Source organism: Caretta caretta, chromosome 2 (assembly GCF_965140235.1).
Source record: "Caretta caretta isolate rCarCar2 chromosome 2, rCarCar1.hap1, whole genome shotgun sequence".
Taxonomy (NCBI): domain Eukaryota; kingdom Metazoa; phylum Chordata; order Testudines; family Cheloniidae; genus Caretta; species Caretta caretta.
In genome coordinates this window covers 128,083,909-128,155,997 of record NC_134207.1, presented here as the reverse complement: position 1 = coordinate 128,155,997, position 72,089 = coordinate 128,083,909, and the positions used below count along the sequence as shown (strand labels likewise).

General features: G+C 40.4%; 1 long non-coding RNA gene across 1 annotated transcript; it reads left to right on the top strand.

The window, feature by feature from the left end:
* The first annotated feature begins 47,995 nt into the window (after window positions 1-47,995).
* LOC142070819 (uncharacterized) lies at window positions 47,996-71,011 on the top strand. The gene is made up of 2 exons (XR_012666742.1): window positions 47,996-48,045; window positions 70,474-71,011. It is a non-coding gene; the product is annotated as an uncharacterized LOC142070819 (long non-coding RNA).
* Window positions 71,012-72,089: the final 1,078 nt, after the last annotated feature.

Genomic DNA, 72,089 nt, shown 5'->3' with positions numbered 1-72,089 from the left:
GCAATGGAAGCAAATTTTTGTAGATAGCAAACTGGACTGCTTGGAACAACATTAACTTGCTGCCAATTTTTGGTAACAATCTATATTGTTTTCCAGGGTAGGTACATTTGTCCTAACTCCTCCCAAATTTCATCATTACTTCACCCTTTTTTGAAGTCTATGGATTCTCTGCAGATCTCTGCATGCGTCCATTTTTGTACTGTAACTTTGTTTTGCAACATCCCAAGTAGAAGTTTTTGGCTTGTGTAGAATTATGTGGAATGTTTTGTAGCAAGCTTTCACCATTTGAACCATCAGTTCATATGGCCCCTGGAAACCAGCCACCCAAAGACACACACACACACACACACACACAGCATTGGGGAGGGAACAAATGATTGACAGAAGTCACTTTAATCCACTGCTGATAAACCAAGATTCTCTCTCCTCAGGCTGTGTCAGCAAAAGTATAATAGGAACCAATTCTATTCTCAGGTGCTCTGTTGTGAATCCAGAGTAACTCCATAGTTACCGGAATCATTGAAAGCAGACTATGGCCCATTTAAAGGAAATGGGATAGATATAACTTCAGCTTGTCAGGTACTGTATGTGAAAAGGTCAGCCAGAATGTGACAGTGTTCACTGGGGACTAATAAGTATAAATAGCTAACCCAAATAGAGGAAATTATAAGGAAGCAATTAAAGAATGCCATAAAGATTTTTACATTTCAGAGGAAGCCAGCTGATGGTGTGACAAAAGTGTAGATTAAGGGAGCTCAATATTAAAGTGATAGATTGAACAACAACCAAGTAATCCCTAATGGAGCCAGGGCATTTGATTGGTTTAATAATGTTTAATTGCATATTAATTACTCATGAATGGTAAATGCCAGATTGACAGGAACTGGGTTTTGTATGAAATTCAGATGAACTAAGAAAATGGTCCAGTTCCTCAGTTGGTGTAAATCAATATAGATCCATTAAAGTCAGTGGTGCTATATTGATTACATCAGCTGAGGATCTGGCACATCAGTTTCATTGATGCAAACTTAATTTTATGTTCTGCAGCAGATTGAAAAAGCCATGGAAAACATCAAAATTTACAACTAAATTCTTTCTGTTCTAATGTAAATCAGTATGATAAGAGTATTATAATGAAGGGCATCCAATAGTATAGGTGTTAATCATGGGTTAGACCTGCTCATTCCACCATAATGGAGTCATCTTCAGCTACATTTTTTCTGTCCCTTCTTCTGAGTTCAGACTCTCTTCTACTGCAGCAGTACACTATGACTCCAGGAGGTTGTGAACAGAGCAAAACTACATAAAAGAGATGGAAAATATAAGTGTCACTCCTAGAGATGATAGCGTGAATAGAATAAAAACTATAATATTTACAAACTTAATTATGGTTACATTTTTCAGAGTCACCTACATGATTTAGGAGCCTAAGTTCCATTTTCAAAAGTGACTTAGGGACAAATTTTCAAAGGTATTAGGCACTTTTGAAAACCCTATTAGGTACCTAATCTGTATTTTTAGGTGTCTGTATCAGAGTGTTAGTCTGGATCTGTAAAAACGGCAAAGAGTCCTGTGGCACCTTATAGATTAACAGACATATTGGAGCATAAGCTTTCGTGGGTGAATACCCACTTCATCGGATGCATGTAGTGGAAATTTCCAGAGGCAGGTATACATATGTAATCAAGAATCAGGCTAGGGATAACGAGGTTAGTTCAATCAGGGGCTGTGAGGCCCGTTTCTAGCAGTTGAGGTGTGAACACCAAGGGAGGAGAAACTGCTTTTATAGTTGGTTAGCCAGTCACAGTCTTTGTTTAATCCTGAGCTGACGGTGTTAAATTTGCAAATGAACTGAAGCTTAGCAGTTTCTCTTTGAAGTCTGTTCCTGAAGTTTGTTTTTTTTTTGCTGCAGGATGACTACCTTTAAATCTGCTGTTGTGTGTCCAGAGAGGTTGAAGAGTTCTCCTACAGGTTTTTGTATATTGCTATTTCTAATATCTGATTTGTGTCCATTTATCCTTTTACGTAGGGACTGTCCAATTTGGCCGATGTACATAGCTGAGGGGCATTGCTGGCACATGATGGCATATATTACATTGGTGGATGTACAGGTGAATGAACTGGTGATGGTGTGGCTGATCTGGTTAGGTCCTTTGATGGTGTCGCTGGTGTAGATATGTGGGCAGAGTTGGCATCGAGGTTTGTTGCATGGATTTGTTCCTGAGTTACAGTTACTATGGTGCAGTGTGTAGTTGCCGGTGAGAATATGCTTCAGGTTGGCGGGTTGTCTGTGGGCGAGGACTGGCCTGCCTCCCAAGGCCTGTGAAAGTGAGGGATCGTTGTCCAGGATGGGTTGTAGATCACCTATCTTATTTGACTTTCAATGAGAGTTAGGCTCCTAAATTGCAAAGTAACTTTAGAAAATGGAACTTTGGCTTCTTAGTCAGTAAGGGTAATTTTCAAAATTACCTATATTCAGAACATTTTGATCTCTAGGGAAAATCTATCCAAATCAGTTTAAATATCCTCTATTATGAAAAATGAAAATTAGTTTCCTTATCTGTAATTTTTATTTCCCGCACCGTGGACATGTACTGGTCTGGATGTTACTCATGGGAAGTAGCAAGCTGTACAAGCCAATTCCTTGAGAAAGAAAAAACATCAAATACAAGGCAATATAAAACCTTCAAAGAGAAACAAAATTAGAAAAATTCCAATTTTTTTGTTAAAAGAAAAGGAGTACTTGTGGCACCTTAGAGACTAACCAATTTATTTGAGCATGAGCAAGGTGCCACAAGTACTCCTTTTCTTTTTGCGAATACAGACTAACACGGCTGTTCCTCTGAAACCTGTCAATTTTTTTGTTTTAATTTTATTTGGTTTATTATGCTTTGTCCAGACTAGGAGCATTTTAATTAATTGCTGTTCAAAAGCATGTTAGTACCTAGTTTAGGCAGCTTTTAACACCCTTAAAAACCTGTCAGCTGGTCATAGTCAATGCTAGGCTCCCAAAAGGTTGTGAAAGCTGAGGAGAGAATCTAATTCTTACAGTGCTTGATGAAGCAGTTGCAAATGTCAAGTGACTATCTTACAAATCTCATTGTATAAAGCTCTTTGTTTCTCAGTCTCGAGCCACTTACTGAGGGTACTTTCTTATATGCTTGGTATGTGTTTGATTTTCTCTATTATGAAACCGAGTATGGAAAGCCTTCAAATATTCTTGGAGGTAACTGTGAAGGAAGAATAAGGTCTCTGAGCCCACGCCTACACTGGAGAGGCCTATACTAGCAAACCCTCTTAGCATAGATCTATCTTATAATGGCAAAAAAGTAGTGTTTTCTGGTGTTACTTATACCAGTTCTTGGAACGTCATAAACTACACCAGCAAATAGACGTTTTATTGGTATAACTGCATCTACACTGAGGCTTATATTGGAATAACTATCTCAGTAAAAAGTCACACCCCTAACTGACATAGCTCTGCTGGTGAGTTTTAAGTGTTGACACGGTCTCACTTTTTCCATTCTTTGTTCCAGCATAGATAGTTTTTAAAGCCCATTTCACATCCAAAGCATGAAGCTATCTTTTAGTCATATTAGAATTAAGAGTAAAAACAAGGAAGAGAAATTGATGGGTTTTAGGGAAACTCTGTTCTTTTCTGTCAAGGAAAAACTGAAGAGAGCAAATGAGGAATTCAGTAGACCTAATTCATCTGATGTCCTCAGCAGTTTGTTTTGCATAGATTCCAAGGCCAGAGGCACCATAGTGATCATCTAGTATGACGTCCCATATAACACAGGCCATAGATCTTCCCCAAAATAATTCCTAGAGCATAGCTTTAAAAAAAATTTTAAAAAAATCCAACCTTGATTTAAAAATTTTCAGTGTGATGGAGAATACATCACAACCCTTAGTAATTCTTTTCCAATGTTAATTATGATGATGGTTAAAAATTTACATTTTATTTCCCATTTGAATTTGTTTAGTTTCAACTTCCAGCCATTGGATCATGTTATAACTTTCTATGATAGATTCAATATCCTGTTATTAAATATATGTTCCCAATGTAGGCACTTAAGACTGTAATCATGTCATCCCGTGACCTTGTCTTTGTTAAGCTAAATACATTGAGCTCCTTGATGCTATCACTACAACGCATGTTTTCTAATTCTTTAAACATTCTTGTGGCTCTTCTCTGAAACCTCTCCAATTTATCAACATCTTACTTGAATTGTGATCACAGAACTGGACATAATATAACAGCAGTTGCATTGATAAAAATGTTAAATAGCATAGGGCCAAGAAATGATCCCTGTGGGACCCCACTAGCAACATACCTGCTCAGTGATGATTCCCTGTTTACAAATACATTTTGAGACCTATCCGCCAACTTTTAATCAATTTAATGTGTGCCATGTTAATTTTATATCATTCTAATTTTTAATCCATATGCATGTCAAACTATTTATATGATGTCAACACTGTTACCTTTATCAACCATCAAAAACTCTCGTCAAAAAAAGATATTAGATTAGTTTGACACAATTATTTTTCACAAATACATGTTGATTTGCATTAATTATATCACCCTACTTTGATTTTTTATTAATTTAGCCCTGGTCTATACTAGTTGGGGGGGATTGATCTAAGTTACACAACTTCAGCTACGTGACTAACTTAGCTGAAGTTGACGTACTTAGATCAACTTACTGTGGTGTCTTCACCATGGTGAGTCGACTGCTGCCGCTCCCCATTTGACTCCGCTTCCACCTCTCACCGCGGTGGAGTACAGGTGTTGACGGCAGAGCAATCAGGGATAGATTTATCACATCTACACTAGGTGCAATAAATCGATCCCCAATAGATCAATCACTACCCGCCAATCCAGCGGGTAGTGTAGACATATCCTAAGTCCCATATCAACTGCTTCTTGATCTTGCCTGGGATTGATGTGAGATGACTGGTCTACAAATACCCATGTCATCGCATTTACTCTTTTAAAATATTCACACAACATTAGCTTTGTCCCAGTTTTCCTGATCTTCCCCAGTGTTTCAAGACCTACTCAAAAGCAACTTTAACAATCCAGAGAACTCATTAAACAACTCTTTCATAACTCTTGGATGCAAGTTATTCAGACTTGGTGATTTTTAAATGTCTAACTTTAGCACCTGCTGTTTAACATCCCTCTGAGATAGTAATGGAATGGAAAGTGTTATATGATATGACTATATCATCTCCCCTCCACCCCCAAATACAGAACAGAAATATTTATTGAATACTTCCATCTTTTTTTAAAATTATATTGATAATTCTAAATTTCCATTTGGTAATAGACCAATACCATTGTCAGGATTCTTTTTGTTCCTAATACACTTAAAAAACCCTCCTTCCCATTTTTTTATTTAACTCTGCTGTCCATAGATTTTTCTTTGTGTTCCTTTGTTTCCCTTGTCAACTTTATACAATTCCTTCCTTCTGATTTATATTATTGTAACAGGAAATTCTCATGCTTTGTTGTGGAGAACAGTGGGCCTAAACCTGCTCTCAGATGAAAACAGAGTAAATGGGAGTCTGGTTAAAGTATGGTCCTTCAGCTGTCCAGCAGAGAGAGTCTGAACTTGTGGTGAATGAACACATCTAACCTATGAATAACATCCAGAATAGTCGCTGCCACTGTATGAAAAGGAATGGTACTTACAGTATAGACTAGACAACATAAAACTAATTGGGTAGCTGCATTTGCCTTGTTTCTACTCCTTCAAGGACTAACAACATCATACAAGGTGACGAGCACCCTTACATCTCATTGAATTGAGTGTAAGCTGAGACCACTCATTACTCAGATGACATGCTCATCAACTTACATGAAGTGCTCAATATCATCTGTGGGTGAATACTTGTTGCACAAAGTGATCACTATATCTGACCTCTCAGTTCTGATACTCAAAGGAAACCTGCACAACACCTTCAAAAGACGAGCCTGGGAGCTTAAATCTGTAACTTTGTTAGACATTAAAAATCATGGACTGAATAAAGACACTACATTTATGGGTTATTATAACAATCTATAACCCGTTCACTTCTCCCCAACCCCCCGCCACTTTCCCCTTATGACTAGAGAGGTGTTAACTTGACACTTCACTTTGAATGGTCCCTTGAAATATGTTTTAACTACTTATGCTAAACAATCTGTTCCACCTTGTGTTTTGCCATGACACAAAGTACATTTTCTAGACCTGAAGAAGATTTCTGTGTAAGTGTGAAAGCTTATTTCTATCACCATCAATAGTTGGTCCAATAAAAGACCACCCAACCACACATGCATCTTGTGTGTAATATTCCAGGACAGGGGTGGCCAGAGAAGGAGCCAGAATTTACCAATGTATATTGCCAAAGAACCACATTAATATGTCAGCAGCCTCCCATCAGCTCCCCCCCCCCCCCCCCCGCCTGCTCCCAGAACCTCCTACCCACTGGCAACACCGCCGATCAGCGCCTCCCCCTCCCTCCCCACACCTCCCAATCAGCTGTTTCGTGGCATGCAGGAAGCTGGGGCGGGGAGCAGGAGCGAGGGCACGGCAGGCTCAGGGGTGGGAAGGGGTGGAGTGAGGGTAGGGCCCGTGGCAGAACCAGAGGTTGAGCAGTGAGCATCCCCCTGCACACTGGAAAGTTGGCGCCTGTAGCCCCAGCCCTGGAGTCGGTGCCTATACAAGGAACCGCATATTAACTTCTGAAGAGTCGCGTGTGGCTCCGGAGCCACAGGTTGGCCACCCCTGTTCCAGGAGATGTAGGTCTTGACTCTCTCCTGCCTTGAACCTTGTGGAGTCAAATAGTGAAATGCCACTATTCTGATGTGATAACATTTTACTTTGCACAGTTGTAAATGACTCCACCATGTGCAAGGCAGGTTTGAAGGCAGCAACAGTTCTGGCAGCAATAATTCACTTCAGTGTTCTTTCCTTCTGTGTATAATGGCTGCCCACTGTAAGGGAGTGTTCTCTGTGAGGAGGTATATTTTTTAAAAGAAAATCCTTCTGAGAGAACCAGAATGACCTGTGACTAAGGTTTGGGTTATTGGGCCCAGCTTCTGCTCCCAAGTAAGTGGCAAAATTCTCATTAACTTTAGTGGCATCCAAATCAAGCCTCACTAGAGGAGCTGAAGGAGTTTTTTTAGTGAGTTTTAGGGACAGCTATAATAGTTTTCCTTTTCTAAGCCCTGTGTACATAATACTTTTGCAGCATGTGTTCCTTTTCAGTTGTGAGAGGCCCATGAAGTTGTTTGAGTATTTAAAAAAAAACTTTTTGTTTACTTTGTATTATATTCAGAAGGAGAAAATGTCATCAACAGCTGCTGTTAACACTTTGGGTTTTTTGAACTCCAGGAGAATAAAGTTATAAACCCCACAAAAACTAAAAGAAAGGTAGAAAGGAAATTAAAAGAAATATTGCTGTCTTGTCTCCTGAAGTTGCTTAGATGCGTAACATTGAGTAGGCCACTGAAAAGTAATAACAAATAGATAACATCCAGACAGAACATCCTGTCAGTCTGTCATAAGGTGAGCTAACTCTTTAAGACTTAGTGTACCTTTCCAGATAAAGTGAATGACTACAGAGGACACATTATGGGGAAGAGCAGGTGACTGAACCGAGGCTCCTGGGGTACATAAAAGTAGCCTGAGTTCAAGGAAAGACTCTCTTGCTCCCAGGCAGAGGGCCTGAGGAGTGCAGCCTGCAGGAAGCTGGAGCCAGCAGGGGGTACATATACACTGCACAAAAGACATGTGGCAGCAAGTCTCAGAGACCTGGTCAACTGACTTCGGCTTGAATTATGTGGCTAAAAATAGCAACATAGACGTTCCCACTTGGGCTGGAACTCACCTGCCTCACTGAGCCTGAAGTTCTACTGATATTTTTAGCCCTGTAACATGAGCCTGAGTCAGTTGACCAGTTGCTGTAGGTCTTTTATTTGGATAACATGGATAACACTAAGAAGACTGGTTTCAGAGTAACAGCCGTGTTGGTCTGTATTCGCAAAAAGAAAAGGAGTACTTGTGGCACCTTAGAGACTAACCAATTTATTTGAGTTAAAAGAGAACCTCCTGGGAAAAGGGCAGGTGCTGCTAACTTTCCAGAACTCTCAGGCAGAAGGAGATATTTGAAGGTTGCAGGAGTTTGCTGGGTAAGAAGCCCTGACAAGACTGAGAATCTGAAGGGAGGGCTATAAGTAAGGGGCACAAGCACCAACTTTTCAAACTGCTGGGGAAAGCTCAACACCCAGCTCTGCCCCAGGCCAAGCTTCCACTCCACCCTTTCCCCTCCCCAGGCCCTACACCTTCTATGTCTCTTCCTGCCCAGTTCTGCTCTTCCCCTCAGCTTGCCACATCCCCATTCCTCCCCCTCCTTCCCTGCATGCCGCAAAACAGGGTGGGGCGGGAGCAAGGAGGAGGCGCTGATCGGCACGGCCCGCTGGTGGGTGGGAGGTACACTGGGGCTGTGGGGAAGCTGATTGGGGGTTGCCTGTGAGTGCTCAGCACCAACCATTTTCCCCTGTGCGCGCTCCAGCCCCAGAAAATCCATGGAGTCGGCACCTATGGTAAGCGGAAATTGAAGTAGTAGATAGGCGGAAGAACAGATGGAGTTGGTCATTCTACACAGCCCAAGAGTCTTTTGCTCCTGAACCAGTTGAGAGCAGAATCTTTGCTTCAAGAGATCATGGTAAAAATTGGATTCCATTGTCTAGTGCTAGTCCTACCAACATCAAACTTTCTGACTATACCACTTACTTCCTGTCTCTAGGTAGTGATTATGAGTTCTCCAGAGGACTCATTATGATCACTTGAAAGGTAGCTTAATGGGAATATTTACTATGTGCAAATTCAATTTAGTCCATCTCAAGAGGAGGTTGGAAGAAGTGATGCACAGATTGGGAGGCAAAAAATTAGGGGGAAACGTATGGGAATCCCTAAGACCTCATATTGGATTTCCTTAATATGGATACATATTTTTAAATGTTTATATCTTTTTTATTACAGTCAGTCCAATGTCTCTATTATGGAAATAAGGCTGCGGGAGATAATCTGTATAGCAAAAAAATTCTGGATACTACTGTCACCACCCCCAGTTCAATGTATGCCTATCTGAGCATGTGTAGAACAAATTCCAGTTGAGATATTTTAGCATATTTTGTTATACTACTTTAATATGATTATATCAAAAAGTATAGAGAGCAGGTTAGTGTCCTTAAAAGAGAACTCATGGAAAGGCTTGAGAAAGAGAGATGGAGGAGAAATTAACAGGAGATGGACAGATTTGTGTGCGGTGATCAAGAAACATCCAAAAGAAATGGGAAGTTATATGAACACCTGGTGGCTACAATGCTGTAGAGGAATCTATGGGCCAGATACATAGCTGATGAAAACTGGTGTAGGATCTGGCCTTTTGGGTCATAAATGCTAGTTCAGATTATTATTTTCTTCCCAAAGAGATAATAATGGGATATCCAGAAGAGATTGAAAAATTCTTCAGAACAGATAATTTAACAAGAGTAGAAGATATTGCTGTAGTGTTTTCCTTTTCCTTTTAAAGTTTTTTTTAATGTTATACAGTTAAATGACAAAAATAAAAAGATTGTTTAATTTAGATCTAGCAGTAAAATTATGAATATTTTATTTTATCCTCCAGTTAACTGTTCCATACCTTAAGGAGCTTCTTGCACAAATGACCCAGACAGTGATCTGCTTGCTTGCACCTCTGAGACATCTGATTAAAAAAAAGTATTAAATTGGATTACCTCATGAATATAAAGTGACAAGAAATGGTTCTTCATAAAGCACAGCCAAAGGGAACGTAATGGTTTGCCTCACCCACATCAGATATACAGCACAAGAAAGCAAAAAGAAAGTTGTCTTATTTCTCCTGAGCTTTTAAAAGGTGAAGCATAGGTGAAAAGGTATTTTCTATTTCCATATAGTACTAGTAAGACTCTCTGATAGTTACAGGGATGGGGTGAGAAGAAGTGCTCACAGATTAAGGTCTAAAGCACCAAAGACTGGATACTTCCAAATGTGTATGTATTTTGTCAATCTGTAGAGTAATGCGATAGTTAAGAAACCATAGAAACCATTCATCTTTCTGAGAGACTGTCCAAATCTGAAAAGAAGGATGTTGAAAACCTTTAAAGAGGACTTACTGGCCTTGGAGCCACTTGGAACTGTTTTGTGTACACGATTAACATCCGGCTAGAACATCAGGACTATACCAAAATTTCCTCAGTTGTTAATTTGATACCAACACTGATTTCATTGACTTGATTATATGCTTATTATGGTTACATTGTCTGGGCTCCCTTCACTCCCATTGTCACAGGAGGTGTAAATACACACATCCATGGCAGTAAGGGTAGCTGACCCAAGAAGTAATGCACCCCCCAGTGGAAGGCATGTGGCATTTGCACTGCTGCTCTCCTCTATGGGTTCTGACAGAGGCATGCATCTTTAACTTGTGACTTGGGTTCCTATTCTGCTAATAGTGATTCAATACATTCTCTGACAGCCTTAACCAAACATCTCTCTGGTCTAAGCTCAAGTCCACCAAAGCATGGAAGTACATGGGCCCAATTCCTCAAAATATTTAGGTACCTAACTCCCATTGATTTCAGGAGAAGTTAGGTACCCAAACACCTTTGAGGATTTGGGCTACGGTTACCTTTAAGCATGTGCCTAAATCCTATTGAGTTCATTAGATCTTAAGTATGTGATTCAAGTTAAATACCTAGTTAAGTGCTTCCCTGAATTGGACATCCAGTCCTTCCCAGTCTTTGCAGTCTCTCTTCATATAGAAATCTCTCCAGTACTGTAACAACTTTTGCTGCCAGTCTTTGAACCCTTTCTATTTTTGCTTTTTATTTATGTATTTATTGAGGTAAAGGAATCAGAACCAAACACAGTATTCTAAGTAAGGACAGACCATTGATTTATATAATGTTGTTATTATATCAATGTATATCAATTATTTCCTATCCCATACCTTATATATCCTGACTTTTTTTCCCCTCTTTTCATCACTGCTGGACACTGAGCAGTGGTTCTCCTTGATAATTATAGTTAATTGAGAACCCAACAGTGTGTATAATTAGTTTAAATAATTACTTCCAGTACTTAGCTGCTCTCCATGAGGAGGCTGGAATAAAAGGGACAGCTGATGTACTAGGTATGAGGAACCCCAAGATGCAAAATAAATTTTGCAACCTCCTGTGGGACTGTTCCTAAGCATCAAGTTAGGAATCCACCCTGTTTATCTTTTACTGTAACTGATTAATAAGCTATTCAACCTGAAGTATCTTCCCCTTTTCCTTCCTGCCAGATGAAGTAAATAATCCTCTTAGCTGTGCATTTGCTGATTTACTTAGGACACACCAAGTAAGAGTTTGGGGGCTGAAGTGCTTATATGATGGAAACCACTTGGTCAGTATCAGGGACCTGCAGAGCTAAATAGCTTGAGCTAAAGAACCAGACTGTCAAGTAACACTTGTGATACATCCATATCCTTGCATGGATTGGGCCAGAGCGGGTCATGTAGCAACACTAAGTAGTGCTTGCTTCTGAGATTGTCATGTAGCTGGCATGCTACCCACACTATCTGAAAGGTTTTTCTGTACCATGACACTCCCAGCATTCTCACTGGATGGGGCCAATTGCACCAGTATTGCCACAAAAAGTAGCTTTCTTATCAATTTTCTATAACCATGATGATGAGCCCTTAAGGGAGGAAGCTTGTATGCACCTGGCCTAAACAAACCTTCCTTCATTTTATAAGCAGCTACTTGTAATATTTCTGATCCTAGCGTCCAAACTTTAAGAATAGTCTGAAAAATCTGGGATCTTTAATGTGCATGCGGGTTTGGATTTATAACCTAACTTACTGGATTCATTTTCCCTGTTTCATACATGTTCTGATTCTCTCTGGCATCATATAGAATCCTCAGGCACATCCTTTGAACTTAATACATTAATAGTGAGACTGTCGCATTTATTTTCCCTTGGACAGATATTTAAACAGCTCTGAGCAATACTATTTCTAAGTTTCTCTCTCTGGAGCTTTTTGAAAATCCTCTGTATTTACCCATCCTTTTGAGGAGGTTAGAGAAATGATAAGTCATAATGATGTATGGGGCTTGTCTCAGCCAGAACATGCCTTCCATGTGTCTGCTACTGAAAAATGTGCTTCATCCAAGTTTACTTTTATATTTGTTAGCGTGAAAGAACACCTTCTCGTGAGCCACATTAAATGACCAGAGAAGTACCTCTTTGCTGTATTTTTATGTCCCTGATTCCAAGCTATCGTACTTGCTTTTCTCCCATGGAAGTAAAACCAACACAGAACACAAACAGGTTGATACTTACCAATAAATCTTTAGAGGTTTAATGAAGAAGAGAGAGAAATTCCTTCCCTATTGATACCAGGGAGCATAATTCTGAATCTTCAGACAGCAAAATGTGTGAGACAGACCTTGAGAATGTCACAAAGACTAAAAATGAGAGAGACAACAAAAATAGCTGGGGAAGCTTGACATTCTAAGGGATTTTGAGACATAACAGCTAGGTGTTACTATTATTGGGCCAGGTTCTCAGCTGGTGTAAAATAGGTATAGCTGTAATGAGTCCAGGAAAGCTACGCTGAATTAAACCAATTGGGGATTTGTTCCATTGGTATTATTCCTTTAACATTTATATATTTTCCCCTATGAACTCTATACTCAGTTTTAGGTTGAGAAATTCTATTCTTAGAGATCTTTTCTGTCATGAATTATCCATAAACAGATGTTGATTTTTACAAATTTGTTCATTATTCAAAACCACTAGACAAATAGTTTATGCACACATTTCATCATATTTTATTGTTTTGCTGTAAATTTTGTTTTGATGATTCACTCTTTTTTCTGTTCTTGCCGTGTGATTGGTCATCTAAATCACTTGGCAATGTTTAATGACTCCAAAGTCCACAAAGAACCTTCAGGATAACCACTTATTTGCTGAAGTGTTTGCAAAATTTTCCCTTGGCATAAATATGTTTATGAACTAAAGATCACATTCCTGTCTCCTTCCCTCCTGCTCACAAGGTAATACCTTACTTCTCAAAGCAATGAGTAAGGTACTCCTAAAAATGTGAAAGTGGTGCAGAATACGGCCCTTAATTTCAGTAATGAAATTTCAGTAATTAAAGGGCTCATGTACAGCACTGGAGTGAAACTGTATTTTTTTTAATTGAATCAGTGTTCACATAATCTTTTATTTGCAGTATTTACCCAACTCTGTTCTAGTTTCAATAATTTCTGAAATTAGTAACGGTGAAATTATGTCAGTGTTGTGCTCAGTCGAGTTAAATGAGAATAACAAATGAGTGGCGTATCTGGCAGTTCAGTATAAAGGGTAAGTACCCTGTGCACCCTCATTATAGCATTAAATCCATCTCTTTATTCCGATAAATGTCTTTATTCATATGTAAGAAACTCTGTCGCTGCTTGGTTTACTACCCATCCCAATTTTTCTATAGTTATTCTGCTTTTGAACAGGTTGTTCCACTTCCTGCTAGCCAAACTTGTGAACTTTTAATGGGTTCCAACAAGAGAGAAGCCTAAAACAAAAGCCCAGTATTGAACGTGCCCAGACTTTGGTGACATTTTTTATCTAGAGCTGAACTTTGTTACTGATGTCCATCTCTTGGCCCAGCAGAATTGTCAAGGCCCTTAAATATCACATTCTGACACAACATTATCAAACTTATGTCACATTTTAACATGCTACCACGTGTGCTGCATTGTGTCAACACAATGTGACAGTGTCATGCTTAATGATTTTGACATATATGGCAACTCTAGATCAGTCTGATATATGGGCACTTGTTGGATTTACAAGAGAAGCCAAGGATATTTCCCAAAGGCAACAATAATGTTAGATAAAGTAGCAACGTAATGTCTCTCTTGCCACCCTCAGCAGAATCCCTAGAGTGTTGTGAATTTTGTACTGGATCAGTGAGGTATTTATTGTTACAGATGAATCTGTTTTCAGTTCATCAGCTGTTCCTTCATAGCTAGAGTTGGCAGACTATTTATAGCAAACAATGTAACTGATGTATTTAGCCCTTTTACTCTTTCAAATTATTTGTGAAGAGATTCAGATTTTTATTATTTTGGAATCGTTCATTGAACACTAGATGTGAACATATGGCAGGCTATAAGTTGTTTGAAGTATTCACTTTGAATAGCTTCTTCAGCTATTTGCTCCATATTATTCCTGGTATGTGACTAAACACTTAAGTCACATGACATTGCTTCTGCTTCCTGACTGAATGACTGAAATTTTATAAAAAGGAGGTGAACATTTGGGGCACAAATAATGAATTAATGCACAAATACCCTTGTTAACGTGTGAATCCAGGTATTCCCACAAGGAGCAGCTGTATCCCAATTGTTGTGTGAACAAAAACAACGGTAATTTGTACTCATCTTCATGGAAAAGCATAAGAATGGGGTCTGAAAAATAATTTTAACTAAAAAAGAGACAGAGAATTAATCTCATCCTTTGCAAATATATTTTCTCACTACCTTACCTGCTCTGTTAATAACTTTGGACTTTATTATAGTGAGGGCTGTGTGCTGAAATAAACAAATTAGCTTTTTATAATTTGGTGCTAAACTCAATTGTGTTACTGGTTTTAAAACTTTTTTTAAAAGCTTGGGATGGATCTCAGTTGTGGAACATATCTTGGCCCCAGACTCTCTGCTCACACACTTCATCCCACCTAATTCTTCATATCCTACCTACATCTGTGTTACTAGCCTTCCTCCAGACTTCTCCATAGTCCTGCAGTGTCTTCTATATTGAAATCCACCATAGCTTCATCCTCAACTGTTCCATGATCCCTGCTGAGATGCACACTTACATTTTAAGATGAGTTGTGGGGCTTTGTTCCTTCCTTTTTGGCCCCAAATGTCTCCACTTTCCATCCTGTGCATAGTAGTGAGCAACACAGTCAAGGTTGTGTGAGTCCTGGACTGATAGTGAAGGTGGTTACAGTCTGGGTAAAAGGCAATTAGATTGTAGTTAACCTGAACAGGCATTGGAGAGCTCCTGACCCTTGCAGGGCGTGTGGGAGAGATCAGTTAGTATGAGTATAGAAGTTATGGGAGTGGGGGAAGCAGAGTGAGGGTTTTTCTCAATGTGAGTGGCCAGTCTGTTGTTGAGGCAGCTGTTTGAGAAGATGAAAGGGAAGTATTGGACAGCCTCAAAAAGTTAGGGATTTTGGAAAATGCTTAGATGTTTTATCTTGGTCAAATCTCCAAACCTTTTGATGCTTGCCCATTATTAAAAAAAGTAGGGAGGTTTGACAGGAGGGCTTTGGATTCCTCTACCATGGGATGCTGTTCTGGGAAGAAGGTCTGCTGGGAAGAGATTGGGTCCACCTGACTGAGAAGGGGAAAAGCATCTTTGCTCACTGATTTGCCAGTCTAGTGAGGAGGGCTTTAAATTAAGTTCAAAGGGGGCAGGTGACAAAAGCCACAGGCGAGCATAAAAAAGCAACCTTAACAGAGGGTTAGATATTGGGTATGCTGGGACATGGAAAATTACAATAGGGTCATAGGAGCAACAAGAGGGAAATCAGTGGGGTAATCTGTTCAACAGTTTAGCTTTCTGTACGAAATGCAGGGAGTCTGGGGAATAAACAGAAAGAACTGGAAGTATTAGGCCATAAACTAAATGATGGCTTAATTGGCATCAGAGCTTGGCAGATGCATCTCATTTTGTGCCTTAGCCTTTCTGATTTTGTCCCTATATGCCTGTGCTCTTCTTTTGTACTCCTTAGCATTCATTCATGGTTCCACTTTTTTCTAATTCCTTTTTGATCTCCATGTCATTAAAGAGCTTCTAATGGAGCCATATTGGCCTCTTTCTGTTCTTCCTATCTTTTCTTCACACCAAGATTTTTTGCAGTTTTCTTTAATATTGTGTCCTTGACAAACTTACAGCTCTCCTGAATTCGTTTTTTCCCTTAGATTTTCTTCTCAGGGGACCTTACCTACCTGCTCTCTGAGTTTTTCTTTAAAGTCTGTTTTTCTGAAGTCCATTGTGCTGATTCTGCGGCTCCCTTTTATTTATATTTATATATTATTGCTTTTCCTTGGAATCATGACATCTATACTTCCAAGGGACATGAAAAGAAATCCCCATCACTGGAAGTACTTAAGAACAGACTGACAAACCCTTGCCAGGGATGGTCTAGATTTGCTTGGTCCTGTCTCAGTGTCCCTTCCAGCCCTACTTTTCTATGAGTCAATAAATAACACTCAAAATACTTGCCTCTCAAGTACAGTAATATGAAGATGCTGTTTGTTACATACAGTCTAACTTTTTGTGCATAACATAACATGAGTGCTACAGTAAATGAGTTCTACTGTCACTACTGAAAACAAAATGTGAAAACCCTATGTATATTGCAAACCTTATCATCCTTCCTTTGACCCAGACGTATATGGGGCTCTGTCTTGTTCTCTTTGAAGTTGATGGGAGTTTTATATTAGATTACAATGTTATCATGTTTGAGCCCATGCTTACTACAGAGAAAGATCCCAATCCAGGCAGCTATGTAAGTATGTTTGTAACCTTAAGCACATTGCTTTAAGATGTGAGCTTTTAGATATTACTTATTGTGCAAAGTGACATTGTCTTAGTTTCTGATATAGAGCCTAAAGATTTACATTTCATTTGGTTTAAAATACTAAGACAGTGTGGAGAAATTGATCTTCCAGATAAGATAATTTCATAAAAAAATCTCTGAGTGCTGTTTATAACAGCCATAATCTTCTTGATGTGCTATTGTGATAAAAGTAATCCTTTTGATTTGCTAATGTTAATGACCCTTAACTTTGTCTTGGGATATTATAGTTATATGCTGTTGTGTAATGGCAAGTAGAAATAGCAGGTTGTTTGTGAGGCATTATTGTTTTGGCAGTAAAGACCATATTATTTTATGTCGTATTTTTACAGCTTCATGAAGTGTATGGCTGGTACTGTGTTTATCAATGGACCCTGGAAAAATCTGTGAAGATATCATGCTAAGTTAAAAGGCAGAAAGCTTTGTTTAAGCACTGCATAAAAATGGAGCTATCTCAAACGTGTTTACAGAGGTTAGTGTGTTTAGCATTCGCATCACTTGGTTGTGAAAACATGAATGTATTATTAATGTTCATTGTTCCCTGTGACCATTTGTTTTCAGAGTTAAAGCAAAAAAATGTAAATAGATTTTTTGTAAGTGAATAATGCAGTCAATGAAGGCATTATGAATCAATATCCCAAACTGATTGTTTGTGTTGCAGTTTTGGATTAGACCTCTCAAAGTTTAGCTTAATCTAGCCAAATCAAATCTAATATAAATAAGGTTGGCTAGAGTTTACCAGTTTGTACAGGTGCACATGCATTTGATCATATGGTGAATTTGTAGAAAGCCAGAGGCATGGCTCCAAATTACAGAACCAGATGCCTGGCTCTTTTCTCTGTGAGATGGAACAAAAGAGAGAAATATAGAAAAACCATGAACCAGGAGATAGTTCTGTTCTATAATCTAAGGTTTAAAGCAAACATAAGATTTAGGAAAATTGGAGATACAGATTTGCTTGAGCCAATGTTACTTTTAAAAAGATATCTCCCTATTTTGTTCATGGTTTATCTACAAACTAAGCTCCTCGATCTTTATTTTCCCCCTATTTTCCTACAATTCTAACAAGAGAGAGATCCCCTCCAGCAAAACTCCTTTTCCTCTTCATCCCGCCCCCTTGATCTCTGGTGGCTTGTGAATCTATTATGACACTCTGCAGGAGACAAGATCATGTAAATTCACACTCTTTCATCTTCTTTTTTAATTAAATTCACTTATTTTGTTTTCAGCATAAAAATTTATTTGCTTCAGTTTATTAAAATCTTGCATTATGAATATGTATTTTAGATATACCTTCTTTCAATATTTTTGCAGATAAATTGCTTCCAGTAAAAAGAGATGGAGAGAAGTAAAGCGAAAAGGAAAAGGAGGTTAAATGGATGAGGTACAGACCTTTTAATCCTGTAATTTAGCTTTGAATTTAGATCGTAGTGGGAAGTGGAAAGAGTGCAGGTTACTGTTTTATTCTTGCTGGACAACATCTGGTTTTAAAGAGTACCACACAGGATGCATGTAGAACTGGGCATAACTAAATGTACTGGAATTGATATGTTTGGTTGACTGATATCACTGAATGTGCCATCTTCAACAATTATCTTGAATTTCTTTTCTCTAATTCTGTTCTTTACCCTCCTCCATTCTTCCACCCTCTACAGTCCACTGAAAATGGCTTTCAATACAGTCTCTAATGACCTATTCCTCAACAAATTTCAGGGATTGTACTGTACTCTATTCTTATTCTCCTTGGGGTTTCAGTGGCTTTGCTATATCCACCACTTCCTAGTTCTTTAAACTTGGTCCTCCAGTGGCTTTGGTGGGTCTTTCTGGTGACTCCTCCCATCCCATCTTTCCCATTCTGTGTATGCCCCTCAACCCTTCTTCTTTCCCTCCCCCCCCCACAATTCTCTCACTAAACCCTATGTCTAGATCCTCTTATGCACAAGCATATCTTTCAGCTACAGTCTTTTTATACTGATGATTCTCAGATCAATTTCTGTAATGATGATCTGTCTCCCTTTATCCAATCTAGTATATTGGTCTGCTTTTCTGATATTCCTTCATGGATGTCCAGTCACCATCTTAAATTCAACATATTCAAAACCAAGATCTTGATCTTTCCCCACCAACCCCTCTTCTTACCCCATGTCTCCATCACCAAGGCCCATAACCTGGAGTGTCATCTTTGATTCAGCCCTCTCGCTGGACCCACACATTCAAGGTATTTCTAAGTCTGATTACTTTTTTCTTATACAACTGATCAAATCCTGGCTCCATTGATGACAGTGGCACAACTCCGGTTGACTTCAGGGCGAGGAGTTTGTCCAGCATTTGTAAAATCCACCCTTTTCTCTCTCTCCACACAGTCAAAACTCTTGTCCAGAACCTCATCATTTCACACCTTGACTACCACAACCTGGCTCTCCTCAAATAGTTTCAGCATGCTGTTGCTTAAATCATCATCTTGGCTCAACACTCTGACCAAGTCATCCCCCAATTTGAATTCCTCCATTGGCTCCTCCTTCACCTCCACATCACATGCAAACTACTTGTCTATATGCTTAAGGCCTTCAACAACTTAGACTCATCCTACCTAATTGACCTAGTAACCTATTGTGACACTGACCCCCTGCCATTGTTCCACCATCATTCTGAATTTTACCACCCACCAGTCAAGTTCTCACTTAAACAGCTCAGTTAATCAGCTTCCCATGCTACCTATTATACATGAGGGAAACTCCTTGCTGAAATCCAAGCAGCCATGATTATCCCATCTTCCTTCAATCTCTCCTTAAGGCTAATCTCTGCTAAGATGCTAATATGGCCAGTCTGCCTATTACGGCTAGATGGATGACATGTTCTGAATATTCCTCTTCCCCGTCTTTCCTGTTCCTGCTCCCTTCCTCTCCCCTCCAATGAAATAAAAAAAAAACACAACAACACAAAAAGCCCTACAATCCTAAAATTAAACTAAAAATGCTGTGTCAAATATTCACCACATGCATTTGCTTGTTTGTTGCAGCCTCATCCTCCTACCTCCTTCTGTTGGTGTCTTTACACGGTAACCTCTTAAGGACTGGGATTGTCTCTGTTCTGTGTTTGTACAGCATTCAGCACAATGGTGTCCCAATCTGATTAGGGCCTGTCACACACCCACCTGGATGCTCATCAGGCTGCTCTGTGTGAAGTCCACACAGTACTTGGCCTGTGAGCTCTAAGCTTCCCTGAGTCGAAGTAGGCTGCAGCACTGTCTTTTTTTTTTTTTTCTTTTTTTTCCTTTGAGCCCCTCTGGCACATTTCTGAGCCATTGACCTTCAGTCTGTTACCCCTTCATGGAAATGGGACATCATGGTCCAGCTGTCCTATGCCTCCAGAATCAGAGCTGACTCTTCATTACTTCCTACTAGCTTAAGCACACCATCTCCCACAGTTCCACCTTGTTGGTATTTTGGATTTGCAGTTGACTTCTTCATGGACACATGATAGTGAATAACAGACACATAGGCTTTTTAGGGGTTTCAAATACAATCACTCTTTATTCAGATAACATGAAAGATACACAGATCCAGACAAAATAGTAAACACACCTGTATGCATTTCTGTACCTCATTGTCCTTACCACTCTGGAGAGATCTCTGGGCTTAGGACAGACTCTTCTGAGGAGTTCAGGCTCCCATTCCTGCTCATGGCTCCTCCTTGGAATCACAGGATCACTCTTCTCTAGACAGTTTCCTTTGACCTTGGCTCATTCCACAGTCAAAGGAGTCCCTTCTACCCCACAAGTCTGAACCTTTATTTCTCCTGAGTTCTTTCTAAACCTCTGATTTATCAGCTCTGCCCTTTGTCCTCTTTGAGGATTTTCCACCTCACTTCCACCTCCCTGCAGAGATGTTTGAGGAAATAGTTCTTGCTTCAGCCAACCTATTGTCCATATGTGCATTTACCTACATAGGTAACTATTAAGCATTAATGACCAACCATTATCCCTGGTCTAGTAGGTATGTGACACAGATTCTGTCAATTCATGGCTGACTAAACATTGAGGCATTCCATAAAGCAGCAATTCTGTAACATCAACCAGAATTCATAAATTGTATATAAACAGATTACCCAAATAGTCACAGAGCCTTTGGGCACTTAAATAAGATAAATATTTCCTCTCATTGATTTTAGAAAGAAGGATTCAGTGTACAGCAATTATTCAATATATTTGTGATACAGTACTGAGCATATACAACTTGTGAATAAAGAGGCTTTTCTGTTCCTAATACACCCTTCTGACCATCCCACATACTATATCCTCAGCATTTGTACAGAAGAATAAAAACATATTGAGCATTTCATCAAACAGGTGACCTAAAACCTTTCCAATGAGAAATAAATGACTGCATTTGTGTAGAAGTAAACTATACATACCTAAATATGCTATAGATACAATGGATTTTTTTCCTCCTCATTCATGAGAAGGTTCAGTGTACATCACACAACACAGGTTAACATTGCAGATATAACTTTAGTTATTGTAGGAAATACAATGTAATTGTTGCCCTGGGATGTAATAGATAAGCAAGTAACTAGAGCTGGTAAGGAATTTTTTGATGAACCATTTGTTCACCAGAAGAGGCTGATATGTCAAAACCGAAACCATTTATGAAACAGGGATTGTTTCAACAAATCTCCTGGTCTGAAACATTTTTGGAGAAGTTTCAGAGTAACAGCCATGTTAGTCTGTCTTTGCAAAAAGAAAAGGAGTACTTGTGGCACCTTAGAGACTAACCAATTTATTTGAGCATGAGCTTTCGTGAGCTACAGCCTTTGAAATTGTAAAAACAGAAATTTTGACATAGTCTAACTTTTTTGTGTGTTTAAACAACTTTTTATTTTGAGATTATAGTAAATGTAGACTAAACAAAGTCTAAAAAAGGTCAAAATTGAAATTAAATGTTTTGAAATTATAGAAATAGATTTTTGATTGACCTGAGCCAACATTTTTTAAAAGATTTTGACTTTTGTCCTGATTTGGGCAAGGATAATTTTTAAATATCTCAAAAATTTTAACAGTACAACAAAAACCTTTTCCACCTGGCCCTACAAATTACCTCTCTTAGAGATTTGGAAGAAAACAAAGGAAAGTAACATTTAGGGTAAAAAATTGAGTTAATTTTAAAACCATATCAAAATTAGCTATATATATATATATGTACACTTCTAAAAAGGAATAAAAAAAGCCACTGGTGAAAAAAATTTAAGTACCTCTCACATACTTGATATTACTGAATGGTGAGTTGTCCCAATAGTCTCCCAATGGAAGAAGCAGAAATGTAAGATATTTAAAAGTAATAAATTAACTGGAAACATCAATGAGGAATAAACTGGCAGAAAGGTGAAAAAAAATGTGATCCAACAGGTATTTTTATCCTTGAGAGGAATGAAGGGTCTATGGGCTTCATTCTTGGAGGTACTCTTAGGAAATTCTTTCCAAAACACCCAGCTTCCTATTTTACCTTTTTGTCTTTGTGCAGTTTCCTTTATATTTCCATGATGGGTCTCTTTCTCCATGCTTGTTTTTCTTTGTCCCACTGTCAGACTGGGAGTACATATCAAGTGGGGTCCTGTAAAGATCTGTCCTTGGTCCAATACGGTTTGATATTTTCTTTAAGAACTTGGACAGAGTGGAGAATATACTTAGAAAATTTGTAGATGACAGAAAGATGGGAGTGGTTGCAAGCACTTTGGAGGACAGGATAAGAGTTCAAAATGATCTTAATAAATTGGAAAATTGTTCTGAAATCAATGACATGAAATTCAATAAAGACAAATGCAAAGTACTGCAATTAGGAAAGAAAAATAAAATATACACATACAAAATGAGGAATATCTATGGCTAGGCAACAGTGCTTCAGAAGAGGATCTGTGGGTTATAAGTGCATCAGAAATTAACTATCAGTCAAGAATATAGTGCTGTTGCAAAAAAAGAAAATGTCATTCAGAGATGTATTAACAAGAGTATTGTATGTAAGTCATGGGAGGTAATTGTTCTGCTCTATTCAGCACTGGTGAGCCTCAGCTGGAGGACTGTGTCCCATTTTGGAAACCACACTTTAAGAAAGATGTGAACAAATGAAAAGAGCCTAGAGAAGAGCAAGAAAAATAAATGGCAGAATGTGACCTATGGTGGAAGGTTGAAAAATGTAGTGTGTCTAGTCTAGAAAAGAGAAGGCTGAGGGGCACATGATAACAGTCTTCAAATATATGTAAGTCTGTTATAAAGAGAATGGTGAACAGGTCTTCTCGATGTCCACCAAGGGTAGGATAGAGACTAATCAGCTTAATTTGCAACTATGGAGATTTAGGTTAGATATTAGGAAAAAACTTACTGTAAGTACAGTTAAACAGTGGAACAGGTTACCAAGGGAAGTGGTGGAGTCTCTTTTGTGGTGTACTGAAAACAATGTTAAAATTATCAGCTATGACTTTAAATTCTCAGGGGTTTTCCAGGTCCTGCCTGCAGGTTAGGGAGCTCCATAGGGAAGTGTGTGATGTGGGTCTTTCTGAAGTCAGTCTGCAAAGAGCGAGTCTAGAGGAAGTTAGGTTGAGTTTTGTCTCACAGCTTGAGGGAAAAGCCTGCTTTCTCTCTCTCTGTTTTTGGTCCTTGTGTGTTTAAAGTTCTGGATTTGAAGAAATATAGTAGTATACTTTGCAATCTTCTGGAAAGAGTATTTCATGTCTTTATCAAACTTCTCTGTTTGTATGCTGTAAACGACACAGTCGGTAAGGTTTTTTAAAAATAGGGTTGACTCAGGGATAGTCTAGGTATATTTAAACCTGCGTCAGCATGGAGGGGGTCCCTTCTGAGGTCCCTTCCAGCCCTACATTTCTATGATTATATTATACACATTTGTACACATTTGTTCCATGCTGTAGTACATATCTATGGTATTTATTCTTGTGAATATTGTTTGTTTTTTATACAGCATACATTTTACTGAGTCTGAAAAATGCTCATGTTTAAAATGTCAAGAATGTGCATAATAGAGTGCTGTGAACCAAATCTTGAAATCCCTTTTCCAGTATGTGTAATTAAAAATTTAATAAAAAGGCTGAGATGGCTTTGGGGATTGGTAAAGGAATATGAACATTTTTGTTTCTAGGTCAATAACAAATCTAGACAAAGTTGGTAGTGACCTATAAGCTATTGGCTGTAATGTGACTTGATGTCCTCAGTCCAGTTGATAGTAGGCAAGTGTCCATATCACAAACCCTCCACTACAATTAGAACTATTTACTATCCTTACTGGTCATTTCATCAGAGATACCTACAAGTAAACGGTCACGGAGAATGAACTACATTTAGAGGCTGATCCCTCTGAATGGGACATTGCTTCAGGCATCATATGGAAACTTGGATTGCCATTGCTTTTCACAACGTGTTCTGTGGCTCAGTAAAAGACTTTGGCCTTCAGTACTGTCAATCCAGCCCCCTTTCATATGCACTAAATTCACACACACACACACACACAGAGTGAAGGGAACATCTCTCCAATAGCTCTAGCCATTTAGTAATTGTGATCTACCAATTAAGACGATAGATAAATGTGGCCATATCTTCAGTGAGCAGAAATGAGCATAGCTCCACTGAAGTCAATGGAACTATGCTGATTTACACCCACTTATGATCCAGCTGATTGCCCTGTAAAATGAAAAGGTGCAATGTAATCACTTAGCCAGTACAAAAGAAAGATGATTTCCTATATTTAATATCAATGACAAATCTCATAGAGCTTCAGGAAGCTTATCTAAATCTTGCTCTATCATGTGATAGGTGAGTGGGTGGGGATCAGTGTACAAGCAGTCTTTTCCTTCCCTTTAATGCACTCAGGTAGGAGCAAGCTGGTATAATGTGTTTTATTCTACTGCAACCTAGGGAGACAGAGTAACTAGTGTGCCTTTCTTCGCACCACTGCCCTAAGGTGACCTGGCCTGCTAGCTTGGGAGCATGGCTAGGACCTGGCCTCCTCCATGTATGCTGCAGTCAGCAGAACATACTAAAAATTGCTGTAACCTGCAATTTTTTTAAAGCAGCAAGATGGTGCCCTCCCATCCTGCCCTGTTTTGGTAGGATAGTTCAAACAGCTCCCAGCAGTGCTGTTCTCCTCACTCAGTTGCAGCCAGGACAAAGAAGAGAATTCTCCTATTGTAACTTGTCCAAATAATTGCAGTCTCTGTAAATAATGAGCCTAAGTACATGGTTTAAGAAATACTTTTGACTTTAATGTAACTGAACTTTAATTGACCTCATCACAATAAAAAAAAATCAATAAGCTAGTCTGTAGGGAGGAGGTGGGAAGCTTAACACTTTTCTTTTATTCATGTCGCTATGGCCACAGCTTTTAGTCATGATTAGTGCATCAGTCACTGATGCATCACTTTTAACATTTATTTTTATTTCAAGAAACTAAGTAGGAAGTATTAAAAGCCTTTCCATGTATGCTTTCAGTTAAAAAAAGGAAAAACAATAAGTACAACTTGTACTTTAGTTGGAGTACAACTAAATTCTATAATCCAGCAGAGGATATGTGTACAGTGGAAATGGCCCATCTGTAACTGCTATTAGCAAATATCTCCAATGGCTAGAGATGGGACACTATATGGGGAGGGCTCTGAGTTATTACAGATAATTCTTTCCGAGGTGTCTGGCTGGTGGTCTCACCCACATGCTCAGGGTCTAACTGGTCACCATATTTGGGGTTGAGAAGGAATTTTTCCCCAGGAAGAGATCTTGGGAGTATTTCACCTTTCTCTGCAGCATGGGACATGGGTCAATTATTGGTTAGAACTGAAGTAAATGGTGAATTGTCTGTAACATGAAGTCTTTAAATCAAGATTTGAGGACTTCAGTAACTCAGCCAGAGGTTAGGGGTCTGTTGCAGTAGGAGGTGGTGAGGTTCTGTGGCCTGCAATGCGTAGGAGGTCAGACTAGATGGTCATGGTGGTCCTGTCTGGCCGTGAAGTTTATGAGTTTATATCACAGAAGGGGAAGCTGGAGATAGGAAGATAAGAGAAATGTTTCTAATAAAATGGGTGTGTACAAATATTGTTTAACAAGTACTGAGATGATCATCGCAACACAAACCGCAGATTTGAAATAAAACTGCTCAAAGAAGAGCTCAAAGAATGCTGTTTTGCATTATAGTATAATACAGATGTGATCTACAAAGAAGAGGTGTATTCCAGAGCAGAATAAAGAAAAATATATAACCTCCCCAAAACCCAGTAAATATACAGACAGAGAGATATCAGGATGAAAAAAAGAAGTGAGATAGGAGAGAAAACAATGAGGGACTAATATTCAAAGAGTAAATAAAAAAAGATTTTGTAACAATGGTCAAGGTAGTCAAATGTAGGTGTCTAAAGTAAGGCACTTAAATACAAACTTACGCATTGAAGAAACACAAGTAAATGGGAGATGGAGGTGCTCAATATCTTTAAAAATCAGGACATTATTTACTCATCTAAATGTGGAATTAGATGCTAAATTTTAGGCTCCCATATTTGAAAACCTTGACCACCCCGTTTTGTTTTGGCAATCTTCAGACCCAATTTCTGATGTTATCTTTCCTCCTTCCACCATACCATCCTTCTATGTCCCTGACCCCAAATCTGTGAAATCTCGTCTTTTTTGCAACTTGATCTCTGACCCTCTTCTCTTCTCTGAACTGATTTTCGTTCTCTCCCTCCCTTTTCTCTCCCTTTTCCCACCCTGGCCCAGGAAGTCCTTGTGATGCCTGTTTTCTTCTTGATGATTTTTCTTTCCTCCTCTGTTCCCCTTCATCTCCCAAACTGTCAACAGTCCCCCCGCCCCGCAACCTTTGCAGATATCCTGTTAATCTATCCTGGGGTCTTAGTAAATCTAGCAATGTGTGATGGAGTATATATGGTCTTCCAATAATAAATAGTAATGGCTTGAAATTGCCAGAGTTGATGAGATTTCACAGTGCACTTTATGGATCTAGTAGTGGTAGAAGTGACTTTTTCTCCAGGGTGGGGAGAAGAAATATCTATCTGAACCAGCTGAACATTATAAAAATATAGGGGGAAAAGGGGTGTTCAGATCCAGACTCATGTTAGGGCCATGTTCAGATCCAGACTCATGTTAGGGCCATTGCTTATTCCTCTCCCTCCCCCCCCCCCCCCCCACCAGGTCAGCCTTGTGTTAATATTTATTTTTAATCCTAATATATATGTTTTCTCTTAAAGGGCCCTTAATATAACTGCAGTTGCTCTACAGGCCATGCCTATAGTATGCCAGGCTCTGACTCCCCTGGGTGGATGTGTGAGGTGAGAGAGGATGAAACAACCCCACACCTTGCAGGCCTGCAGTGGGGACTGGGAGACTTATGCTGCTTATACGCTGATGGTGGTGCTAGACATTCTAGTGGGGGCAGGGCCATACCAGCTACTGATCCAGAACTGGCCTGGTGGGGGGGTTAAACACAATATACAGGTTTCAGAGTAACAGCTGTGTTAGTCTGTATTCGCAAAAAGAAAAGGAGTACGTGTGGCACCTTAGAGACTAACCGATTTATTTGAGCATAAGCTTTCGTGAGCTACAGCTCACTTCATCGGATGCAAGTGAGCTGTAGCTCACGACAGCTTATGCTCAAATAAATCGGTTAGTCTCTAAGGTGCCACAAGTCCTCCTTTTCTTTTTACACAATATACATGTCCTCTTGAAAAGGGTGTAGCAGTTGCCACTCTTGCTTGCATTCTCCAAGTGAAACACACTCCTGTGGAAAGGGACAGCACAAGGTTTATTGTCCCCCGCCCACAAGTAGAATTTATGTATTGCACCCGTTTTGTTCTACGCCTCTGCACTGGGGCAGATGTCACTCACCTCTTCCTCACCTATGCCCCAGGTAGCATTCTGCACCTATAAGTTAATCACTGACAGAATGTCTCCAACTACAACCCCCTTTCTTTCCACCATGTAAACTTCTAGTGCAGCAGCAGGAGTTCTAATAGCCACAGTATAGCTTTGTATGTGTATATGAACCAAAGGCTAAGATTTGAAAACCTGCCAGCTCTTTGCTACCTACAAAACATGCACGCAAATAAGTGTAGCCACAAATGCATTTACAAACAGGTAGCGTGGAATTATTTGTGTATTCAATTAGCCAATCTGCATGCAAATGTGGGATCTTATGAGTCTGCTTGTCTGTGAGTGCAAATTAGCTGCCAGGATTTTAAAATTTAAACTAAAATAATTAACTATCTACTAATTCCAGAGCCCAAAGCTAGACGTGAATGGCGGGGGAGTGATGGTTGTATTTTTGGCATTTGGGAAGCCAAAGGAAGTAAGAAGAGAGGCTTATAAATCTTGATTCACCATTGCTTTGCACCTGTACCAATTGGGTGTAAAATATTACCATCCTGACTTAATAGTATTTCATGCCCACTTTGCACAGATGTAAGTATATAAGGTGAAGTGCAATAGGAAATCATTCCCATTATCTGCTGTTTAGTGTTTGAAGAGATAACTTTGATGGCTGCAGCCAGATTGGACCCTGGTATAAGTGGGTATGATACCATTCAGTTAGATGGAGTTGTTCTCACTTAAACCAGAGCTAAACGTATATTTGTAAAGGAGAGAGCTAACTAACAAGGACCCCGGAAGAGATCAGTAGGGTTACTGACATATGACAAGCTGTATAGCCTCAAACCAGGAATACTTACTACTCTTCTGTTCAAATTCTACGTTCCAAGTCTGCTTTTATTTTTGTCTCTTTTTGACCTGAGTGGCAAGTCAAAATACAGTGCCTTGAGGTTGTTCCGGTTGGAAGTAGACATTGATGGAGTCTGGTATTTTCTCTGATGTAATCTTGTTTATTATACAAGGAATGTGCAAAGTCCTGCTTCTCTGAACACAGGAGGAACCTAGAACAAAAGGAGTAGTTTTTTAGCTTACAGACCAAAGTCTCTTTAACCAGCAGACCCAAAAGCTCTCTCTAGTTTTTTCCAGGGTCACACTGTGCTCACAGGCTACAGCTTGGCTTTCCTGCTTCTTGCCTTTCTATCTCTCTCCAGCTTCAGTTTCTCCATGTTCTGCCTCCCCTTACAAACATTCACACCTTACCCACAAAAATTCTCAGCAAATCTTCCTCCACCACACAGTCCAAAACTCCTGGTTAGGTTCATGCATCTCTTTTTTGTTGTAGGAGAGGGGAGTGTGATCAATTTAAACTTATATTAATGTTTTAATTGAAGTGTGTGGTCACACCCATCAATCTCAATGAGCTTTTAATTCAACCCATAACAAAATTTCACTCAGCTCATAACAATATTAAATATCATTTCAAATAATAGCTTTTACATGCTCTAAAATGGTGAGATGTTTACGTGCAATCGTGTACTTGCAACATTTTTTTAATATCTTACTGTGCATTCATGGGGTCAGGAATAAATAAATTCCCCTTCTCATTGGTAAATACATTTTGAAATATCAATAAACATATGTGTCAAGGTTCCTCCCCCACTCTGAACTCTAGGGTACAGATGTGGGGACCTGCATGAAAAACCTCCTAAGCTTATCTTTACCAGCTTAGGTCAAAACTTCCCCAAGGTACAAAATATTACACCCGTTATCCTTGGAATGGCCGCTACCACCACCAAACTAATACTGGTTACTGGGGAAGAGCTGTTTGGACGCGTCCTTCCCCCCAAAATACTTCCCAAAACCTTGCACCCCACTTCCTGGACAAGGTTTGGTAAAAAGCCTCACCAATTTGCCTAGGTGACTACAGACCCAGACCCTTGGATCTTAAGGGCAATGAACAATCCTCCCAACACTTGCACCCCCCCTTTCCTGGGAAATGTTGGATAAAAAGCCTCACCAATTTGCATAGGTGACCACAGACCCAAACCCTTGGATCTGAGAACAATGAAAAAGCATTCAGTTTTTACAAGAAGACTTTTAATAAAAAATAGAAGTAAATAGAAATAAAGAAATCCCCCCTGTAAAATCAGGATGGTAGATATCTTACAGGGTAATTAGATTCAAAAACATAGAGAACCCCTCTAGGCAAAACCTTAAGTTACAAAAAAGATACACAGACAGAAATAGTTATTCTATTCAGCACAATTCTTTTCTCAGCCATTTAAAGAAATCATAATCTAACACATACCTAGCTAGATTACTTACTAAAAGTTCTAAGACTCCATTCCTGGTCTATCCCTGGCAGAAACCAGCATACCGAGAGACACAGACCCTTTGTTCCTCTCTCTCCTCCCAGCTTTTGAAAGTATCTTGTCTCCTCATTGGTCATTTTGGTCAGGTGCCAGCGAGGTTACCTTTAGCTTCTTAACCCTTTACAGGTGAGAGGAGCTTTCCCCTGGCCAGGAGGGATTTCAAAGGGGTTTACCCTTCCCTTTATATTTATGACACGCCCCCCAAATCTCAGCTAGGGTGAAACACTGGCTGGGATTTCTTCCTGGAGCTCTAGGAAAACAGAGTTAATAAGACACATGCATCTCTAAATATACTACCAAGTACATAAAGACTAACAATATTTTCCACATCTCAAGGACGATTTTAACCAGTTGATTCTGGGAAACTTTCACGGGAGAGTGCATCAGCCACTTTGTTAGAAGCTCCTGAGATGTGTTGGATGTCGAAATCAAAATCTTGGAGAGCTAAACTCCACCGAAGAAGTTTTTTGTTAGTTTCTTTGACGGTGTGAAGCCACTTTAGTGCAGCATGGTCGGTTTGCAGGTGGAAACGCCGTCCCCAAACATATGGGCGTAGCTTTTCCAGAGCGTAGACAATGGCATAACATTCTTTTTCAGTGACTGACCAGTTGCTTTCCCTCTCAGACAGTTTTTTGCTGAGAAACACTACAGGGTGGAATTCTTGATCAGGTCCTTTCTGCATTAAAACTGCTCCCACACCACGCTCAGATGCATCTGTGGTTACTAGGAACGGTTTGTCAAAGTCTGGGGCCCTTAGTACAGGGTCAGACATGAGTGTCGCTTTAAGCTTGTTAAAGGCCTTCTGACACTTTCCGGTCCACTGAACAGCATTTGGCTGTTTCTTTTTGGTTAGGTCTGTCAGTGGGGCAGCGATTTGGCTGTAGTGCGGTACAAATCGTCTGTAATAACCGGCCAAGCCTAAGAAGGATTGAACCTGTTTCTTTGACTTTGGGACAGGCCACTTTTGGATAGCATCCACTTTGGCCTGTAGGGGGCTGATAGTTCCTTGACCCACCTGGTGTCCAAGGTAAGTCACTCTGTTTAGGCCTATTTGACACTTCTTAGCCTTAACAGTTAGTCCTGCCTCCCTTATGCGCTCAAGGACTTTTTGTAGATGTTCCAGGTGGTCTGCCCAGGAATCCGAAAATATGGCCACATCGTCAAGGTAGGCGACTGCATATTCTCCTAATCCCGCTAGGAGACCATCTACAAGTCTTTGGAAAGTGGCGGGTGCATTTCGCAGCCCAAAAGGGAGTACATTAAATTCATACAGCCCGAGATGTGTGATGAAGGCTGACCTTTCCTTGGCAGATTCATCTAGCGGTACCTGCCAGTACCCCTTGGTTAAGTCCAAGGTAGAGATGAACTGGGCCCGTCCCAGTTTCTCTAATAGTTCATCTGTGCGTGGCATTGGATAGTTGTCTGGGCGAGTTACAGCATTTAGCTTACGGTAGTCCACGCAAAAACGTATTTCCCCATCTGGTTTGGGAACTAGAACCACTGAAGATGCCCATGCACTTTCAGAGGGGCGGATTACACCCATCTGTAACATATCCTGGATCTCCCGTTCTATAGCAGTTTTAGCTTGAGGAGACACCCGGTAAGGTTGGACCCTAATTGGGTGAGCATTACCTGTGTCAATGGAGTGGTATGCCCGTTCAGTCAGTCCTGGGGTGGCTGAGAACGTTGGCGCGTAGCTAGTGCACAGCTCCTGGATCTGCTGTCGCTGCATACGCCCAAGGGTCATGGAGAGGTTCACCTCTTCCACACCACCAGCACATTTCCCTTCGTAGTAAACACCTTCAGGCCACTCAGCGTCGTCTCCTCCCTGGGCTGTAAACTGACAAACCTTTAATTCTCTGGAATAAAAGGGCTTTAGAGAATTAATATGGTACACCTTAGGCTTTCGGTTGGAGGTGGGGAATGCTATGAGATAATTAACAGCTCCCAGGCGCTCCTGGACCGTGAATGGCCCTTCCCACGATGCTTCCATTTTATGGGCCTGGAGCGCCTTTAAGACCATGACCTGGTCTCCTACTTTGAAGGAACGCTCTCTGGCATGTTTATCATACCAGGCTTTTTGTTCTTTTTGAGCATCCTGTAAGTTTTCTCTAGCAAGGGCTAAAGAGGTTCGGAGGGTGTTTTGTAGGTTGGTTACAAAGTCCAGAATGTTAGTTCCTGGAGAAGGTGTAAATCCCTCCCATTGCTGCTTCACCAACTGCAATGGCCCCTTAACCTCACGGCCATATACAAGTTCAAATGGGGAAAACCCTAAACTGGGATGTGGTACAGCTCTGTAGGCAAAGAGCAACTGCTGCAATACTAGGTCCCAATCACTGGAGTGCTCATTTACGAATTTACGTATCATGGCCCCCAAAGTTCCATTAAACTTCTCCACCATGCCATTTGTTTGATGGTGGTAAGGAGTGGCAACCAAGTGATTTACCCCATGAGCTTCCCAAAGGTTTTTCATAGTTCCTGCCAGGAAATTAGTCCCTGCATCTGTGAGGATGTCGGAGGGCCAACCTACCCTGGCAAAAATGTCTGCTAGTGCCTGACACACACTTTTAGCCCTGGTGTTGCTTAGAGCTACTGCTTCCGGCCATCGGGTGGCAAAATCCATGAAAGTCAGTATGTACTGCTTTCCTCTGGGTGTCTTTTTCGGAAAAGGACCCAGAATATCCACAGCTACTCGCTGAAATGGAACTTCAATGATGGGGAGTGGCTGGAGAGGGGCTTTGACCTGGTCTTGGGGTTTTCCCACTCTTTGGCACATCTCACAAGACTGGACATAGGTAGAAACATCCTTGCCCATTCCCTCCCAGTGGAATGATCCCCCCAAACGGTCTTTGGTCCTGTTCACCCCAGCATGGCCACTAGGGTGATCGTGGGCTAAGCTCAAGAGCTTGGCCCGGTATTTAGTTGGAACTACCAACTGTTTCTGAGGATGCCAGTCTTCCTGGTGTCCACCAGAAAGAGTTTCCTTGTATAAAAGTCCTCTTTCTATAACAAACCTGGATCGATTAGAAGAGCTGAGAGGCGGTGGGTTGCTCCGTGCCGCCGTCCAAGCTCTCTGGAGGCTTTCATCTGCTTCCTGTTCGGTCTGGAACTGTTCCCTTGATGCTGGAGACATCAGTTCCTCATGGGATTGTGGACCTAGGCTTGGTCCCTCTGGAAGCGATATAGGGGATGGAGCTGTTTCTGTTGACTGTGAACCGCTCTCCGCTGGTGCACTATGTTGGGATTCAGGCTCCGGCTGAGCCTCTTGGGTCAGGTTATTGGCTGCTGCCAGTTCAGGTTCGGTGGGGCCCTCTGTTGTTGAGGTTGCAAGTACTGGATTCAGTGCTGACACGGGGTCTGGTGTTGGTTGTTCGGCTGGTTCCGGTTCTGGGACTGGTTCCGTCTGGGTCTCTGGGACTGGATCCACTACTGCTGTTGCAGACATTGGCCTGGGGTCCAGGTCCATCACCTCTGACTTGGTCCTGATAGAAGTTTCCGGAACAGAGCTAGGCCTCATGGCTTGTTTAGCCTGGCTGCGGGTGACCATTCCCACCTTCTTGGCCTGCTTCACATGATTGGCCAAGTCTTCCCCCAACAGCATGGGGATGGGATAATCATCATAGACTGCAAAAGTCCACATTCCTGACCAGCCCTTGTACTGGACAGGCAACTTGGCTGTAGGCAAATTGAAAGAGTTGGACTTGAAGGGTTGAATCGTCACTTGAATCTCTGGGTTGATTAAATTGGGGTCCACTAAGGAAGCATGGATAGCTGACACTTGTGCTCCGGTGTCCCTCCACGCGGTGACCTTCTTCCCGCCCACACTCACAGTTTCCCTCCGCTCCAAGGGTATCTGGGAGGTATCTGGGCCTGTGGACCTCTGGTGTGATTCCGGTGCAATGAACTGTAATCTGTTGGGGTTCTTGGGGCAGTTGGCCTTTACATGCCCCAGCTCGTTACACTTAAAACATCGTCCAGCTGACGGGTCACTGGGGCGAGGAGGGTTGCTGGAGAACGGGGTGGTGGGACGATAAGGGGTCTGGAGGGTTCTTTGGGAGGTAGGTGGGGCTTTGGGCGGCCCCCGGTAATAGGGTGTGGTCTGGGGTGGTCCCTTCTGGTCTCCGCTCCAACTGCGACCAGTTTTCTTCTTCTCTGCCACCTCCACCCATCTGGCTCCAATCTCTCCTGCCTCAATTACAGTTTTGGGTTTCCCATCTAGGATGTATCTTTCTATTTCCTCAGGAACACCCTCTAAGAATTGTTCCATTTGCATTAGGAAGGGCAAATTTACTGGAGATTCAACACTTGCTCCTGATATCCAGGCATCCCAATGTTTTACAATGTGGTAGGCATGTCGGGTAAATGACATGTCTGGTTTCCACCTTAGGGCTCTGAACCTCCGACAAGACTGCTCGGGTGTTATCCCCATTCTGACTCTCGCCTTGGATTTAAACAGTTCATACTTGTTCATGTGTTCTTTAGGCATTTCAGCTGCCACCTCAGCTAAGGGTCCACTGAGCTGCGGCCTCAGCTCTACCATGTATTGGTCAGTAGAGATGTTGTACCCAAGGCAGGCCCTTTCGAAGTTTTCTAGGAAGGCCTCAGTATCATCGCCTGCCTTGTAGGTGGGGAACTTTCTGGGATGGGAAGTGGTACCTGGAGAAGGATTGCTAGGGTTTGTTGGTATATTCTGCTGGGCCTTTATCCTCTCCATCTCCTCCACATGCTTCCTCTCTTTTTCCCTCTCCTCCTCCACATGCTTCCTTGCCTCTATTTCCCTCTTGTGGGCAGCCTCTTGGTGTTGTTCTGCCTCCCTTTCTTGTTCCTTCTTCAGCTGCATGAGTTCTATCTGTCTTTCATGTTCCCTTTGTCTTTCCTCAGCCTGAAATTTGGCTAATTCGAGCTGTAGTCGAGCCGCGGATTTTGCCATTCTAACCTCTCTGTTTTTACTAACTTTACACCCGAGGTTTAGAAATAAACAAACAAAACTTGGCTGTAAAATTTTGCTGTGCTGGAATAGAATACCTATTCTCTGATAGTGACTGTCAGCCTACAGAAAAAGACAATTCCCTTGTCTCTGCTCTGGGCCCAAATTAAAGCAAAAAACCTCCAACTACTTGGAAACCTGCTTACCCAGCCCAAAGAAAAAGCAAATGGGTAGAACACACACCCCCTATTTACTTTTAGGAAGAAAAGAAAAAAAAAAAACCTCTGGGTTGGAAGACTGTGAATTTCCCTGCAGGAGTTAAGTACCCTGCCTCCAGGCAAAGAAAACCTGCAATTCACAAGATAATCCCCTTTTGTCTCTGCTTGGCCACAGCAGAGAAAAACCAAGCTGCTTTCAGTTTCAAAGCTGCTTTCTGGACTTTCTTTCCAAAGAAAAAAAAAATTCCTTTTTAAAATCTGTATTTCTAGTTCAAAAAATCTCAACTGGATCTCAAATGATTTCAGGTTAATCCCACCACTATGCCACCATGTCAAGGTTCCTCCCCCACTCTGAACTCTAGGGTACAGATGTGAGGACCTGCATGAAAAACCTCCTAAGCTTATCTTTACCAGCTTAGGTCAAAACTTCCCCAAGGTACAAAATATTACACCCGTTATCCTTGGAATGGCCGCTACCACCACCAAACTAATACTGGTTACTGGGGAAGAGCTGTTTGGACGCGTCCTTCCCCCCAAAATACTTCCCAAAACCTTGCACCCCACTTCCTGGACAAGGTTTGGTAAAAAGCCTCACCAATTTGCCTAGGTGACTACAGACCCAGACCCTTGGATCTTAAGGGCAATGAACAATCCTCCCAACACTTGCACCCCCCCTTTCCTGGGAAATGTTGGATAAAAAGCCTCACCAATTTGCATAGGTGACCACAGACCCAAACCCTTGGATCTGAGAACAATGAAAAAGCATTCAGTTTTTACAAGAAGACTTTTAATAAAAAATAGAAGTAAATAGAAATAAAGAAATCCCCCCTGTAAAATCAGGATGGTAGATATCTTACAGGGTAATTAGATTCAAAAACATAGAGAATCCCTCTAGGCAAAACCTTAAGTTACAAAAAGATACACAGACAGAAATAGTTATTCTATTCAGTACAATTCTTTTCTCAGCCATTTAAAGAAATCATAATCTAACACATACCTAGCTAGATTACTTACTAAAAGTTCTAAGACTCCATTCCTGGTCTATCCCTGGCAGAAACCAGCATACCGAGAGACACAGACCCTTTGTTCCTCTCTCTCCTCCCAGCTTTTGAAAGTATCTTGTCTCCTCATTGGTCATTTTGGTCAGGTGCCAGCGAGGTTACCTTTAGCTTCTTAACCCTTTACAGGTGAGAGGAGCTTTCCCCTGGCCAGGAGGGATTTCAAAGGGGTTTACCCTTCCCTTTATATTTATGACAATATGTATGCCCTATGGGCATACGACCTCCATCTCAAAGTGCTGCACCATATGACCCAGTGTAAGCTGCACTTCACTTTTTTGCACTAATTGAAAGGACTGCTGCTTTAAAGGCATAGCATCGGACAGTAACACAAGGCATTAATGAGCATGATTGAATTTTTTTTTTCAAACGTAATGAGCTTTACTGAAAGCTGCTAAATATATTTTGGGAGATCATCAAGGAATATTCACATCGAAAATTACTATTCTGCGCGACTATTAAAAAGAAACATAGAAAACAAAATACAGGTCTGAGAAAGAAGACATTTCAAAGCTTCAGGGAAAAAAGGCATCTGAAAAGAGGACAAGTAAAAAATGTCTGAGAAAGCTAAACAAGCAAGGAGAAAATTAAATCACTAGAGAACGCAGGGGAGTAATTAGAATACTAAGCAAATTAACAGGAGTGGGGGTTCAAAATCACAGAGACTTCTTACCAAATAAATTCAACAAGAAAAAAGACCAAGGTTTCATGTCAAAAATGAGGGGTACCTAACAGTGTTTAAAACAAAAGGGGGGAAAAAAGGATCAAAAGGAAAATTCAAGGCACTCTTTTTTAGAGCATCCTACGGAGCTGGTCTAAAACTAAGCTTCAGGCACAGCCAGAGGAAAAAGATGAGTTTTTGACAGTCTGCCTTTGTCCATATTAGATATGAGTACGGAGTAACTGTTTAGATTAGGACATCACAAAAAAGGAGATCACCAGAGTAATTTCTAAATTTAAAAGTTACAAGCCCCCCTGAAGAAATGACTGGCAGTCCCAGCTGAATTCTATAAAATATGCATAACAGAATAGCTCTCCATATGATGTGGAGATTTGTAACAAGGCTTCTCTTCCTTTGTCATGGGAAAAGCGCCTCTATCAGTAAGAAAGGGGGAAATTGCTCATGTTGGCTAATGCCATAAATGAATAATAATCAAATCATCTCAATTCTGGGACCTATTTTCAAACATATAAGCCTGGGAGGCTTATATGTATGTATGTAAATATGGATCTATCTGTGTCATTTTATCCAAACAATTTGGGAAACTGGGCCTTTTGTTAAGATGGGGCATGTGAGGACCTCTGCTAACACAGATCGGTATTTTCAACCGTGTCATGTGTGGAAGCTGGTTAGTACAGTGTGCACTAACAGGCTTCCTAGTGTAGATCATATGGTACTTTATCCTGTGAATCTGATGAAGTGAGCTGTAGCTCACGAAAGCTTATGCTTAAATAAATTTGTTAGCCTCTAAGGTGCCACAAGTCCTCCTTTTCTTTTTATCCTGTGCTGTCTCCAGTGTCCATTTATTTCCATTTTTTCTCTCTCTCTCTCTGTCTCTCTCTCCATTTCCCCATGATCTGTGATCTCTACCTCTTCTATATTTTCCTCTCATCTGTCTTTTCCAGATTCTTCCATCAGAATCTCTCTCAGTGCTGTATTTCTGTTCTCTAACTTATTCCATGAATCTTTTCCCCTCTCCTCTACCCTCCCCATCTCTCTCTCTCTCTCTCTCTCTCCCACACACACACACACACACACACACACACACACACACACACACACACAGCTTGAAAATGTTACCATACACAAACCAGCCAGAGAACTACACCTGCTAGCCAAAGACTGACATGAAAGATGGGGGAATCCTACTGCCCAGGCAGGAAGGGTTAACTGCAGTGACACTTCAAGTGAGAAATAGGTTGAGAAGCCAATCCACTCCCCTCCAAGGAGTTGTGAAAGGCTGTGGTGTTGTTAGTTTCTACCACACTGCTGTCCCTGAACCCTGCATGAAGATGCATGCTGTTTATCACCTCTGGCTTGAAGGTGTCTAACAAATTTGAAAACCACCTAAGCCCTATCTGACTGCTGGAAAGCAGAAGAACACTCTCTGCCTTTTGACCCTGCCAGCACCTGCTGTCGAGCCTCCTGGCTGTTCTGAAGCTCGTTGAATGGTGGTCTCGGTTATTATGTCAGGGTTCCAGCCTCTTGTTTGTCTTCTTGCCTTATAAATACCTTCATTGCCTACCTGTTTTTGTTCATAGCTTTCCCAAAGAATAGCAGAGTGAAATTGATCTGATTGTTTTTTGTATTTTGTATTATACTTTCCACTGCTTTGGGGGAGAGAGAAGGGGGAGGGAGGGGAAGTATAGTAGCATTGAAAAATTATTAGTTCCTGATAATTTTCAGACTCTTAGCAAAGCTCTGAGCAGCAGGAGAGGCACTTGAGATGTCTGTCTGCAGATTCAGGTAGACAGAACTTCAGAACTTTTCACTCCAGTCGTGTTTTGTAGGTTATAGGTTATATTCACAGCCAAAGGGATCAAACGTTTTTAATGAAGATTTAGATTCTCCAAGAGTTTAAGGCACTTGTGTTGGGAAGCTTCTTACTTTTTACTTTTAGCAACTTGGCAGGGGGTTAGACTAGATGACCGGTCCCTCCTCCTTCCGGTCCCTTCTAACCCTATGATTCTATGATTTTACATTGGATATGTGAACTTTCTAAGCCTTTGTGGGCCAAATTTTCAGTGGGGTACTGATCCTAAACAGCTGGTCTCAGTGCTGAGTAGCTGCATGGAGAGGGAGGAAGAGAGAAGGAAGAATTCTCACCCTCGCGTGGTGCAGTTGCTCTAGATGCTTAGGATCAATGATTGCAGCAGTATTCATGAGGACTGGAGAATTCATGCTGTGTTGCATCCTCAGGCTCTGATCCAACTGATTCTACAAGCCCCCTGTTCGCCACAGAGCAGGTAGTCCTTACAAAACCAATCTCCACAACACAGAGGGAGTGCACACCCGCATTGTGACCCCCTTCTATGGTGCTTCCATTCTTGTACAGTGCAACCATTCTGGCTCTGCTGCCAATGCACTTCTGCTATAACAGATGCAGGATTTGCTTCATGATAAAATTAACCCACTGAGATGACAATAAAATGCATCAACTATTCTCATTCATTAATGACTTTAAAATACTTTTTCCTCCCCTTGTGTGATTATCTGAAAATACCTGGACACTTCTGCGTCCATACCAGTTGTTAAAATCAAATGAATAATTGCTATTCTGGAGGGAGAAAATCCACAGAATACTCTGTTAAGTCTTTTAAAATAGGCACAGAAATCAATTACATGTTCTGAGGGGATAAGATCCAGATCAAATTTAGAAGGATATTGGAGTTCAATGGTGGCCTTCTGATACATACAATAATTGAGGATTAAGATAAAAGTAAGGGTTTCCCATTATCTATAATTGGTCATTTACATTTTTTTAAAAAATGAATGTGCTTCCTCATCTGCCACAGTGTGAACTGCTATTTTATCATGAAATAATGTGTCCATGTTTTCATAGTGTCTCTGCAATGAACCCTTCATCTCATTAGTGATTCCATCCTTTAAAGCTGCGCATAAGTTTCCATCACGAATATTATATATATATAAACAAATGTTGACCTTTTATCTGTTTGGAGAATGGGAAGGGGGGAAAAAACTTACTCATTGCTTCACATGCATTCCACTTACTTTGACTGAAGATGGGCTAAAATCCTTTAACAATGTAGGGACAACCTAAAATAATTTTTTAAAGCTAGATTTTGCTTGTGGGATTGCTGACTACAGACTTTATGGAAAGAGTTCACAGAGGGTGTTTTAATATGGTTCCATGGCAAAGAAAAGGAAAAGAAAAAAATCTACCAAGCAGTGAATAAAATCTTTTCTTTTTTTTGTCTATAGAAATATGAGAAATGGAATATGAGAATATGAGATATGAGAAATATCATCTCCATTTCTCACAAGTACACTAGACATGGGACAGTATTAATTTTAAGCCTGGCATTGCCTATACATTTACTTGTTTGGAGGGAATTCTCTATGCACAACTCTCCCTCTCCCCATGTGGATGAGGGATGAGTGTCAGACACCCCTTTGGAACAGTCCTGCCCTTTATCCTTGGAGAGGATTTTCCACTGCTGATTTGTGGGAACTGGAATTGATAGGTTGGGGAAACAGGAATTGTTCACCCAGTAGCAAAAGGAGAGGAAAGTTTAGTTACAGGATGTAGCTCACAGAAGCTATTGTAACTTACACATGGAACTACCACCACTCCGGGGAATCCCCTTTAAAATGAGTACCCTGGGCAGACAGCAGCTGGGAAGTCATTGACATTGCTGCTTCAAATGAAGTGCAACTAAGCTGTGACATAGCAAGATATTGTCCATCCTTATTGTGATGTTGCACTCCATATGCTTTATGAAAATATGCTTGGAATGTGAATATAATGTAACTGGAATATGGTTTATGCAAAACATCACTTGTAAGATATCATTACAAGGGGGGAGGGATAGCTCAGTGGTTTGAGCATTAGCCTGCTAAACGTAGGGTTGTGAGTTCAATCCCTGAGGGGACCATTTGGGATCTGGGGCAAAAATTGGGGATTGGTCCTGCTTTTTTGCGCAGGGGGTTGGACTAGATGACCTCCTGAGGTCCCTTCCAACCCTAGCATTCTATGATTCTATGATTACAAAGCTTATAATCTACTAAGTGTGTTCATCCTATGTGTATGTATGTATCATTCTTGTATCTAAAACTGCAAATATGAAGTTAACTCTGAAGTCCTATTTCAGAGTAGCAGACGTGTTAGTCTGTATCCGCAAAAAGAAAAGGAGTACTTGTGGCACCTTAGAGACTAACAAATTTATTTGAACATAAGCTTTCGTGAGCTACAGCTCACTTCATCAGATGTGGCATCCCCTGCCCCCTGCTACTGTTCCTCACACGTTCTTGTCAACTACTGGAAATGGCCCACCTTGATTATCACTACAAAAGGTTTTCCGCCCCCCGCTCTCCTGCTGGTAATAGCTCACCTTACCTGATCACTCTTGTTACAGTGTGTATGGTAACACCCATTGTTTCATGTTCTCTGTGTATATAAATCTCCCCACTGTATTTTCCACTGCATGCATCCGATGAAGTGAGCTGTAGCTCACAAAAGCTTATGCTTAAATAAATTTGTGAGTCTCTAAGGTGCCACAAGTACTCCTTTTCTTTCCGAGGTCCTACTGTAATTATGCAAAGTGTGGGCCATTAATGGTGGTTTAAAATCTTGAGGGCTCCCATTAACCAGGAGAATTGGTTGTGAATGGCTCAGTTTACTTGTAAGCCTTCCTGTGTTCCTGTGAGTCATGCTGGAAAGAATGAAGAGTAGGGGTCTCACAGGACATGTGACCATGTCACCGGGTACTGGAATCCATCTTAAACCTGGTGCTTTTCCATTTAGAAGGAGGGGTGGGGACCCAGATAGACAAAAGATTCCGCCTTGTGCCAAAGCCATAAAAGGGGGTGAAACAGAAGAAAGAGGGCTGGCAGTCATGAGAATCCCCTGGACCACCTGGACTGGAACTAACAAGAACTATACCGGGGAAAGGATTGGGCCCAGACTAAGAAGGAATCTAGTCTGTGAAAGAAGCTTATTGGAACATCTCTGAGGGTGAGATTTATCTGTATTCAGTTTCCTACTGTATTAGGCTTAGACCTGCGTGTTTTGTTTTAGTTTCCTTGGTAACTTACTTTGTTCTGTCTGTTATTACTTGGAACCACTTAAATCCTACTTTTTATATTTCATAAAATAACTTTTGCTTATTAATTAACCCAGATTAAGTAATTAATACCTGGGGGAGCAAACAGCTGTGCATATCTCTCTATCAGTGTTATAGAGGGTGGACAGTTTATGAGTTTACCCTGTATAAGCTCTATACAGAGTAAAACAGATTCATTTGGGGCTTGGATCCCATTGGGAGCTGTGTGTCTGGGTGCCAGAGACAGGAGCACTTGCTAAGCCATTTTCAGTTAAGTCTGCAGCTTTGGGGGCCTGGGTCAGACCCTGGGTCTATGTTGCAGCAGATTAGCATATTTGGCTCAACAAGACAAGGTTATGGAGGCCCAAACTGGCAGAGAAAATGGGCTCAGGGGCAGTCTCAGGACATCAGCTGACCGTCCCAAGGGGGTCTCTGTGACCGAACCCTTCACACTTATTTCCTTGAAGTCTTCTCTGTTGTATGACTTTGTCTTGTGGTTGCAATGATACAAATTAAGTTACTCACATGGAAGTGACTATGCTAATACTTGTGTTAAGCCCACCCAGTTTGAATTAGATGTTTCTGGAAGACTGATCAGAGTCAGATTGAGCTGAGTGTTTGTGCAGTTAATAGAAAGTGCTATGCCTTCTCTCCTGAGTGTTTATTAAACATTACAGGTGGCTGTAAGGAGCTGTACAATGAACGTAATTTAAGAACTCTTTGACTTTAAGGTATGAGAGGACATACATCCTCACTGCATCTCCCCAAGACATGTTACCAAGAGTGATTATGTAGGATTGATTAAGGATTGATCTGTCAGGTAATGTTATCAAAACAGAAAGTGCCTGTAAAGAATTCAAGGGAAGGAATGCTGATGTTATCTGGTTTTGGTTGCCTTTGACTTTTGTCATAATCATTGTCACTCCACTTTCTTCTTTATTCCTCTGTTATTACATCCAGTTTAGGGATCACATTCTGGCTCTACTGTATGCAGTATGATGGATGGTATTCCTGTAGGGGCATTGTCCCGAAATCACAGGGATAGAGGGGGGAAATGGGGTTGCCATTCTTTCTGTGCCATGTAGCGCAACAGTCTTTTTAGGGAATTTATTTTGCAAGTGATTTTCAATATAGACCATTAGCTTCCAATTAGATCCAATACACATTTTGCAAAACATTATGTTGCCTGAGATGTGGAAAGCCTTAACAATCCTGAGCAGTATACAGATGTAACAGGCTGTGCCACTGTGCTAAGCACTTGACTGGTAGGATTCACAGATGTCTGTCATTATGAGTCCTTGTCATCTTATTTGTCTACCTATAACACTGGTGCCATAGAATTCAGTGTTTTATTAGCTTATGAGAAAGATATTGACTAAATCACAGAAGCAGCAAAACAGACCTTGAAGACGCAACAATAGTACCAAAATTATAATATAATATTGGCCAATGGGACATTTATTCTTAGTCCATCTGTTGTAGGTACAAAAACACATATGTTAAACCCTGGCTCCACATGAAATCACAGAGCCAAGTTGTGTGCAACCCCTGTATGGCAATGCTGGGGGGGCAGGGTGAACAAAAAACTTTCCCCTGGCTTTTGCGGCACAGAGGCTGGGAAGTCCCAGTACTCTGAGGAGAGAGGGGACTGCTTGGTGGTTCTCACCTCTGGGGAGCAGAATGCTGAAAAAGTGTCAGGGCTGTGGTCCTAACACCCTCTACACCAGATCATGTAATGGCACTAGCATAGCAGGAGGATGCACATCTGCCATTCCAACCTGATAGGTGAGACAGATTACTTACCATTTGTTTGTAAGCAGCAGAAATTGTGCCTCCTTCTGGTGCTCCTTGGGCAGGGCAGTTATCGATTTCTCCTTGTGGGTTTAAAAAAATCCTCACTCTCACCAGTATTACTTTGATGTTTATCAATTAGTAATTTCTTGCACAGTGAGAATATTGAATCACTATTTTTCTCTACTTGTTTGCATATCTGGGTAATCTCCATAGCAACTGGTATGTGCCAGGTGTCTGAACAAAAAGAATTCTGTACTCCCAGCCTCTCACTAGATTCATTACCTTAATTGTCTACCTAATATTAAACCAAAATGAGACTGAACTGAAAGATGAAAAAGACACACTTTTTGATTAAAATCCTCATAAGCAAAATCTGTATAATATGTAAATGACATCAAATATATAAATTAGTTAAATGTGTAACATGTGCGTTAATGTGCAGACAAACTCATAACTACCACTGAAAAGAGGAAAAACACACACTATCGCCCACATTCTGGAGAATTTAATAGGTTGTGGATCTGGCCCATGATGAATTGATAACTAGCTTTCTGATTTCATCACCAGACTTAGGGTTTCTGGGAACTATAGGTTCAAAATCTTAGCTGTTATAAATCAGTGTAGGTCATTTACACCCAGCTGAATATCTGGTCCTATTTTGTTTCTTTTCTATACCTATTCTAAATAGATATCTAGGAAACAGAATTTTCCTTAAGACAGTATATAATAAATGGCAACTATTATTTTTAAGTGATGCTAAGAGAACAGTAATGTTGCACAGTTAAGAACTCAAATGTCAGGAAACAATTGCAGTAAGATTGTACATCCATCTTAATTCTGCCCTCTTGTGTGTGAATTATGTATGTTGTATGAATCAGACTTCAATTTCACCATCACATAAAACATAATATTTTATCCAACCTTTAGATACATATTCATTTTTGTAATCTTTTTCATTCTTGTACAGTTAGACTTTTTTCATTGTCAATTACAAACCTGATAATTTTTAGTGACATAGCAATTTTTAAATATCACAACTTCTCTTATCTTGTTTGTCAATACTCATGTACATTTTCTTTTCAACTTTCTTTCTTTCGATGCATTTCTGGGGGCAAGGTAACTCATTAGAACTAGTCAAAAAATCCATTTTTAAAAATTTTGGAGAATTTTAGTTTTTTTCAAAAAATTATCATGTTTTATTTTATATATATATTTATTTTATCATAATGCATATTATATTGTATTATTTGAGAAATAGTCTAATACCATTTAATTAAAGGTATTTATTTATATTTCACAATGGAGTTGAAATTGTTCATGTAACCTTGATTTCAGCATTTTTTGCCTTTCAGATGTTAAACTGTTCAATCTTTAACATTCTCCTTTTGTAGATTTTGAATGAAATATCCTAGTTTAAAAAAAGACAAAAAAGACATTCTGTAGTATGGAAATATTAAACACCAATAAATCCTGTGGTCGGGGGGTGGGTAGTAGTTGTGTCTATAACACAAAAGGTTCTAATATTGGAATAGTCCCAATAACATTGGGATGTCTAGTCACCCTATCTTCATCAGATAATCCAATGGGATATTGACATCCCAAAATTCTGAATACTGGACAAAGTTGCTGCCTTTAACAGTAAGCATTAATCTTGTCTTTGAGAAATTCTTGGAAATACTGAACTTAGATTTAAAGCATATGACTGGTTTGTAGAAGTGCCCTTTCATTCCTAAATACTCCAAAATCAAGATTTCAGCTTCTGCCAAAGAACCTTTATTTCTGTACCGAGGCCAAGAAATAAAGATCAAGGTTCGAAAAAAATGGGTTCCTGAAGTTAGGTGCTTAGGTCCATACTTAGGTATCATGATAGTTAATCATAGCAGGTTAGATACCAAAATCTAGACCTAACTGTATGCTCCTATTTAAAAAAAAATAATCTTGACCTGTGACATTCAATGACAAGCTCTTATCATATCTTGCCAAGTTTTTGGAAAACCTCCAGATTTAGAGATGCTTCTCCCTGTACAGTGACATTTCTAGACCGAGCATTTACCCTCATTTACACTTCCTAGGTTATATACTTCTGCGAGAGACAAAGGACTGAATTCTGTAATCAGATCTGACATCTTTGAGTGCATAGGTGCTGGGAACTGACCACAGATAGCCAGCAGAGAATTCCCTACTGGTGTAAACATGCTCGCTTCATTCTTTGTCCCTCTGCCTTTTTGCATAAGGAGCAGTTTTGGGAGGAAGAGAAGCATGGCAGAATTCTGCTCTGCCACACCCATCCTCCACTGGTGTATGGGATCCATGAAAGGGCCCTAAGCCAGGGACAGATCTTAGAGAACAGCTCTAAATGGTGTTGAAACAGGTATTGAAACTTAGGTTACCAGTGTTTGTCCAGCAGCAGAATTATCTGTGGAATTTTGAATGTTTGGATGAACTTCCAAATGAACAACTCCAGTTTGTTCTTACTCAGTTGTTCAAGCCACCTTTCCTGTACAATTAGACTATGAGACTTTGTAGAAATAATCTAGAGTAGTGAGAAGTACTATTCTGAGGTCTTGTTTTCTCAAGTTATTAAATTAGATGCATTAATTGTTCCTGGAGGTATCCTAATAGCTACAGTAGGTGTAGTTCACTACTACCCTTACATTTTACTTTACTGTTGTCCTTATTGTTGTCTTTTTTTGTTTGTTTGTTTCACGTGGTTCTAGGGAACTAACTAGCACAACTTGAAGTTGGGTTCACAATTAGAAGGCTGAGTTTGAAAAGAGCAAAGCGATTTGACTGAGCATCATAAATGAAATTGAAATGATTATTCTGATGATCACCTGCACCTTAAATACAAATTAATGTAACATGTTACTGTGGATTTACGAAACCTCAAATAGTCAGCAAACTGATACTGTTACACTCAATGTATGTTCTAGAAAATTAAAAATATTCTTCTGATTATGTAATATGCCTGTGATTTGTTCTGGTTTAAATAAGCAGTATTTGCTTTCTCTTCACTTGGTAGACAAATGATTTTTCTTTCCTAAGAGATTATCAATACTCTAGCTGCCATCTGAATCTAACACTCTGTCTTTCTTTTATAGGTTCAAAATAATTAACAGACGCCAAATCCTGCTCACTTTACTGACATGAGAATTCTTGCCTATGCACATGAGTAAGATGGCTAGGCTTTCCTCCTAAATATAATTTGTAAAAGACTGTTCTACTTGATTTCTGAAATGTCTAACCTTTGCACAAATATGTGTGGCAGACTCATTTGAAAAAGAAGGTGTGGAGGATACCTCTCCCAGCAAAGCAAATGCAGGCCAGATTTTCAAAAGGACAAATTTTTGTCCACCTATTTTAGGCACTTCTGTGATTCCCATTGCCATGGTATCTGATAAATCTTTAATGTAGAAAGCATCACAGTACCCTGTGAGTTAGGGAAATGCTATTATTCCCATGTCACTTGCCCAAAGTAGGTCTGTGATAAAGCAAGGAATTGAACCCCAGTCTCTCAAGTCCCACACTAGCACCCTAACCACTGGACAAGCCTTCCTTTCCCCTGACTTCTGCAAGCCTCTCAGGAATTGCAGGTGCACAATCAGGTCACACACAAAATTGCACCTTTGAAAACCTGCCCCCTAGTCACAAGGCCTCCCTCCTTTTTTAATGTATCCAAATATATTTTTTTCCATTTTGTTTAATGGTTTGTTTATTTGGAGTTAGAAAACCTGCATTTTTGAATGGTAAGAAGGGATTAAGATTGCCCCACTGAAGTCAATAGGCGTTCTGTCACCAACTTCAGTGAGACCAGGATTTGACCCCAAAAGAAGACATTTTAAATTAAACGAATAGAGGCTGCCTGATCAGGGCACTTGACTTGGTTTGAACATTTTAGAAAATGGAGAAGAGAAGTGTAAGGGTTTAAAGGGGATAGGTCATGGCAAATCTCTTTTTGACGAGGGAAGGAGAGGTTTAGTAGGGATCTCAAAAAGAATGAACTGTACATTTTGATAAATATCTTTGCATCTTCATTTTATCACTAATATTTCTGCCATGTTATCAAAACTTGTTGCAATTTTCAGTGAAGTTCTGTCCCTTTAAATCATTGGGTGCTCTGTACTCCCCTTCCCTCCTAAAAAGTCTCACTTTGGTTTTCGTTTCTGTTTTGATTCCAGAACAATAGAGTATCCACAGAAGACAGCTGTGCTTAAAACAGCTCCTCCTGTCTTTCTCTTCTCTGTTGGGTCCAAATATAACATCTCACGAGTGTCCAGTGCTTCCTCTGACTGAATGTATAGAAGAAACAGTAAGCAAATGATAATAATTATATATAAAAGGGAAAAAAGTTCACCTACAGGCCCAAGGTGGCACAACATGAGCCAGCCAGGAGGAGAGGGAAGTAGGCAACTAAAAGCCAAACAAAAGAAGAAGCTTTTGCCATTGGTGCCAAGCTGCCAGAGAGACAGAGCAGTGAGGGAGAAACAAGTAGCCATCTTGGCTGACCATGTACAAGCAGAGACAGAGAGAAACAGGCTTTAGCTTGCACTGAGGAAAGTTTCAAGACCATAGTGGAAAGGGGGTGGAGGGAACCCAAACCAGTTTCCCTGTGGTAGAGCCTATGCCCAGGAGGGTGCGAAATTCAACAGTTGAAACGTGAAATGGACACTTTTGTTGGAAAGTTTGATGAAAACTGGTGAATCATACGTGGTGTACCTTGAACATTTTGAGCAATTTATAGTTTGCAATTCCATTCCAGATGGTTAACTAGTTTAAACCGTGGTGTTAGGTGAGAAAAGTTACACATGAAGCAGTTATGCCAACCGAACCAAAGTCAGGCCAATAAAGGTTGCTTGGAAAGTCCCTGAACGGGATAAATAGAATAAAAGAATACTTGTTTAAGTTGCAGGGAGTAAGAAAAAAAGGGAGGCCTGCATTACTGCATTTTTGTACCAAATGTTCTGGGAACAGTTTGTTGCGATAGGAGGCACAGTTTTCCACTCCCAGTTCTTGTGTTATGTCTGTTTTTAACTCCTCGTCTACCCATACCGATAAGAAAGTTAGTGAAGCATTATGATTTGCTAAAAGTTATCTACAATAAGGGGGTAGAAGTGCTTGCATAATAGAGAAAGAGGATTTTAACTAACATAGGGGAGGGGTGGGCTGCTTTATGAATAAATTTGTGATGCGACGGAACTGTCTATAAAAACCTATTAGTTTTACTTAGAGACTGCTGGTTCTCTTTGGAGACGGGCTGCTCTCTGTTGTTGTGTGCACTCTTCAGTAAAGAGCTTTGTGTTCGGACCTTGCTGGTGTTGCCTGTGTCTCTCCGGTCAGGCTCGACATTGGTAACAGTGGTGGGTCTGAAGGCATGCAGACTGCTGTGTGGCCTTTGGCTCCTATTGTGCCTGGAACTGCTATATATACCACAATTACTGCAGCAATGCAGGAACATGTTTTCCCTACCTCATCTCTGTTAGTAGAACAACATCAGTTCCATCGGTGACATCAGGGAAGTGGAGACTCAATAGTAAAGTTTGTTGCTACTCTAAGGAAGTTGTCTTGCGTGTCTGTAGAAACACGCCACATGCTGCTACCCAGGAGTTATCGGAATTTCTTTTTTTTTTAAGCAATCTTTGTGTATCTATTGGGATCTGCTAATTTCTGATGTTTTTTTAATGTGTTGTCAAGTCCCAGGCTATGCAAATTGATGTGAGATTTGTCATTGTTCTTTTCAAGTAGGAGTCTTAGTGTGGCCTTACAACTATGGTTGTGGAGTGAAATGGATACCTGGAGAACTTGTAAAATGCATGGAACTTGTTTTATTCATGGCAAAACTGTCTGATGATACTTTATGGAAATGCCATGTAGTCAGTTGCAGCATTGACAAATACCAGAATCTGCGGATGTTCCATTAGGATTTTTTATTCCTCCAGTTGAACCTCCTCCTGTTACAATTCCTAATTTTGATTACTTGAAAAAAAACTTTGATATCAGATCCAGTTGATCCTTTACCACTGGCTGTTCCTGTTGTTCAGGACGCTGCTGCATCACCATCACCATGTTATCTGAAGAGAGCAAAAAAAAGTGGTGTGCCTGAATTTATAAATTGTTTAGCTAGTGCGTTGCTATTTCAGGGCAGAATAATTTCTTGCAATTTAAGAGTGATTGCTAGTCCACCCTATACTTTTAGTTAGGTTACATAGTGTTTTATGTAAGCCAGGTAAATGATAATGTATATTTGGAAGTATTTTAAAATAGGGTGGAATAATGTAATCTCCTGTCCTTTTAAATATTTGGGTGCTCTGTATTGGCCTTCCCTAGTGAAAAGCTTCACATTGGTTTTGATTTAGTTTTGTTTCTGTTTTGCTCCCAGAAGAACAATAAAGTCACCACAGTAAACAGCTGTGCTTAAATCACCTCCCCCTGTCTCTACCTCCTTCTCTGTGAGGTCCAAATATAACAGTTTGTTTACTGGCCACGTCCGCAGGTTCGGCCGATCGCGGCTCCCAGTGGCCGCGGTTCGCTGCTCCAGGCCAATGGAAGCTGCTGGAAGTGGCGCGGGCCGAGGAATGTACTGGCCACTGCTTCCAGCACCTCCGAGCAGCAAACCACAGCCATTGGGAACCATGATCAGCTGAACCTGCAGACGCAGCAGGTAAACAAACCGGCCCGGCCCACCAGGGGCTTTCCCTGCTCGAGCAGCGGAACAAGTTTGGGATCCACTGCACTAGACCAAAAAAGTCTGTTTAATGGGGGTTTAGCAAGCTACATTTACTACTCTTCTCCATAGCTGGCATGAGTAGTTTCGGTAATACATTTTTTTCCTGAGCACAGCCTGTTAACTTGGGCAGTACATCAACAATATTTGTCTCTAAAACTTGGCATTAGAAGATCTGATCCTGCAGTCTTCTCTCAGGCAGAACTCCACCTGACATCCTCCTAAAGCACAATCCTGCCAAGAGCTCCTTCACATGCAGGGGGAGCACATGTGCTGCTATCTATAGCATGCCTCCTTCACGTGGCCACCTCCATGGGCTTTTGGATACAGTGGACAAGCCAGGCCTCCATCTCCTCCCTGCCCCTCTGCCTGTAGGTTGTTTTGTGTATCAGGGCCATGCAGGGCCAGCTATTTTGTCTGGCCTTTACATGAGGTGTGCATTGGAGGAAGGGTGGTCTCCCAGTGTGCATCAGCACTAAGGCTAGGGGCAATATCTATTGATAGGCCAGACATAAAATAACCTAATGTATTATAGTTTCGTCAGATATAATTTAAAGCGAAGGAAGTGTTCAATAAAATGTTAATGAAATTCTAAACATTATGCAGACTTGGTATAGGCCTTCATGTTCAAGCTAAATGTTTTCTTCAAAAGCAGCAATAAAAAACAAACAAAAAAAACCCTTTAGTTTTCCACTTTCATGTTTTATCTCCTGGCATAAATGAGGGACCCCTGTATAGTTTGTATTATGAGACTATGCAAAGCAAATTATTACCTGTCTGAAGCAATATATGACTTTGCCCACAAGTCAGTATCATGGAAAACATATCATATAGCATCTAACAAATAGCCTTGAAGGCCTTCATAATTACTGAAAGGGATATTAGAACTGACAGATTTGAGATGTATGCTACAGAATAAAGAGAAATTATTATAGGCTTGGTTAACAATTTGTCGTTTATATTTACACATGTTTGACAAATCAGACAACTATTGTATTACTAGCAATGATCTGTTTTTGTTACCTTTCAAGTGGTGATGGATGGTTCAAACCAGTGTGTTTTTCTTTGTAACAGGAGGGTACCAGACTTCCTGCAGAGAGAGATTTGTGAGTCTTCAGGAAGGATAAAGCTATCAGTTAAAGAGCTTCCAGTTCATTTACTGAGACAAGTGTCTCACCTGTAGCGCCCCAAAGTATTTCAGTTAAGTGTACCGAGCACATTGGGAATAATGTTTAACCATTTGTTTCGGTATGCACATGGTAACGTTCTAGCAGATTTACTGATGTGTAAGCTTAAATGGATATGTATTTGCAGCTTCAGAAATATGATCATTAAGGAATAAATTAATGTAGTATCTTGTGCAAAGCCAAAAATAAATGGACTTTGAGAGGGTTTTCTGCAGAGCTTATAGGGAGGGGAACAGAAATCTCCTATGCATCCTTACCTCAGACTATGGAGCACCAATGGAACTTGTCTTTGGCTGCTGCTGCTGCCTCACAACTTCCGCAGTTCCTGAGTTTTTCATCTAGAGCTCTTAGTTCTGCTGCCTTTTGCAGTCCTGCTATGTGCCACAACATATTGCCCCAGTTTTACAGAATCTCATGGGACAACATTGGGCTTGTAGTTATACACACATAACCCAACTGGTTGAATTCTAGGAAACCTGTATTTGTCTTCCTACGTAACTGTAGGAATATTACTAATTATTGCAGCTTTGAAAAATATCGTCTTTATATTATATTTGATAATGAATTGTTGTGGCTGTAGCTGGATTACTCTGCTAAACAATTAGACTTTAAGTTCTAGTTGCAACATACAGAGTCTCTTTCCAGGCACAGGTTTCTTTTTCTCAAACAGGCAGAACACAAAAATAGTTCCTCAGCCCATCTTGGACTCCAACTCCCACTTTCACAGGCACCCCAGCTTCTGATTCCCAGTTCCCCTTTTTTATTGCTTGATGACTTCAGAGGAAGTCCATGGACTATAACCTTTTACACTTTCTGAAGACCACTGTCCCTTCTGCTCTGCCCTTGGTTTCCTTGAGGTGTTAGGGATTCCATATGGCAGTTCCTTGCAACAGACTCTTTTAGGTCCTGCCTGGCATTGGCCTCTTCCTCTTAATCCATAAGGATCTTCTGGGAAGACAAGAAGTAACCTCTAGAGAGCAGAGGTATTTGCCCTATGCAGGGTGTGGGAAGCAAATGCCTCTGTTTTCTTGAGGAGGAACAGGTGTCACAAAACAGCATAAGAAGCATGAAAAGACTTAAGACTACAGCTGGTCAGGAATTTTTCAACCAAACGTTTTTTTACTGGAAAATGCCAAGTCATCACAAATGGAACTTTTTGTGGAAACATATCGCTTTTGGCTTAACTTGCATTGGGAAGGTTTCTGAGGGCTAGGAGTGAGGTCCACCCAATTTTTCCTGAAATGGAATTCTTGTTCTCTGGCCAACTCTTCTAAATAGGTGCCTGGGATGGTTACTTGCAAGAACAGGTGACTGCTATCCCACAGATCTGAAGCTGTGTAGGAGCAGAGCTCTACTCTTTGAAACTTAAGAGTTCTGCACGACCGGTGCCTTCACAAGTTGTGCAGTCCTTGAGTTATGCAAAAGCAGGTCCCACTCCTGTAGGACTTATCAGCTGAATGGTAGTTGTCTTGTCCTGGTCCATTTAACACAATGCTTTCAGCCCCTTCTACCATCTATCCTCTTTCTGTCTATTCAGGTCATTCCTCATTGTCTCTAAGGTCTAAAAGCAAGAACATAACCATCAGCAGTCTGTTAGGATGGTCTTTTCTGCTCCACCTCAGAGGATTCTGTAAGGTAATTTTTTGTTTGGTTGATGGATTTCCTCCGCCCCTCCCCCCGCCTCCCATTCAGGTGAGGCATCTGTGGGGGAATAGGGCTTGCTAAAAATTGAGCTGCTATTGCTACTGAGGGGGAAAAAAAGTATATAAACAGTTGACTTATCCTGTGCTCTAAATGAAGAAAGATATGAATTCAAACAGCTTTTCTGTTGCTTGAAGTTAAACAGTCTTGCATACTTCATTGAGAAGGCATGGTCTGCAGGTTTAGTGAGTCCAAAATCCCAAACCAGTAATATATATATATATATATATATATACTTGGTGCTTTAAAAGGGCCAATTTCACAAAGCTGAAAACAATTATGAGCCAAATCTTCCTGGAGGAAGAATTTAATCAGAAAAATGTGAATGATTATTGGGAATTGGTTAAGAACACTTTACTAGATGCCCCAAAAGCCACAATCAAGGAAGAAGGCCATGCTGTGTAAGAAACTGTTTCATAAATGTTTCTGTTCTATATGGGGTGGGGTGTTGTTTTGGTTTTTTTTTTGCGGGGGCGGGAGGGAAGCAGCTGATATCTCATATGATGATGCTAACTCCACAAATATCTCTGGAGGATATTAAACAGCGGTTACTAAAATTAGACATTTTAAAATCAGTAGGTCTAAATAACTTACATCCAGGAGCTTTAAAAGAGCTGGCGAGGAGTTCACTTGAGCTCTGTGTAAACTTGAAAGCTTTTCTCTCACCAACATGTTAGGTCTCAAAATATAATTGTAAATGAGGACTCATAGAGCAGGTCTGTTTGTAGCTGGGTCCCTCGGGGTCAGTTCTTGGTCCTATGCTATTTGACATTTTTATCAATGACTTGGAAAAAAAACAATAAAACCATCACTGAAAGTTTGCAGATGGCACACAAATTGAAAGAGTGATAAATAATGAAGAGGACAGGTCACTAATACGGTGATTTCAATCACTTGGTAAACTGAGCCAAAGCAAACAATAAGTGTTTTAACATGGTTAAATGTAAATGTATATGTCACAGTTCAGGGCAACTGCAACTGTTTTCCCCTAAGTGGTCCAGCCAGAGCACCTGCTCTCATGCTTCTCACTCCCCAGCCATTGCTTTCCTTGGGTGGAGACCCATGTCTCACTCCCTTCTGACCAAGTTGTTTCCAGGCTGCACTGGTCCCTTCCTTCATCGCGTTATTTCCAGCAGAGACTAGGATGCCCAAGAGCAACGGCTTGTTTTCTCTTCAGAGATGGTTAACAATGTGACTGCCAACCATTATAGTTGCCACACTGCTCTTTTTAAGCAAGCCAATTTTATTCTTAAGGTAAAAGAACTACAGAGAAAACGTATTAAAAACAATAGAAGAATGTGCACATATGCTAATAAGTTTGCCTGACATCACCCCAGCTTTCACATGGGCTCTGGCAGGAGAAGTCCTTCAAAACCCAACAGAAGGAGTCTCTTCTATGATCACAAGTTCATAATGGCCTTATCCCAGAACTATCACCTATCATTATAGGCTTCAGTATACCCAGCGCTTCCAAGCCTTCCCTAAGGAGTGGCGCCCTCTGTGGACCAGAGCCCTGTCCATCTGCCAGATCAGGAAGAAGGCCTTGAGCCAGTTTAAAACCAGACTATTTATCCAATACTCCTTTCTTTGTATGTTGGTCCCTGGAGAATCCAGTTTGAACTAGTATGTACATATTTCTCCAGGCTTCAAAGGTCTGATAATGGAGGAATTACATTAGCATCTCCTTCTTACTAGTGTAGGTACATACAATGCCACAATAACACATACACAACTGCATTTGTAATACAATGGACCCAAAGGTATTAAACCAAATTCAATAAGGTTTAATTTAATTCAGTAAAATTTACCTTAATTCTATAAGGTTGGTCCAGGATATTACAGGATATTGTCAGTCTGTCACATTACATATCCAGAAACAAAGAATGTAGGCCATCCTGGATGGGTGATGCTATCCTCAGAAATAATGTCTCTGGAAAAGATTTGGGGTGGTGGTAGTGGATATACAGCTGAACGTGAGATCCCTGTTTGATGCTGAAGACAAAAGGGCTAATATGATCCTTGGATGCATAAATAGGGGGATCTTGTGTAGGAATACAGAGGTTATTTTACATCTGTTCTTGGCAGTGTTGTGACCTCTGCTGGAATTCAAGAAGAATTTTGCAAAATTGGAGCTGTTTCAGAGAAGAGCCGTGTGAATAATTAAAAGATTGGAAAACATGGCTTATAGTGATAGACTCCAGGAGCTCAATCTACTTAGCTTTTAACAAAGTAAAGGTTAAGGGTTGACTTGATTACAATCTATAAATGCCTACATGGGGAATGAATATTTAATAAAGAGCTCTTCAATACTTAATAAAGGACTTTTGAATGTTAATTAACCACTGGGACAATTTACCCAAGGTCTTGGCGGACTCTCCATCACTGGCAATTTTAAAATCATGATTGCACGCTTTTCTAAAAGATATGCCTCAGGAATTATTTTGGGAAAGTTCTATGACCTCTGTTACGCAGGAAGTCAGACAAGATGATTACAGTGGTCTCGTCCGGCCTTGGAATCCATGAGCCACCTCCTGAGAACTGCCAGCTGCATTGTAGTTGGTGGTCATGTTACAGCTGGTCAAAAAAATTCTGATGAACAGTTAAAATTGACATATTTTGGGGGAATGTGTCTATTTTGATGGGAAGAGGTTGAAACATAGTTTTTACTTTCTCATTTCATTGTGATAATGTTGAAACATTCCTATGTATTTAGTTTTGACTTTAATGTTATTAATATTAATGTTCTATTATATTTTTATATTAGTTGTAAATATTTTGACGTTATTAAAACAATATTTTTCAAAAATGTTTTGATTGTCCCATGTAGGCTGGTTTTTGTTTGTTTGTTTTTTAAATTTTCTTTCTGTGGGAAATTTAAGATTTCAGCTTTTCATTCTGATTTGAAATTAAAACAGATTTTGAGGTGTCGGGAATTCCCATGGGAACTGAATTCCAATTTCTGAACAGCTCTAATCCATGTTCTTGATGTGGTATGGAGGGAGATGTGGTCCTTTAGGTAATCATACCTGAGCTGAAGGAAAGCTTTGAATATGACGCTCAGAAACTTGAATTGGATCTGGTATTGGGTGAGGAATCAGTGTAGAGTGTGGAAAGCTACTGTCCTCCTGCCTTCAGGATGTAGCACTGCAGAAGTTATCAAATGATATTATAAAATGGGTCAAACAATGAACAGTTATCTGTAATTCATAATACTGCATATTTCAGTGAAGTTGGGTGGCATTAATTGGGAGTCCTCGCTGTATTATTTAGATCTAAAATGATGCATAATACAAGGTGTCATAAATATAAAGGGAAGGGTAAACACCTTTAAAACCCTCCTGCACAGAGGAAAACCCCTTTTACCTGTAAAGGGTTAAGAAGCTAGGATAACCTTGCTGGCACCTGACCACAATGACCAATGAGGAGACAAGATACTTTCAAAGGTGGGGGGGGGGAGAAACAAAGGGTCTGTGTTTGTCTGTGTGATGCTTTTGCCGGGGACAGAACAGGAATGGAGTCTTAGAACTTAGTAAGTAATCTAGCTAGATATGTGTTAGATTCTGTTTTCTTTAAATGGCTGAGAAAATAAGCTGTGCTGAATGGAATGTATATTCCTGTTTTTGTGTCTTTTTGTAACTTAAGGTTTTGCCTTGCGGGATTCTCTATGTTTTGAATCTAATGACCCTGTAGGGTATTTACCGTCCTGATTTTACAGAGGTGATTTTTTTTACTTTTTCTTCTATTAAAATTCTTCTTTTAAGAAACTGAATGCTTTTTCATTCTTCTTAAGATCCAAGGGTTTGGGTCTGTGATCACCTATGCAAATTGGTGAAGATTTTTATCAAACCTTCCCCAGAAAAAAAAGGGGGTAAGATGTGGGAGGAGTCTGGGGGAAAAGACGTTTCCAAACTAACTCTTTCTCAGTAACCGGTGTTAGACTTTTGGTGGTGGCAGCGAAAGTCCAAAGGCAAAAGGTAAAATAGTTTTTACCTTGGGGAAGTTTGAACCTAAGCTGGCAAAAGTAAGCTTAGGAGGTTTTCATGCAGGTCCCCACATCTGTACCCTAGCGTTCAGAATGGGGAAGGAACCTTGACACAAGGGGTCTTGCTAATAGTTATCATTGTGCCTAAAAGCTATACAGGGAATGCGTGGTGCATACTAATAATATTTATATTGACAGAAAAATAGATAAATTATATGAAATGCTACAAAACTGTGAAGAAATTTGACATATTAATGTGGTATCTTTTTATTACACTATTTACATTACCGTGTCTTAGTAGCAAATTTTAGATGCTAAAATCAAGACAGTTAAGCTTTCAGCAGTAAATAACAGTAATGAAACTTAGAGACAAAGAATTGTCAATTTGGCAATAAAATGACCTGAGTTGGCCTTGTAATTGTGTTTTCAAACCTGGATAATCAGGGAAATCAAACCATACAGAAATAATTCTGCTACAGAAATGTTGGCTGTGTGTGCAAACAAGAGATGTAAGTCATGGAAATTGTGGCAAAGACAATTTTGAATTGAAAGTATAATTTTCCTTATGAAAACGTGAAGAAATGAACTAAACAAGTCCTGTCACAATGTTTGAGAATTATGCCATTTTCTGCCTTCTCGTAAACTGGAGTGAGCTCACAGTATAAAACAAAAACACAGAACCCCATTCTTCAGGCATTTTGCAGCTCCCTTAGCAAAACAGAAACTTGGCTGCTTGTTAATGGAGCAAACACAGCTACTGAATAGTGTACCTTTTCATTCATCAATAACTGTAGGCCCGTAATCTGCAAAGATTTATGCACATTCTTAAATTTACATAATGCAAGTGGTCCCTGTGACTTTATAATGGACAGAAATCTCATCACAGTGAGAATTAAAAAAATATTATGTTTTGAGTGAAAGCAGTCTGGATTGGCCAATCTGTCAACCACCCAAAAGAGGACCACTGGTCAGCATTTCATAGCTTCTACGGTAGAAGAAAATAAATTTACTTCTCCACTACCATAATTGCCACGGTATAGGTCTTAAAAGTTTTCAACACCAAAATTAACAGGACTCAACGTTTTATTTTTGCCATTAGTGATGTTTCATGTAGTCCAAAATCTGTCTCCCCATTAAAGTAATCTGAAACACAGTTGGACCCATTGTTTTCTGTGGGCACAAAAGTTAAATCAATCTCTTCTGCTGAAAGAAGAAAAGATGTGCTCTGATCTCAGAACTGCAGGAGATTACAGTGTAACTAAGAAGAAGGTGTAATCTACACCTCCTCCATCGCCAAACCCATTCTCAAATCAAGACCCAGACAAAATATGAGTGGCTGTATGGTAGTCTTGGTTACCATGATTTCCTGAGTCAACCCAGATCCTGAGCCAACCCAGTCCAAAAATAAAAAAATATATTACTGCTCATATGGCAATTTTAAAGTGCAGCATGGTGGGCTGTACAACACAGCTATTCCTATGTTAACTCCATCCTGGCACTCACAGAAGGTTAAAACACAAAAAAGAACATTTTTTTTCAGAGTGAGATATCTCTTGTACTGTATCTTGTATCAGTTTCAAATTATATAGCTACACCTCTCCCCCCATCACTTTCTTGATTCACTTTGCATTACAAAATGGATTAAGGCCACCAATTCATTTCCCAACAGGTCACAAAATCAAATTGTATTCCAGCACATCTTTTGATCAATACCAGACTGGGACATTTTCAAGTCAGTGTCATGCAGGTGAAATGACTCCATCTCATTACCAAGTTTCTAAGGCCACCCAAGTCCCCTCCTTTCTAATTCTGATATCCAAAGCCTGTTTCCTCCATGTCCTGTGATATTAGTGCCTCTCACACTAGGAAATGTGCCTAGAAATGTTCTGCATGGATCTTCATATAGCAAGAGTAGGAAAAATTAGTCCCTGATTGGGTGGGGGTGGGGGAATGGATTTAGGACTACTGCAAAAGATCACTTAAAAATTGTCCATGGACTATTGCTCTGGAGATTTGAAAGAGGTCTCTACACAAATATATAATTGTGGAACAAGATTCTGTACTCTTTACGATGCTGTAAAAGGACACAGGGGAAATCAAAATAAATGGAGGGGAAGCTTTTCCTTAAATCAGCTACAATAAATGCATTTGTTCAAGGGGAAAAAAAAAACACTGAAACTAAAAGCCATGTATGCCTGCTGTTGAAGAAAAGTCTGTCTGTACCTAATACATTGCAGGAAATTGCTCGCAAATCTTTTATGCTTGAAAAATGTTGTCCTTGTAATCTTGCCAATATCAGTGTTTCGCACAGAACGGACGCAAGCATGAACAGAATCTTCTATTTTTTTTCCACCTCAAAATCAACCCCATTATAAAAAAAATTCCAAAAACAAAATCTGAGCTTCCTTTCAGGATTCTTAGAGGACTTTCACCCACAGCAGGGGCATTGAGAAAGTGGTAAAGCTGACCAGCTGAGAGGGTCATGACATCCTGGGGTAATGTCAAAAAGAACACGGTAGAGAATCAGAGAGAGTTCTAGATTCAGGTTTGTCTTCAGGAAGGAATATAAATGGATAAGGACACGTATTGGAGGCTAGGAAGTTTCCTTTTTTCCCCACTCATTTCTATAAATTATCTAATATTCCTCACCAACGGCTGCCCTGCCCTCTTCTCAATTCTAGGGGGCTGCCCAAAACATAACCATTAACATGACCTGTTTTGGCTGTCTTCACCCTGTAATTGTAGAGTGAAAGCAAAGCTGATCAGATGCAGGTTCTTATTTCTGATGAACTCAAGCAACAATCCATTTCTGTTTCCCTGTTGAGCTGGATACAAATACAAGTAAATATTGTGGTTGTGTGCTTTTATTTTTAAATTATGTAAATATATATACAAATTAGCTGCATCCTTTGGGGTTGTGCAGTTTCAGCAGCCCTGCTGTATTTCTTTTCCCTAATGATTTCCTGCTTTCTTTTTTGTTTTGTTCAATTTTCTTAGTCTTTTCCCCAAAAAGATGTTCCATTTTTCAACGTTTACTGTGGGTGAAATTGTTATCCAGGCTGCACACATGCACAAGGGTGGGTGGGGGGCAGTATTTACTGCCCTAGGGGGATTATACATTTCATGGATCACAGTGCAAAGACACATCAATCTCTATGAGACTGCAACTCCTTTTCTCACTCAAGGGGGTGGAGAGTGGATTTGCAGGGAGGGGAAAGGGGTGAAGCCAGCCCCAACAGCTAAACCCGCAAAAAGGGGAATTAATCTGTACCAGGTTTAGGGTTGGCACAGATTACCCCCTGGAGCAAGAGAAGAACAATATGGTCCCTGGTTTGATACTGGGTCATCATCATTAAGTGTTGCTGGGCCTGTGACAAAGCCACAATCTAGCCCTGTATCTGTATTTCTGTCAGTTCTTCCAGTTTGAAGATAGGGAGCAGGGGTACTTGTTGAGAGAGTTTGGGTGTTTAGCCATCCTCAAAGAGGACCAAATGAAAACCCTTAATCCTTTTGTTAGTTCCACCAATTAGTTAATTCTGTTAGTTAGAACCACCAATTATCAATGAATAAAATATCACAATCTCAGATGATGTAAATAGTAGTAATCTATGTTTAAGCAAGAGATGAAATTGATATTCAAGGCTATTATAGCTGTGCTCTAATGAATACTGAGCAGAGGCCAGAGAGTCCTTTACAAAGGTCTGATGTGTATCATGTTTGAAGTTACGTATTTCCAGCTGTTGAGGCCTTGGTAATAGTTTAAATATTTCCTTTCATGGAGAAAAAAATTTACCCTGTGAGGCTGACAAGACTCATCAGTGGATAGATTTCCCCTGCAGCACGCAGAACTTCTTTGTGGGTGTCAGCCCTTCTCCCCTGCCCCCTCAACCACCCCCATCAGTTAACATACTGCATTAATAGCACTGGCAGGTTGGTTACTCTCATGCTTCTATATACACATGTAATCTTTTATATATTTTGTCTGGGAAACTGCAATCTTATTTACTACAAAAAAATAGCTACAGTATTTGCAATTAGTCACATACTGTCTCAGTGACTGCCTTTGTATTGTTCCGCTCACTTCATTTAAGATACTGATCTTGGCAATTAAAAGCTGTTTCTGAAGCAATGTTTATGGGTATTTTCAGGACATGGTATCAGAAAGGTTGCTTTTCATACTGCCTCCTTTGTATACATGAATCCAACTGGGGAAAAAAAAAACACGTGAACAAGTAAGCTATTATGTGTGGAAGTTCAGACAAATACAATATATCAACGGTTTATCTGCAGGAGCATGCTGTATATCCTCTTTGTAAGTCTTTATGGTACAAGGAAATTTAATTCTCCCTTTATTAAGTCAGTATATGGATAGTATTCATTTGTTAGTTTCAGGCCTTTTGTAATATCAAGGTAGAAGGGGTAGTAATGAAATTATTTGCAGAAGTGCTGAAAATAACCAGGTGTGCCCTTTTTTTAAAAAAAAAACACCTCTCATTTTCAAACAATTTCCCCGCTTTTGTAAAGCAAATATCAATAAAATGTAAACAGGCAGATTAACAAATCTAATTCTATGTTAGCACGTATGCTGACAGATCACACAGTAACACTTTGCTGTTGTGTGTTTCTAGTTAAATACATGCAATAAGAGTAATACTTGTAGCAGTATTCTTCCCACAAGTCTACTGTTGATCATGACCCCCTATTTGGACAAATCACTACAAAATGAAACACAAATCTAATTTTTTATTTCCCTTGCTCTTTCTAGCCATCAGGTTTTTCATGATTTTAGCAGCTGTTTCTTTTTTTGGTTGCAAGGCAACTTAATGAACCAGTTTTTCCTCTTCTTCCTTTTCCCTCTCTGAGGAGCAAATGGATTCAGGAATGAGATCTTTACTATATTTTGTAAATCAATTTTGCATGTTTCACCCAATGTTACCACCACAGTTGTACAGCAGAACTTGTTCCCATAAATAATGTAGTGACATTACATTTAAATAATTTAAAAAATTGTAAGCTTCAAAGGGTGCAATCAGTAAAGAGGACCCACTTTGTTAGCTACAATGCAAGGCAGGTCTTTGACAAGCTGCTGTATCCTAGACAATGTTATCCAGAGCAGAAGGAAGATGGAACTTTGAACTACAGTAATACTTTAAAGTTTGTTGTCACTGTTATTTGCAGTAGCTAAGACCAGTAAGCTAAAATCTGCATAAAAATGCAAGGATCTGGTATTTGTGATCCATATCAGAAGAAATCTATTTGGCTAGATTCACAGCTGGTGTAAATTGTTGTAATTCCACAAAAGTCAATGGAGCCACAGTGATAGAGCTACAAGTAGCTTCTATGAACAGTGTCTAGATATTAAAAGACAGATGCCTAAATATGCATGTATTGGGATTTTCAAAAGTTCCTAGGTACCTAATTCCAATCTAAGTCAATGGGAGTTAGATGCATAACCTGGTTAGACAGTTTTGAAAGTCCCACTGTGTGTCCCTTTTGATCTTTAGGCAGCAAAATACCATTAAAAATCTGCCCCTAAGAAAATTGATTGCTGTTTTTCAGATCCAGATCAAATGTAAAACAGGAGTAATGTGAATACTTTTGTGGTTAATTGTAAACAATTCTGTTTAGTACCTTGTCAGGCTGCATCTGTAGTGAAGAAGTTAGGGAATTCTCCCACTATTAGGCCAGCACCAGAGACAGAAATATTGCATGCTTAAGGCCTGGCCCACATTGGAAAAGCACTGCTTTAACAAGATTGATTTAAAATCTAGTTAAACAGGTGCATCCCAAATGCAGATGCACTTACACTTTGCTGAAGATTTGCCTTATCTTTATTTGGCAATTCACAGAACCTTGCTAAATGGATTTAAAGAAGGGTTGAACTGGTTTAATTATGTCTACATGAGGAGTTTGCACCACTTGAATTAGATCAATGTAAATGGATTTAGTTAAACTAGTGCAATTTTCTGCTACAGACTAGCCCTTAGTGCAGATTGTTCAAGAGCATTGTTACCACTGTGGAGAAATGCTCAGAGAAGTTCCGGAGAACTGTGGTGTAATAACCTTGTGGTTTGTCTAGATCACTACGGTTCCCACCAGTTTTAGTATTAGTAAGAGTGGGAGAATTCCCTGCAATTAGGGTAGCCAAGTATGCTGCTTTTGCATGTACTATATTCTTTTATCAATATAAATACCAAAGTGCATTTAAAAAGTACTGGAGATTATCCTCATTTTGTAGACAGCTGAGGGAGTCTTCTCCCAATATAATACTAATAGAGATTTTAGTAGCTTTTTTTTTTTAACCCATTGCAGACAAAAACAAATCCATATAATGTTGGGTATCTCTGCCAATTCAAAATAGTTCCTAAATATATTCATATAACTATTTACCATCTAGTTTTCAAATTTTAAATAATACATTTTATCCTGCTTTGGCTATTTGGCGATATCCTTTACACCTTCTTGCTGTCTCATTTTTTTCCATGTTTTGTGGAATCCTTCCATTTAGCATCTTAATGTACCTGTTTAAAATTCATTATATTAATTATTTCCTCTACTAAATTTCTTGCCAGTTCTTATGAAGTACTGGAGAGTCTGTATACTATGAAAACATCTTCTAATTTGTTTGTTCTTCATCTTTCCTGGACCTGCTGTGTCCAATCTTTGTGATGGATGAGGAGGTGGGCCAATCAGCCTTTATTCTGCCACCCACTGATTTAGCAGATGGGAAATTTGATTGGATCCACCAGGGGCCAGATGGCTTCATGATACAAGGAGGAGTGTAAACAGGGGTAGGCTCCTCCTCACCCTGGGTGCTTTGCTGTTCATTGGCCTGTTAAAGAGATGCAAACTAATTGGCTATTGTGTTATATAATAATTTATTTAAACCCTGGTCCAGGGTTTACCTGGTCACTTGTCCCATTTTTAACTGAAATCACTCCTCTTCCCTATAGTTCTATAGTATAGGAAAGTGGCTCTCAACCTTTCCAGACTACTGTACCCCTTCCTGGCATCTGAATTGTCTTGTCAAGTTTCAGCTCACTTAAAAACTCAAGCTTCGGCATCAGCCCTTTGTGGCAAAGCTTGGGCTTTCTGCCCTGGGCCCCAGCGAATCTAACACTGGCCCTGGCAACCCCAATAAAATGAACTTGCCCAGTTTGAGAACTGCTGATACACAGTATATAGAACAGTATAAACAAGTCGTATGAAATTTTAGTGTGTTCTGACTTTACTAGTGCTTTTTGTGTAGCCTATTGCAAAAGTAGGCAAATAGCTAGAATGATGGCTGATTTTATATAGATAAGCAATATATTATTCTGTTTAACTAGACAGTAAAGCTTTGGCCATATCATAAAAGACTAGCTTTACCCATTCTAGTGCACGGGGAGAGGTAGCCTCTTTTTGTTTTTTTAAAATGTATAAACATTACTATTCTTCATCTTTATTATGATACTCTCTAAGCACCAACCAAGAACAGGGGCCCATTGGGGTAGGCATTGTACAAACACAGAGTAATAGACAGTCCCTGCCCCAAAAAGCTTGCAATTCTAAATTCTTTTTTTTAATTGGAGCATTTTCAGAATGCAGTAGTCTTACTCTCCTTTTTATTATCATGAATCATGGACCTGTAAGTGTCCTAGACATTTCTGAGTTTCACAGAAAACACATCAAAGATGCATCCTTGCCCCAAAGAGTTGACCATCTTAAAGATAAACTATACCAAGCAAATGAGGCTGGTAACATTGGGGAGAAGAGAAGTGGAGAGGGAAGGTATGGAGTACAGATAGATGGTTATGTGGCTGTTCAATTTAGGCATTTGGATATCTTGGTTCAAAATGTGTACTTTTTTGTTTTGCTTTAATGTGAACACTTACTTTTTGTATGAGGACAGGTCAGACAGATTTTTGGAGTGATTTGAATGAGTCCTGGGTGAAGGCTTGATTATTCAATGCTGAAAGTTGTTTCAAACAATTAAGGCATCATGAAAGAAGTCACTGGGACTTTGGTGGGAGAAAGACCCAAAGGGATTATCATGGCTGGTGTTAAGAGGGAGCAAAGAGAGGATATGTTCATTAGGTGAATATGAAAGGAGACTAGGTGAAGAAGTGGGTAGAGTTCCTTTCAGAGAAATGTATTTGAGGCCCCAACACTACTCTTATCTCTGCCTGAAACTCAGTGTCAAAGGTTTTTAGAAACACCCACCTGTTATGCAAGAGTGGGTCCCAGAGAGACTGGAGACTGGCTAAACCAAAAACAGACAAACAAACAAAAAAAAAACCCTAAGATTTTGACAACAGCATTTTCAACCAACTGGCAGGCCAATGAGGTTAGTATCAAAAAGATCCAAAAGGCATATACACTACATGGAGGAAGAAAAACAAGCTATTCTGCCTATAAATAGCTGAGCTGGGAAATGAGAGAGAAATAACAATGCACAGATGGCTAGGAGCATTATTTTTTTCACTTTTCTCTGAAGCAGCAGGTGTCTCCTGCTCGAAGCAGGATATTAAACCCGTTGGCTTAGTGCTCTGATCCAGTATGGAGAAGCATAGATTATAATATTGTAAAACAATATTCACAAGAACATAATCTCCTTGAATTCTTTACACCACTTTTGCCAGTTATTTGCAGTTCTGAAAACACTCAATGTGTGTGTGTATGCTTCACATCCTAATAAGTCTTGTAGAAAAATAGTCCAATATTCAAAGTCTTTCTTTCCTCTTTAGAGGTTTATCAATTTAGTCACTCAACACACCAAGAGAACACTTACTGCCTCCCCTCTTGATAGGCTATCATTGAATCAGTGACGAAAGATGCGCTATTCAAGATTAAGTCTAGCATAAACATCCAGCCTACCATTTAATATATTTCTTCAAAATTAGAGAGGATGGCTAGTTTTGGAATGAAAGCTTTGGACTGGAACTCTTGAGGTCTGGTTTAAATTTCCTGACAGGCTTCCTATGTGACCTTGGATGAGTCATTTAAGCCTTAATCCTCAAGGGTATTTAGGTACCTAAATCACGTGAAATCAATCAGAGTTAGGCATCTAAATACTTTTGAGAATCTGGATCTTAATCCCTCTGTACATCAACTCTCTGCCTATAAAGGATAAGAATAATTCTTTTTTTTCATGGTTGCTTTGGAGGAGGGATGGTCTCTTACACTAGGTTTATGTACAGTGCCTAATACAGCAGGGCCCTGAGCATGGTTATAACTTCTAGGCTATACTATTAAACAAATAAAGAATATGTTTGTTTGGTAGGACATTCCTAAAGCATGTGAAATACCATGCCAGGATCCTTCTTCTTATGCCAAAATTTAAATGCTTTTAGTTTGCATACTTGGCGACTGCCATGGGACTTAGAAAATGTCTATGCTGTATTTTGTTATTAACTCATTTTAGCTTGGAGACCCCAGGCGTTCTTCATCCCTCATCCATCTTTCTCTGATTTTTTCATGAGGGCTATTTGACACTGTTTAGAGACAGGGAACCTGCAGAAAACGCTTAACAAATTTAATTTATATACCTTATTGCATACATGTTCATGTTCTGCAAAATACAAATTAGTTATAAAACATAAAGGCTTTCTCCATAGCAAAACCAACAGAATACAAATCAAAGGGGCTGATTCAGGGAGGTGCTGAGCCCTTTGACTTCCATGGGAGTAGATAATGCCCAGCATCTCACAGGGTGGGATACAAAATAATTACATTTGATAACCATGAAAATGAGAAGTTGGTAGCCCTGGCTGCACTCAGATGTAGTGAGGACATGGGAGATGCAAGCTTTACCACACAACTTGAACATGCCTTCATTCTGGTCAATAGTACTCATGCTATGCATAGGCTGCACTTCGCTTGAGCAGAGACTGTCGAGTATATTAATTTGTGACTACTTTGTAGTTCCTTATTTAGAAATATAAATTTTTATAATCACAGATGTTAGAAATGGAAAGGACTTTTGTTCTTTCATTTGATTTATTGGCATCACAATACAAAGTCACAGCTTGAAATGACAAAGTTTGTCTCCATGATGGTATTGGAGTTGAAAGGATATTGGTTTAATTGTTCATGTGGATGATGGGCCCAGTTCATCTATATTTCTCTACATTTCCTATATTACATTTTCCTATATTATAACTAATTGAGTTACACTCGTAAAATTGTTGTATATGTGAGGAAACTCAGGTTTAAAGATTGGTGGGCATAACACAATTATTGGAACTGTCCCTGGTGCTTTCTGGCTGAATCTACATGGCCAAATTCACTCTGCAACTAGTGTTTGGTTTGGGATTAGAAAGACTTCTGTTGACTTCAGTGGGCTTTGGATCAGGCTGTAAATCATCATCCCCAATTGTGGAAGTATGCCTTCTGCTTGTTACTCAGGCTCTTAACAGAGGAGTTTTGCTGAGTCTTCAACTGCTGTTGGATACCTAAGTTTCAGTGGTTGCCAAAGGTCTTTCATCATTTGCATGTGGTATAAAAGTTTGCATCCTGTTCTTTTGGATGTAGGCTGTGTCACAGACACGCATATCTTTGTCACCTCAAGGATTATTACTGTAATAACCTTTATGCAGGAGTTTGTGTAGGAAGCACGCTGAATGAGTATTCCATATTGTCAAGGTAGTAATCTCATGGTTTTAAATGTCATAAAAACAGCAGTTCCTGTGAGATTTTATCAACATCTGAATCAGAAAGTCAAACCTTTCTGGTTTTGGTTCTAAACTAAAATTTGCAGATAGGAAGAGTCAAATCCAGCTCTCTCCATGACTTCTGAAATTTGAAGGTGGTTGAAAGCTTATTTTAAGCTTATTTTATTTTTATTTTATTATTACAAAATGAAGGCCAGATCCTCAGCTGGTATAAAGAGTCGTAGCACCATTGAAGTCAGTGGATATACAACAACTGAGTATCTGATCCTGAGTATTTTATGTTTTAAAATAAAAATGTACAAAACTAAACTGTCTAAAATAGATATATTTTTTAAAAACCTGTCAGTAGTGTATGCCTATTGTTTTCAAGTCTTATTTAGTCATGACATTAAGATCAGTTGCCTTAGAGATGAGATAGCTTTTAGCTATTAGAGAGAGGGTCATACAACAATGAGCTAAAAGGAAATCCTAACTTAATTAGGTGTTCAGGAATATCTGAGTCACCAGCAAAATACTTTGTGTTCTGATAATAGAAGTTGTAGTGCTGCCATGGGTCTCTCATTAGATGCTGTTTTCTTAAAATTAACACAGTATTTTCAAACTATGAGTTCTGAGATTATTCAAAGGCCAGTGTATCACATATATATATTTAGTTGTATGCCTGATGTATTGACATCAGTTTCATTTAATAGATTATGTTCTTATGTATACATATTCTACTGCACTTCAGATTTGGAAAGCCCTGGTCTACACTAGGACTTTAGGTCGAATTTAGCAGCGTTAAATCAATGTAAACCTGCACCCGTCCACACGATGAAGCCCTTTATTTCGACTTAAAGGGCTCTTAAAATCGATTTCCTTACTCCACCCCTGACAAGTGGATTAGTGCTTAAATTGGCCTTGCTGGGTCGAATTTGGGGTACTGTGGACACAATTCGACGGTATTAGCCTCCGGGAGCTATCCCAGAGTGCTCCATTGTGACCGCTCTGGACAGCACTCTCAACTCAGATGCACTGGCCAGGTAGACAGGAAAAGAACCGCGAACTTTTTAATCTCATTTCCTGTTTGGCCAGCGTGGCAAGCTGCAGGTGACCATGCAGAGCTCATCAGCAGAGGTGACCATGATGGAGTCCCAGAATCGCAAAAGAGCTCCAGCATGGACTGAACGGGAGGTACGGGATCTGATCGCTGTTTGGGGAGAGGAATCCGTGCTATCAGAACTCCATTCCAGTTTTCGAAATGCCAAAAACTTTGTCAAAATCTCCCAGGGCATGAAGGACAGAGGCCATAACAGGGACCCGAAGCAGTGCCGCATGAAACTGAAGGAGCTGAGGCAAGCCTACCAGAAAACCAGAGAGGCGAATGGCCGCTCCGGGTCAGAGCCCCAAACATGCCGCTTCTATGATGAGCTGCATGCCGTTTTAGGGGGTTCAGGCACCACTACCCCAGCCATGTTGTTTGACTCCTTCAATGGAGATGGAGGCAACACGGAAGCAGGTTTTGGGGACGAAGAAGATGATGATGATGATGATGAGGTTGTAGATAGCTCACAGCAAGCAAGCGGAGAAACCGGTTTTCCCCAACAGCCAGGAACTGTTTCTCGCCCTGGACCTGGAGCCAGTACCCCCCAAACCCACCCAAGGCTGCCTCCTGGACCCAGCAGGCGGAGAAGGGACCTCCAGTGACTGTATCTTTTAAAATACTATGACAGGTTTCAGAGTAACAGCCGTGTTAGTCTGTATTCGCAAAAAGAAAAGGAGTACTTGTGGCACTTTAGAGACTAACCAATTTATTTGAGCATAAGCTTTCGTGAGCTACAGCTACAGCTCACATCCGATGAAGTGAGCTGTAGCTCACGAAAGCTTATGCTCAAATAAATTGGTTAGTCTCTAAGGTGCCACAAGTACTCCTTTTCTTTTTAAAATACTATACATGGTTTAAAAGCAAGCATGTGAAAGGATTAATTTGCCCTGGCATTCACGGCTCTCCTGGATGTACTCCCAAAGCCTTTGCAAAAGGTTTCTGGGGAGGGCAGCCTTATTGCGTCCTTCATGATAGGACACTTTACCACTCCAGGCCAGTAACACGTACTCAGGAATCACTGTACAACAAAGCATTGCAGTGTATGTTTGCTGGCGTTCAAACAACATCCGTTCTTTATCTCTCTGTATTATCCCCAGGAGAGTGAGATATCATTCATGGTCACCTGGTTGAAATAGGGTGCTTTTCTTCAGGGGACACTCAGAGGAGCCCGTTCCTGCTGAGCTGTTTGCCTGTGGCTGAACAGAAATGTTCCCCGCTGTTAGCCACGGGGAGGGGGGAGGGTTGAGGGGGTAGCCACGCGGTGGGGGGAGGCAAAATGTGACCTTGTAATGAAAGCAGATGTGCTATGTATGTAGTGTTAACAGCAAGGTTTACCCTGAAAGAGTGTAGCCACTGTTTTATAAAATGTGTCTTTTTAAATATCGCTGTCCCTTTTTTTTTCTCCACCAGCTGCATGTGTTTCAATGATAACAGGATCTTCTCCTTCCCAGAGGCTAGTGAAGATTAGAAAGAAAAAAAAAACGCACTCGTGATGAAATGTTCTCTGAGCTCATGCTGTCCTCCCACACTGACAGAGCACAGATGAATGTGTGGAGGCAAATAATGTCAGAGTGCAGGAAAGCACAAAATGACCGGAGGAGAGATGGCGGGCTGAAGAGAGTAAGTGGCGGGCTAAAGACAGGGCTGAAGCTCAAACATGGCGGCAGCGTGATGAGAGGAGGCAGGATTCAATGCTGAGGCTGCTGGAGGATCAAACCAGTATGCTCCAGTGTATGGCTGGGCTGCAGCAAAGGCAGCTGGAGCACAGACTGCCACTACAGCTCCTGTGTAACCAACCGCCTTCCTCCCCAAGTTCCATAGCCTCCACACCCAGATGCCCAAGAACGCGGTGGGGGGGCCACCGGCCAACCAGCCACTCCGCCACAGAGGATTGCCCCAAAAAAAGAAGGCTGGAATTCAATAAATTTTAAAGTTGTAAACTTTTAAAGTGCTGTTTGGCATTTTCCTTCCCTCCTCCACCACCCCTCCTGGGCTACCTTGGTAGTCATCCCCCTATTTGTGTGATGAATGAATAAAGAATGCATGAATGTGAAGCAACAATGACTTTATTGCCTCTGCAAGTGGTGATCGAAGGGAGGAGGAGAGGGTGGTTAGCTTACAGGGAAGTAGAATGAACCAAGGGGCGGGGGGGTTCATCAAGGAGAAACAAACAGAACTTTCACACCGTAGCCTGGCCAGTCATGAAACTGGTTTTCAAAGCTTCTCTGATGCGTACCACGCCCTCCTGTGCTCTTCTAACTGCCCTGGTGTCTGGCTGCCCGTAACCAGCAGCCAGGCGATTTAGCTCAGCCTCCCACCCCCCCATAAACATCTCCCCCTTACTCTCACAGATATTGTGGAGCACACAGCAAGCAGTAATAACAGTGGGAATATTGGTTTCGCTGAGGTCTAAGCGAGTCAGTAAACTGCGCCAGCGCGCCTTTAAACGTCCAAATGCATATTCTACCACCATTCTGCACTTGCTCAGCCTGTAGTTGAACAGCTCCTGACTACTGTCCAGGCTGCCTGTGTACGGGTTCATGAGCCATGGCATTAAGGGGTAGGCTGGGTCCCCAAGGATACATATAGGCATTTCAACATCCCCAACAGTTACCTTCTGGACTGGGAATAAAGTCCCTTCCTGCAGCTTTTGAAACAGACCAGAGTTCCTGAAGATGCGAACGTCATGTACCTTTCCCGGCCATCCCACGTTGATGTTGGTGAAACGTCCCTTGTGATCCACCAGAGCTTGCAGCACTATTGAAAAGTACCCCTTGCGGTTTATGTACTTGCCGGCTTGGTGCTCCAGTGCCAAGATAGGGATATGGGTTCCGTCTATGGCCCCATCATAGTTAGGGAATCCCATTGCAGCAAAGCCATCCACTATGACCTGCACATTTCCCAGGGTCACTACCCTTGATATCTGCAGATCTTTGATTGCGTGGACTGCTTGCATCAAAGCAGCCCCCACAGTAGATTTGCCCACTCCAAATTGATTCCCAACTGACCGGTAGCTGTCTGTCATT